This window comes from Hyaena hyaena, unplaced genomic scaffold, assembly GCF_003009895.1.
Source record: "Hyaena hyaena isolate Hyena2069 unplaced genomic scaffold, ASM300989v1 scaffold_56, whole genome shotgun sequence".
NCBI lineage: Eukaryota > Metazoa > Chordata > Mammalia > Carnivora > Hyaenidae > Hyaena > Hyaena hyaena.
The window spans coordinates 1,350,445-1,422,533 of record NW_024080688.1 but is presented as its reverse complement, the minus strand read 5'-3'; the positions used below and the strand labels follow the sequence as shown (position 1 = coordinate 1,422,533).

General features: G+C 39.1%; 2 protein-coding genes and 2 long non-coding RNA genes across 5 annotated transcripts in view; 1 reads left to right on the top strand and 3 right to left on the bottom strand.

Annotated features, from left to right (window-relative positions):
- Positions 1-28,989: 28,989 nt before the first annotated feature.
- Positions 28,990-38,422, bottom strand: LOC120231312. The gene is made up of 4 exons (XR_005528302.1): positions 38,232-38,422; positions 37,717-37,899; positions 36,180-36,288; positions 28,990-29,603 (listed from the first exon to the last, which is right to left on the bottom strand). It is a non-coding gene; the product is annotated as an uncharacterized LOC120231312 (long non-coding RNA).
- A 7,730-nt stretch (positions 38,423-46,152) lies between these two features.
- Positions 46,153-52,570, bottom strand: LOC120231275. Its single transcript, XR_005528298.1, has 2 exons — positions 52,455-52,570; positions 46,153-46,383 (listed from the first exon to the last, which is right to left on the bottom strand). It is a non-coding gene; the product is annotated as an uncharacterized LOC120231275 (long non-coding RNA).
- Positions 52,571-66,256: 13,686 nt separating this feature from the next.
- On the bottom strand, positions 66,257-68,007 carry LOC120231287 (atherin-like). The gene is made up of 4 exons (XM_039231300.1): positions 67,977-68,007; positions 67,870-67,874; positions 67,623-67,785; positions 66,257-67,430 (listed from the first exon to the last, which is right to left on the bottom strand). The coding sequence occupies exons 1-4, from the start codon at positions 68,005-68,007 to the stop codon at positions 66,412-66,414; spliced, it is 1,218 nt and encodes a 405-aa protein (XP_039087231.1). The 3' UTR covers positions 66,257-66,411.
- Positions 67,834-72,089, top strand: part of PPARG (peroxisome proliferator activated receptor gamma) — a 134,785-nt gene continuing 130,529 nt past the window's right edge. For both annotated transcript variants that reach the window (XM_039231311.1, XM_039231310.1), the window contains exon 1: positions 67,834-67,929. The gene's annotated coding sequence lies outside the window, so the exon portion shown is untranslated. The remainder of the gene's footprint in view (positions 67,930-72,089) is intronic.

Sequence of the window (72,089 nt, the reverse complement as noted above, 5' to 3'; positions counted from 1 at the left end):
TATCCAATTATAAATAATTGGTATTACTAACTATAAATCATTAGTCATAAGCCCACAGTGCTTTGACATAGTTGAAATGCATTAAGTATTTACTGAATGAACAATAAACATGTCATGGTTTTTATAAAGACAGTCATCCCCAAGCAGGTGCTTTAGAATCATCTGGATTCCAGGGACATAGAGATCTTAAATTTGATTGGTCTGTATAGATAGAATGTGGCAAAGGAATATGGTTTTTACAACATTCTCCCAGTGACTCTGCCAGGTAGCCAGGTTTTAGGTCAGTCTTAGGAGTCTGAATTTTACATGCTGAATTAAAAAAAAAAAAAGTTGGGGTGCCTCAGTGCTGAGTCAGTTAAGCATCCAACATTGGCTCAGGCCATGATCTTGTGATTCGTGAGTCCCCGGGTCGGGCTCTATGCTGACAGCTCAGAGCCTGGAGACTGCTTTGGATTCTGTGTCTGCCTCTCCCTCTGCCCCAGAGCTTGCACTCTCTCTGTCTCTCTCTCTCTTAAAATAAATAAACATTAAAAAAATAAAAAATAAAAAAGCCAAGTTTTCTACTTATGTCTCTGTAGATTTATAATAATAGAATAAAACAAAATATATAAAAATTAAAAAAAATTTTAAGGTGCACCTGCTAGTTCAGTTGGTTGAGCATCCAATTCTTGATTTCAGCTCAGGTCGTGATCCCAGGGTCATGGGTTTGCATCTTGTATTGGGCTCCATACTGAGCGTGGAGCCTGCTTAGGATTCTCTCTCTCTCTCTCTCTCTCTCTCTCTCTCTCCCTCTGGCCTTCTCCTCAGCTCACGCTCTTTCTCTCTCTAAAATAAAATAAAACATATAAAAATGTCTAAAAAATGAAAAAATATAACAATAGTCAGAATTTATATAGTATTTTACCATTTGCAAAAGACTTTTACATAATTCTCTCATTTGATACTCATAGTCCTATATGACACATGTTATAAATTAAGTCTGAAGTAAGCAGGAAAGAAAAGTATTAATTGTATCCTTTCCAAATACTGCAATAAGTAACTTAAATCATCTCATTTAATTAAGAGCCTTCCATAAGTTATTCTTGCCCAATAGATAAGAAAGTTGAGGATCAAAGACCTCTGTGAATTGCCAAAGGACACACAGCTAATAAGTACTAAACTGGAATTTGAGGCACTAAATTAGTTGGGAAGTTGAGCTCCAGGATCAGTAGACTGGGTTCAGTTCCTGGTTTTGTCTATTATGATCTTATAAACTTGAGCAAAGTTATTTAACCTTTCTACTTTTCAGTTTCAGTTTTCATATTCCCCAGTAAACAGGTAATAATAATTATAATAATAGTACTTACTTCACAGGTTGATTCACTGGGAAGATTCAATAAGGTAAATCCTGCAAAGAACTTAGCACACTGCCAGTCATGTGCTAAATAGATGTTAGCTACTACTACTACTATTATTATGTTTCTCTCCAAAGCCTACCAATTTATCTTCATGCCAATTTATCTTAATAAAAAAATGATAAAGAAAAAGTATATAATGCTTGTTGATTCTTTATTATTTATTAATGATACATTACCTCTAATATTTTTAATTTTATTAATGTTTATTTATTTTTGAGAAAGAGAAAGAATGGAATCCAGGGAGCGGCAGAGAGAGAGACACACAGAATCTAAACCAGGCTTCAGGGTCTGAGCTGTCAGCACAGAGCCCAATGCGGGGCTTGAACAGTGAGATCATGACCTGAGATGAAGTTGGACGCTTAACCGACTGAGCCACCCAGGTGCCCCAATGAGAATTTCTTAAATGTACTTTGCATATTGTTACAAATGTACAATTAATAGGATTTGAATGAACACATTTAATGCTTTGTTATACGTGGTTGTATGTAAGTTTTATGGTGAAAGCCCAGCCCCTACTCCTTGCCCTCACCAGCTGAATCCACATTATTCTTAGGTTTTAGAAGGCTAGACTAAGCCTTGCCCCTCTATGGTAGTATGAAACTGTAAAAAGAGTGATTACAATTTGTTATGTATAATAATTCTCTATATACTTGCCTGAAAAACGATATACAGAGACAAGGCCATGTCTAATTCAATTTTGTATTCCCTCCCTGGCTTTTAGTGCTAAGTTGTATAGTATTAAAGTAACCTGTCTGTTAACTGAATGTTACCATAATCTGCATTTTAAAAACTTTAAAAATAAACTTCCTTGAGGCATAGCTTATACACTATAACATGTACTCATTTTTAAAAGGTACACAGTTTGTTGAGCTTTAAAAAATTATTGTACCCATGTAATCACCCACCCATCTGGATACAGACTGTTTCTATTACCCCCCAAAAGTTCCCTTGTGCCCTTTGCAGTCAATTCCTGTACTTCTCTACCAGCCGACCAGCCCTGGGCCAAAAGCAACTACTGATCTGATTTCAAACACTAAGGATTGTTTTACCTGCGCTAGAATTTCACTTAAATGAAATCATAAAGAGGGCCCTCTTTTGTGTCTGACTTCTTTTGCTCAGCATATTATTTTTGAGAATAATTCGTGTTCCCTATAGCAGTAGTTCATTCCTTCCTCTTGCTGACTGGTCATTCACATATATCACAGTTGGTTTATCTATTCATCTCTTGATGGGCATTTGAGTTGTTTACAGTTTGGGACTATTATAAATGAAAGTGACATAAACATCCATTTAAAAGTCTTTGTGTGGACATGATTTTATGTTTCTTGAGGAGTATCTAAGAGTGCAATTTCTAGGTCAGATGGTGAGAATATATTAACTTTATGAGACCACCAAATAGTTTGCCAAAGTGGTTGGACTGTATTACGCTCCCACCAGCAATGTGTAGTGGGTTCCTACCCTTGCCAAAACTTGATAGTACATCTTTTTGATATTAGCCATTCCAAAGGGTGCCTAGTGATATCTCATTATGGTTTTAAGTTACATTTTCCTGATGACTAATGATATTAAGCATCTTTTCATGTGCTTATTTGTCATTTGTAAACCCTCTTTTGTGAAGTCACTATTCAGACCTTTTCCCACTAAAAAATTATTGGCCCATTTGTCTTCTTAATACATAAGAGTTCTTTATATTTCCTAGATATAAGCCAGATACATGTATTATGAATATTCTAGTTTGCGGCTTATCCTCATTTTCTTAATAGATTCCTTCTAAGAGGAGATTACAATCTTGATGTTATCAAATTTATCTTTATTTTTCTCTTATGGTTAGTTCTTCTTGCATCTTATACAAAAAATTTTTGCTTATCCTGAAGTTGTGAAGATTTTTTCCACTAATGTTTTTCTAGAGCTTGCAATTTTTGATTATTATATAGAGGTCTATAATCCATTTTGAGTTGAAAGTTGAGGCTAATTTTTTTCAATATAGATATCTAGCTATTCTGGCATTATTATTGGTTGAAAAGATTTTTCTATCCCCATTGCATTACTTTGGATTTTTTTGTGTTGAAAATCAATTATATATATAAATATTAATTTATATATTAAAAATAATATATATAAATTAATTATATATTAACATTTACATATAATCAGTTTTTTATATATATATATATAAAATCTCATGGTTTCATTGATATATAGGTCAATCTATATGCCCATAACACACTATCTTTATTATTATAGCTTTATACTAAGTCAGGTAATATATTTTTCAAATTTATTTTGGCTAATCCAGGTTATTATATGTTCCCATATAATTTTTATTGTTTTTAAGTTTATTTATTTATTTTGAGAGAGAGAGCATGTGTGCATGAGCATGGGAGGGACAGAGAGAGAGGGAAAGAGAAAATCCCAAGCATGCCCCATGCTGAAAGCATCTGATGCAGGGCTTGATCTCATAAACCGTGAGATCATGACCTAAACCAAAATCAAGAACCAGATGCTTAACTAACTGAACTACCCAGGTGCCCCTCCATATAATTTTTAGATTCAGCATGTACATTTCTTTTCTTTAGAAAGCCTATTGGGACTTTGATTTAGATTATGTTGAATCTATAGATCAATTTGAGAAGAACCAAGTCTTTTCATCCATAAACATGATTTATCTCTGTATTTATTTTAGCCATGTTTGTAGTTTTCAGAGTATAAGTCTTGCACATATTTTGTCAAATTTTCCCTAAGTAATTTAGTTTAAGGATGTTATTATAAACACATTTTTTATTTTACTTTCCACTTTCTTGCTAGTGTGTAGAAATACAAATGAATTTGTATATTGATCTATGACCCTACTAATTTCACTTAGCAGTTTACTGGGGTTTTACTTTCTCCATACTCTTGTCAGCCCTTATTATCTGTCTTTTGGGTTATAGGCCCTGGTGAGTGTGAAGTAGCATCCCACTGTGGTTTTATTTCCATTTCCATGATGGCTAATGATTCTAAGCCTCTTTTTTATGTCCTTATTGATCATTTGTATATCTTCTTTGGAAAAATGTCTATTAAGTTCTGCTTTGCCTATTTTTTAAATTTGCTATTTGTCTTTTTATTGCTGAGTTACAAGTATCCTTTATATATTTTAGATAATATCCTTTTACTTTTAACTAATGTGTGTCTTTATATGTAAACTCAATTTTTGCAAAGAGCATACAACTGGGACTTTTCAAAAAATTCAGGCTGAAAATCTTTGCCCTTTAATTGGAGTACTGTGATCATTTACATTTTTATTATAGATACAGTTGAATTCAGGTCTATTGTCTTGCTATTTGTTTTTTGTCATTTCTTTTATTCTCTCCTTTTTTTTTTTCTCTTCTCCTGCCTCCTTTGGATTAATTGAATATTTTTTTAGAGTACCATTTTATATCTTTGGCATGTTAGGTATACATTTTGTGTTGCCTTCTGCATTTGCTCTAGATTTACAATATGCATCTTTGTATCACTTTTTAACTTTCTATACAACTGAATAATACACTTTTTCAGATGCAATGTAAAAATCTTGAAAGAATATACTCCTAGTCATGAAAAATAGTGAGGAGAAAGCTTCAAGGTCAGTGCCTTCACTGAAATAAATCCTAACCTGGGAAAAATCAGAATCAACTATTTCAGAACTCTGGAACCTGGCCAGACATGTACAGCAACCCCTGGGACACTTGGTGAAAGGAGAGGCTACTGAACCTTGATAAGAGAGCAGCATGCATGAATCAACTACTGTGTCCCATTCCTCAGTCCCACTGTTGCTGTGGGGATAATGCCTGCTTTCCTAAGGTGGCTGGTTGGAGCCAGGGTGAACAATAAGGATCTTGTGGCCCCAAATTTGGGTTGTGCCTTTGGTCAGTATGGTGGCTCCCTGGGGGACCAGCACAGACACTTACCTCTGTTTCAGCCCTCTCAGGTTGTGATGGCTTCCCTGAAAACATCTATCAGAAGATTTAAAGAGATAGAACACATTCCAGAGGGGATCAGGCTCTTCTAGTCATAGGCTGACTTCAAAAATAACAACAGAAACTTCAGTGACCACACACAGAAAGGAATACAGGCTCTGCAAAAAAATAGCTTGGAAAAGTCACTATTAAAATAGACAACTGCAAGGGCATGTGGGTGGCTCAGTCCGATTGAGTGTCCAGCTCTTGCGTTCAGCTCAGATCATGCTCTCACAATTCGTGAGATCAAGCCCCGCATCAGGCTTTGCACCAACTGCATGGAGCGTGCTTGGGATTCTTTCTCTATGCTCCTTCCCCACTTGTATGTGTTTTCTCTCTCTCTCTCTCTCTCTCTCTCTCTCTCAAAATAAATAAATATTAGAAAAAATAAAATAGACAACTGCAGCCCTCAATAGCAATCTCTGAGAAAGGGGAGTCTGATTTCCAGAGTTACCACATTATAATATTCACAATATTCAGGTCTCAAACAAATTAAGTGCATACAAAGAAACAGGAAAATGTGGCTCATTCACAAGGAAAAAGTACTTGACAGTTTTGACATAAGAAAATCTATGTAATACACCATATTAATAGAATGAAAGGAAGAAAAACCACATGATCATCTCAACTGGCACAGAAAAAGCATTTCACAAAACCCAACACCCTTTTGTAATTAAAAACACTCAACAAACTAGTAAGATAAAGGATCTTCCTCAACTGCATGGAAGTCATATATGAAAATCCCTAGTGAACCTCATACTTAATAGTGAAATACTGAAAACTTTTCTCCTAAGATCAGAAACAAAACAAGGTTACCTGCTTCTGATACTTCCTCTTGTTTTTTTTCAAATGTTTATTTTTTGAGAGAGAGAGATACAGAGTGTGAGCAAGGGAGGGGCAGAGAGAGGGGGGGAGACACAGAATGCAAAGCAGGCTCCAGGCTCTGAGCTGTCAGCACAGATCCTGATGGGGGACTGGAACTCACAAACCATGAAATCATGACCTGAGCTGAAGCCAGACACTCAACTGACTGAGCCACCCAGGCTCCCTTGCTTCTGACACTGTATTCAACCTAGAGCTGGAAGTTCTAGACAGAATAATTCAGCAATAAAAAGAAGTTAAAAGCTTCCAAATTGGAAAGAAAGAAGAAAAATTAACCCTTTTGCAGATAACACGATCTTATATGTAGAAAACTCTAATGAGGCCCCAGGCCCCCATAAAACCCTGTTGCAGCTAATAAACAAATGCAGCCAAGTTGTGAAAAACAAAATAGACACACAAAAATCAGTTGCTTTTCTGTATGCTAGGAACGAACAATCCAAAAAGAAAATTAAGAAAGCAGTTTCATTTTCAATAACATCAAAAATAAGAAAATAATTACAAACTTAACAAAGCAAGTGCAAAACCTGTACACTGTAAACTTCAGAATATTGCTTAAAGAAATTAAAGACCTAAATGAACAGAAAAACATTCCATGTTTATAGATCAGAAAACTTATATTGTTAAGGTGACAATAGCGTGCAAAGTTTACAGATTCAGCACAAACCCTACTGAAATCCCAACTGTGTTTTCATATAGAATTTCAAGGTATCCCAAATAGCCAAAATCATCTTGAAAAAGAACTAAATTGGAGAATTCATACTTCTCAATGTCAAAACTTATTACAAAACCATAGCATTGTGCTACTGGGCATAAAGATAGACATGTAGACCAATGGAATAGAATTGAGAGCCCATAAATTGGCATCTACAGTCAATTGCTTTTTGACAAGAGTGCCAAGACTATTAATAGGGAAAAGACAGTCTTCAATAAATGGTGCTGGGAATATTGGATATCCATATGCAGAGATAAAGTTGGACCCTTAACTCACCTAATTTTAGAGCTAAAACTCTTAAACGTCTAAGAAAATATAGAGCAAATCTTCACAACTTTGGATTCAGCAATGGCCTCGTAACTATGACATAAAAAGCACAGACATCAAAAGGAAACATAGATAAATTTGAGTCCATTAAAATTAAAGCTTTTGTGCATCAAAGGAAACTTTCAAGAGAATGAAATACAACATGCAGTGTGGGAGAAAATATTTGCAAATCATGTATATGATAAAGGCTTAATGTTAAGAATATATAAAGAATGCTACAACTTAACAACAAAAAGACAAACAACATTAAGACAAACCATTTTAAAATGGGCAAAGGACTTGAGCAGACATTTTCCCAAAGAAGGTACACAAGTGACAAATAAGCACATGAAAAGATGTGAAACATCACTGGTCATTAGGAAAATGCAAATCAAAATGACAGTGATATGCTGTGACCCACCTAATATAATGGATATTATTTTTTTTAAAAAAAGATGAAATAACAAATGTTGGTGAGGATGTAGACATAATTGAACTCTCATATAATGCTGGTGAGAATGTAGAATAGTGTGGCCATTATGGAAACAGCTTGGTGGTTCCTCAAAAAGTAAACAAATTCTACTCCTAGATATACCCAAAATAATTGAAAACAGGGACTCAGATACTTGAACATTAGTGTTCATAACAGCATTATTCACAATCACCAAAATGTGGAACAACCCAACTTTCTATCTGGAGGTGAATGTATAAACAAAATGCAGTTATTATGTACAATGAAATATTATACAGCCTTCAGAAGGAATGGAGTTCTTACACATGCTACCACATGGATGAAACTTGAAAACATTGTGAAATAAGTCAGGTACCAAAGGACAAATATGGCATGATTTCACTTATATGAAATAACTGGAATAGGCAAATTCATAATTGTATATTAAACAGAGTTATAAAGGCAAGTTTTATGTAACATCTGTTTTACCACAATAAAAAAATGCAAAAAAAAAGACATTCCATTCCTCTCTCTTGCTTTTGTATACTTTCTGAATTCTATGTATGTTATAAACACTCAGTACATTGAATTCAATACACTCAGTACAATCGAAGAAAATCTTTCATATTTACCCACACATTTATTATGTCTGAGATTCATCATTCCTTCGTGTAAGTCCAAACTTCCCTCTGATACTATTGTCCTTCATCCTGAATAACTTTTTAAACATTTCTTGCAGTGCTTGTAAGCTGCTGATGAATTCTCCCAGGGGTTGTTTGTCTAATGATGGCATTATTTCACCATCATTTTTTAGGGATATTTTCACTGTATATTTTCTCCTTTCAGCATTTAACAATCATCTGCTTTCTAAGGAAAAGTAAGAAGTTATTCTTATCTTTGTTTCCTCTGTATTATCAAGTGTTTTTTTCTCTCTTGGTTGCTTTTAAAATTTTCTCTTTATAACTTGTTTCCAGCAATTTGATTATGATGTGTCTTGACATAGTTTCCTTTTTATTAATTTTGCTTGGGATTCAAGCAAATCAAGCCTCTTTGATTTGTGAGGATAGGTTGTTTGTTTTTTAATTTGGGGAGAAATTACTCTTTATTTCTTCATTTTTTTTTTCTGCCTCTCTTCCTTCTCAGCCTTTAACTATATTTGTGTTAGGCCATTTAATATTGCCACACAAGTCACAAGACTCTGTCCATTTTTTTCCCCTCAATTGTTTTCTTCTATATTTAGTCCACATAGTTTCTATAGCTATAGCTATGGCTTCAATTTCCCTGATCTTCTTTTATATTTCCTAAAGTGCTCTTAATCTCATCCAGTCACTTATTCACTTCAGATATCCTATTTTCCAGCTCTAGAATGTCCATCCAGTCCTTTCACATATCTTTAATTTCACTCTTAATTGTGTTCCTATATTTATTCAAACCCTTAAGTACATTTACAATAGCTTTTAAAGTTCTTTCTGATGATGCCATCATCTCTTGTCATTTTTATGATTGTCCTTATTGACTAATTTTTATTATAGCTATGGATCACATTTCCTGCTACTTCACAAGTGTAACAATTTTTTTCTTTGGATACTGGACATTGGGAATTTTTTGTGTTGATTGTTTGGATTTTGTTATCTTCCTTCAAAGAGTATTGTGGGATTTTGGCGGGCAGTTAAAATACTTGGAGATAAACTTGGTCCTTTCAAGGCTTGGTTTTTAAGTTTTGTTCTATTTGTGTGGAATAGCCTTAATCTATGGCTAGTTTAGCCCTTCTTCTAAGGCATGGTCTTCCTGAGGGCTTTACTGAATGTGCCAGGTGTTTAAAGAGGTCTATACTTCAATGTCTTCCAGCATTGTGTGAGCCCTATGAATTGTGCTCTATGAATTGAACTATAAGCTTATAGCTCTCTGATAGTTACCTTTTCCCCAGTAATTGTTGTAATTGTTACTACCCCTGCTTTGTGTAGTCCCATGCTCTAGTATTCAGGCACAGACTAAAGGGGAACTCATGCAAACTTCTGGAGCTTTTCTCTGTGTACCTCCCTCCTCACTATTACTCTGCTCCATAGACTCCAGCCTCCTCAGTCTTCCAAAACCCTAATCTCTGTCTCCTCACTTAGTACCACCTACATGTTCTGCCTGGGTTCCTCATGTCTACACTGTAGTCCAGAAAGTACTGTGGAAGAAAGCTGGGGTGATCATAGTATTTACTTCTTTTGTTTCTCTTCTCTTAAGGATCACAATCCTGGGGCACCTGGATGGCTCAGTCAGTTAGGCCTCCAACTCTTGGTTTCAGCTCAGGTCATGGTCTCACCATCATGAGATGGAACCTGAATCAGGCTCAGCGTGGAGCCTGCTTAAGATTCTCCCTCTCCTCTCCCTCTGCTCCCCTTCCCCCTCAAAAATCACAGTCCTGTGCTGTATTGTCTAATGTCTGAAAATAGTTGTTTCATGAATTTTGTTCAGTTTTTCTAGTCATTTACAGTGTGAGGACAATCTGGTTCCAGTTCTTCTGCCATGGCTGGAAGTAGGACTATAACCTGTTTTATCATCTCATGGAACAATACTAGTTTACAGCTGTGTTGCCATTTAAGGTGAAGGAAGAATGAGTGAATGAATAGAATGAAATAGAGTAAAACAAATTGCCGATGGTGTAATCAGACCTCCTATAGCTTGGAGAACTTAAAGTTCTCACTTTAAACAAGAATTCTTTAAGTAGCTTTGCCAGTTTAACTTAAGGTTCTTTCTTTCTCTTGGGCCAGGCATATTTTAGAAATTACCCCTTCACAATGGTCTTTAATTGATCATTAACACCAGTGGAATGCTCAAGTAACTTTAGCCATCTTCTGTGTTTTCCTTTAACATAAAGTTAGGAACACTGAGTCTATTCCAAATTTGCCTTATTTCATTGAGGGACAAATAGCAAGGCTCAGCTTGTTCCAGTGATTTAGAATTGTCTTCCAATTGTGTCTTCAAGGTCAGGTATACTAATTTTTGTTTATGATTTCATAGGAAAAATAGTGTCTTTCTGTGTAAGATCTGAACGTGTAAGTGTCTGCTTTTGAGACTATGGCCAGTATCCTCACTCAATTTATGTTGAATGTTTGGAATTTTTTTTAACTATGGGGACATTATTAATAGTTAGAACAGGTCTCACAGATTTTTATGTGTACTTTTAGATAGATGCCTCTGCTTCGAGGCTTACATCAGACTATATATTTTATCTGAGTAGAAAAATTAACAGAATAAATGTGAAGGTGAATCTCTTAAGTACAAAAATCTATCATTTGAATTAGCTTGTGTTATGTCTGGTGGAGACTACAGGAAATGTTAAGTAACTTCAAACAAAAAGGGAAGTAAAGGAGACATAATTATTTTTGCTTGTTAATATTTAGTCAAGTGCCCACAGCACTCCCTGTGTTTTGTTGAAGATACAGTGTAAGCAAAACTATTACCTGTAAAACAGGTGGATTTAGTCAGCAGAAGCTGAGAGAAATGTGTCATGTTTTTCTGTGAAAACACAGCAATCAAGGTGAATGTCAGAAATGCTATATAAGCCAGGAAGCTTGACTGAGAACAAAGAAAGATGAGGGGAAGAGAAAGGCAGAGAATGAATATGATTTGCATGCATTTAAGATGAGAAGATTTCCAGAATCTGAAGAGATACTAGCAATTCCATGCTCATGCAGTACTATTCACAATAGCCAAGATATGGGAACAGCCTATGTATCCTTTGATAGATGAATGGATAAAGAAAATGTGGCATATACATACAATGAAATGCTATTGAGCCTCAAAAATGAAGGCAATTCTACAATATATGACAATGCAGGTGGACCTTGAGGACATTATGCTCAGTAGAAAAAGCCAGACACAGAAAGACGAATACTGCATGATTCCACTTCTATAAAGTATCTAAAATAGTTAGCTTTGTAGAATGGAAAAGTAGAATGGTGGTTGCAAGGGGCTGGGGGGGGTGGAGGAGAAAACGGGAGTTAAGGGGCATAAAGTTTCAGTTCAACAGCATGAATGAACTTTAGAGATTGGCTGCACAACATTGTATCTACCGTCAACGACACTATTATACACTTAAAACTTTGTCAAGTGGATAGATCTCATGTTAAATGTTCTTATTACAGGGGCGCCTGGGTGGCTTAGTCGGTTAAGCGTCCGACTTTCCCTTAGGTCATGATCTCGCGGTTCGTGGGTTCGAGCCCCGCGTCGGGCTCTGTGCTGACTGCCAGCTCAGAGCCTGGAGCCTGTTTCAGTCTGTGACTCCCTCTCTCTCTGACCCTCCCCTGCTCACTCTGTCTCCTAGAAATAAAAAAAAAAAAAGTTCTTATTACAATTTGAAGAAAGATGATAGGATTCTTAATTTTATTTGTGATATAGAGATCTTATAAGAATGTTAAAAAAGACTTCAAGTTAAAAAAAAGCAAACAAAAGATATGTTTTTTTGAAGTCCAGTCCTGTAATGACTTTCAGGTTTTCGACACATGCCTCATTCTTTGACTTTATGAATGGAAAAAGGTGGCATGTATCCATTGGCTTAATCTAAGGTGTCAACAATCCGTCTCCAAAGCTATATTGAAATAAGAGGAGTGCCTACAATTACTAAAGATCTTCCGGTGATAAAAGAGAAATTGCATAAACTTCTGGCTAATGCATCAGAATGATTCAGCGTTTCACAAAAAAAAATTTACTTCCACTGACTTTCCAATGAGATAAATTTTCAGGAATACTTTCTCCTCATTCTTAGCTGAGTCAGTGGAAAGGCAACAACTGCTCACTCCCAAAGCATTCATGGCTTCTGAAGGCTGGTGGGAGCCTGGCTTTTGCTATGTCTTCTTTAGAACAAATTTCCCTTCTGAAAGCTATAGGAAATAGACTGGATGACCAAGCCAGGGCAGAATTCTACCTGCTGGCACAGTTTACCTAAGCAAGGTGAACAAGGGAGAGATGGCTGGTGAGACAAAGAGCATGCTCTGAACTCCTCAAAACTGAATTGTCTAATACACCCAAAGGAATCTGCACCTAGAGTCTTGCTTATCGAGTGTGCTCCCTAGGGGACCTGCTTAAGGAAGGAAAGAAATAGGATATAGGAGCCACTGCCACAGATCTGCGGTGTGAGCATCTACATAACAAAGGCCTTGTTGAAGCCATGCCTATTAACCTTTAACTTCCAAGGCTACACAGATGGTAAACACTTGGCTATAGGGATCCTTCAGAGAGTGGGCTGGAGTCTTAGCCAAGTTTTATGGGCGACTATGAATGAGCATCAAGCTTTTTAAAAGTTAACTATTCTAAAAGGAAATAATTCTGAAATCTATTTTTTTACATTTATTTATTTTCTTTGTTCTTTAAAAATATTTTTTTAATGTTTATTTATTTTTGAGAGAGAGAGAGACAGAGTATGAGTGGGGGAGGGGCAGAGAGAGGGAGACAGACTCCAAAGCAGGCTCCAGGCTCTGAGCTGTCAACACACGGGGCTCAAAGCCACCAACAGTGAGATAATGACCTGAGCTGAAGTCGGACACTCAACTGATTGAGCCACCCAGACGCCCCATCTATTTTTCTTTTATAAACAAAATGTATAGGATACAATTTTCTTTTTTTTTTTTTTAATGCTTATTTATTTTTGAAAGGGAGACAGAGAGTGAGCTGGGGAGGAGCAGAGAGGGAGACAAAATCTGAAGCAGGCTCCAGGCTCTGAGCTGTCAGCATGCAGCCTGACATGGGGCTCAAACCCAGGATCTCAAACTGTGAGATCCTGACCTGAGCCGAAAGCAAAAGCTTAACTGACTGAGCCACCCAAGCGCCCCTAGAATACAATTTTCTTGAACACATAATCATTGCAAAGAGCAGTCATAGTGATGACCTGTAATGTGGTGATGCCCTTAGGTACAGTGAGATGTTAGGACACATTTTCCCTATGATACTAAATGGTTCCAAACTTCTGTACCTTTTGAGTTGTTGGGTTTTTTTTTTTCTCTCATGTCATGTTCTTTGGCACTTTCCTCACAGATACAGTATTAGTGGTCACTACTTCCTGTTATTAAGAAATTTTTTAATACTTCTCTTAATTTGTTATTTTTGGATATGGACATAGATGATTTATTACCGGATTTCCTGTGCAGAGACTCTCCAATGAATCAAGTTCTCTAGCTTTGGTGCATAGAGTTGATGGCATCTGTTTTGTCTGTTCAAAGGCATTTTTTTTTTATCGAGATCTTTTTTGGAAAAGATAGGTGAGGTTGCTTAGGAGCTGAGCTCTTGTTTGTTGATGTTTTGTTACTACTTTATGTAGTTTTGGTTTTTGGTTTATGGCTTTTTTTACACACTGAAGAGTAGTTTCCATACTATCAAGCAGAGCAGTGGATGCTGTGACACAGGCCCCCAAATGTTGCTTCAGGACTGGGGTGTTCTCTCCCCCAGAAGCTGACAGCATTAGCTGCTTAAATCTCACAGCTGAGTTTCTCTCTGGGCACTGCCCTCAGCCATGGGGAGCTGCTTTGCCCCAGGTTATGCTCCCTCCGCAGGTGCAGCTCACACCCAATGACCAGTTTGTTTAATTCCCCTAGGTCCAGACTTCTTACCTTTACTGAAGACAGTTTTGAAAGGCCATTTTAGCTCCAGAACTTTCTGTGGGATTGGCTAAAGCCATTATTGTAACTGTACCACTGCTCAGCTTCTCCTGCCCAATCCGGCTTCCGGGAATCCCCTTCCAGGTGTTGCACCAGAGAGAATTCCCACTGAATCTCCTCAGGCAAATCTCTGTCCCAGGCACTAGCCCAGGGTCTGCATCTCAGGTGACCTACCATAAGAGAGTCAGTAATGAGTTCTTCGGCCAAGGGCAGCTGGGCTAGTGCCGTTCTTCAACAGCTCTGCAACATGAACATTTATGCATTAGGATAGTACCTCTATCATGTCCCCTCTTCTGCTCCAAAGTCTTGATGTCCATACTTTCTACAGAATTCCTTCTTTGAATGGAGATTTTTAAGTTTACTAGTTAGGAGGTCATAAAAATCAGGCTTCAAAAGACAGATGATAAGCTAACATTTATTTGGATAATGACTTTTATTGAAGAGATTTTATTTAGATCTTTGCTTACAGGCTCTGAAGTATCAAGGGCTTTTCCACACTACTTTATTTCTTCAATGTTAGAAGTATTCATTTTGATCAAGATGTATTTAACAATCCTACCCTATTGATTTCACCTGGCAGTTTCTAGTCTTAAACTGTTTTTATTTATTGTTTGAAGTTTTTATTTATTTATATTAAGAGAGAGTGTATGTTCACAGAGAGTAGGGGCAGAGAGAAAGAATCCCAAGCTGGCTCCATCCTGCCAGTGCAGAGCCAGACTTGGGGCTCGATCTCACAGAACCATGAGACCATGACCTGAGCTGAAATCAAGAGTCAGATGCTTAACTGACTGAGCCACCCAGGCGCCCCTAGTCTTAAACTATTTAAATAGCCCGGTTCACCAACTTGAATGCAGGGATTTTTTTTAATGGAAAAAATGCCAAGCATGCTAATATTGTAAAATTTTTTACTTTAATTAAATCATGTATAAACAACCAAAAAAGTATCACTGATCAAAACCAGCATACCCTAAACTAAGGTCACCTGTTTCACAGAGTAAAAAACTTAGAAGACACCTCAAAGAGGTCACCTAATCTAAGCACCTTATTCTACAGATGAAACCCAGAGAGGAGAAGTGAATTCCCCAGGATGTGGCAACCAAAGCTGGGTCTCTTGACTATTGGTTCAGAAATCTCACTACTTTACCACATAACCACTGGATTCCTTTTACTTTCTCTCCAAATCACTCCATGACCCCAGAGCATTTTCTTGACTCAATACTTTGGAGACCACAGTTATTTTAACTTCACTGTTCTTTGAACCTCAAGTGGGTTTCTGGCATTCCCGCTTCCTAATTCTGTTATGCAACCCATCAGCCAAATTTAACCAACACGAGTTCACTTGGATGAGAAAATATTTAGGCACTTTCATCAATATCAGGTTTTCCTTTTAAAAGAATAACCTGATAAGACCTTTGAATAAGCCCTGCTTGAACCCAGCCTGCTAAAATAATTGTCAGAAAATGTGCATGTTCCTTTTGTAAAGTGCCTCACGTAATATGCTTCTTCGTGTGACATTTAGCTTCACCTGTCATAGGATGAAACTCTTATTCCAACCAAAAGTATATGCAGATTGGTTCCCGTCCATGTACTTAGACTTCATATAAAATAAATTGGTTTAACTAAATAAGTAACAGATGAACAACCAGTTTTACGAATATTCATCATGGAAAGAATTTCAACTTGAATAAGAGAATTACTCTAGAAAGATAAGAATGACGGCAAGCGGAGGAAGCAGGGGCTCTGATTCTATTTTACAAATATTTTCCTTTCATATCTCTGCCCTTTGTCAATCTCTTCAGAGTCACCAAGGCAGACGGGCAATTAACAGTTTCTTGCAGTAAATTATTTTGCTTAGGAAGCCTGCATAGCAGGTATTGCCTGACTTAGCTGGAAATGATAAACTAGCAATGTTGTTATTCAAGTTGGAGACCAGAAGGAGCATAAAGCTACCTGCTGTGTTGTCATGACATCTGCTTAAGAAAGTGATAAAGAACTTCAGCTGGGGGGAGTCAGAGGCTTCAGCATGACACAAGTACTAGAATTCTCCAAAGCCTTCCATTTAGGTTGAAGTTAACCCGGAGAGGAAGCCAGATCCAGTCTTGACCTCACACATAACTCCGTTCTCTGGCAACATCTCCAAAGAGATCACAGACCCACAAAGGTTTCAGTTATAGAAATGTTTCTCAGTTCCCTGGCTTCTTATCAAGTTTTCTCACATGGCTGGTGTGGATGAATCTGGCCTTGCTTCTTATTTTTGTGAAGGGACCACACCAGAGTGAACCACGTCCCTACTCTGGGTTTGGTAGGAGCTGATACCAAAGGCACTGTGGGCATTTCAGCATCCTGCTGCTTCTCTGGACCCAGGCACTCTCACTTACAAATTCTTGACCCTCCTGCACCAACCTCACCACCTCCATTCCCAGCAACAACCTCCTGGCATTCTTTACCGGGGCATTGAGATTCAGGCTGAGACCTGCTTCCTTACAAAGGACTTGTTTCCTTCCTCTCTGGCATATCCCAGGTAGAAATCACGTTTCATAATGTTTTTCTCCTTTTGTTCTCAGGTGTTCTAAGTCGGCTCCCTGTAGCACATGTCAACATTAGAACACCTGGGGCAGAGCTGGCTCCCAGAACAGGAGAGACTTGCCAATAAGCTTGCTTAGGATTTCTCTGCAGTGGAGATTTGGGGAGTGGGGCCTGTTTGGAATATCAGAGATAACCTGAGGAGGGAAGGAGGGCCAAGGCTTCCTATTAGAACATGACAGAAAGCCACACAGATCATTTAAAAAGTTTTGACGGGATGTGAGAAGGAAGAGTTTAGAAGAGGTCATAGATCATTGCCACCTTCTTCTTGAGCACATTTGGGTTTTGTTTCCTCTGTCACGATTGGAAAAGGATGTGTTGCTAACCTATCAAGCTGCTCTTGTATAACACGGGGTCCAGAATCTGCTCTTGAGGGGGGTGGAAAAGCTACTGAATGAACGTACAACAAGAAGCCCCTCCATCACTCTTTCTGAGCCCGAAGTATGTTGGTTCGTTAAAGTCCAGACTTTCGCTGGCGCCACCTTGTCCTCTCACGGTCACCTCCACAGAATCCCCAGGTGACTCAGCTGAAATGGAAAAGAGTAAAGAGGTGTGTTTCTGGCTCCTCCACTCAAGACTCTGAGCAATGAACGACTGCAAACAAAGTCTTTCAACCTGAAACTCTCAAGGGCAGGGTGTGGGGAGGTGTGCGGCATGGTGCGTATTCAGCAGGTTGGACATGTGTACTTTCCTTCCATTTAATAACTAACTCTCGCCACTGAGCTGGATGCTCTTCATGGAAAATACCACAATACCACCAACCTTCAAACCCCTGTGTTTTCTGGCCAGGGATGAAATGTTCCCTCTTTCCCTGCAGTGATTGTTTTCTCCCTCTAGTTGCTCATGTTCTAAAACTGCTTATTAATTAAATTTGGCCTCTCTGGATGATTTTGTAGAAAGTTTTTCTTACATGTTGAAGTCAAGCATCTGCACACTGTTGACTATGTGAGGTTTCACACCCTGTTGGTAGACGAGGATGCAGATGGAAAAGCCCTTTGCCTGCAATCTGTCTTATATGACTGCAGAACCTTACTTTTCATGCAATTCTTCAAGCTCTGCATAAGTAGAAGGGGTTATTGCTGGCTAACCGAAGACAACATCACCCCTCTCATACCTCTGTGGAATGTTGCTAGGTAAGAAGAAATAAGGATTGTTCATCCAAAGCCTGGGGAGTCCAGTAGTCTGACCTCTCGTGAAGGACCATCACATATTTGTAAGAATATTGGATTATTTTCCTTGATGTGAGGCTTAAAAATCTAGAAAAACATTATGAAATGTGATTTCTATCTATTTTGCAGTGAGGAATGGTGTGCTATTAGATTTAAACAATTTAAACACACACACACACACACACACACACACAAAATTCTGTGGGGACATGTTTTAACCTGTATCTTGAAACCCCTGGTTAAATCCCAGGAGACAAAGGAAGACAGACCTTGTAGAGAGTGGTTCCAGCACATGGACTTGAATCAGACTGCCTGTCTGTTCAGATACTGGCTCCTTTACTTACTAAGTTAGGCAAGCTACTTAATGTGTTTGTGCTTCAGTTATCCAATCTGCAAAATGGGAAACTACAATAGTAGTTTCTTCTTCATAGGGTTGTTATGACGATTAAATTAAAATGTGTAAAGTGTTGGGATGCCTGGCTGGCTCAGTCAGTAGAACGTGTGATTCTTGATCTCAGGGTTATGAGTTCAAGCCTCACATTGGGTATAGAGAGTACTTAAAAATAAAATCTTGGGGTGCTGGGGTGGCTTAGTTGGTTGAGCATCCGACTCTTGATTTTGGCTCAGGCCATGATCTCACAGTCAGTCATGAGATGAAGCCCTGCATTGGGCTCCATGCTGAGTATACAGTGTGCTTAAGACTTTTCTCTCCCCCTCCTTTGTCTCTCTCCCCCTCGCCCTTTCAATCCCTCTCTCTCAAACAAACAAACAAACAGACAGACAAACACTTAAAGGGCACCTGGGTGGCTGAGCGGGTTAAATGTCGGACTTAGCTCAGGTCTTGATCTCAGGGTCATGAATTTGAACCCCATATTGGGCTCAGTGGTGGGCATGAAGCCTACTTTTTAAAAAATCTCTTAAAAAATAAAATAAAAAAAAATTTGTAAAGTGCTTAGAAGTGTGTCTGGCACATAGTAAGCTCTATATAGATGATTGTTAACCAAATAAAATGCAAGTGTATCACAGCTGTACTGGCTTGCTAGGGCCACCATCACACTACCACAGACTGGGTGGCTCCAACATCAGAAATGTATTGTCTCACCGATCTGGAGGCTCGAGGTCCAAAACGAAGGTTTCAGCAGGATTGGTTCCTTCTGAGGGTAGTCAGGGAAGACTCTGCCCCAGGCCGCTCTCTTTGGCTTGTAGATGGTGGCCTTCTCCCTGCGTCTTCTCACCACCTTCCTTCCATACATGCACCTGCTCCAATTTTCTCCTCTTATAAGGACACCAGTGATATTGCATTAAGGCCACCCTAATGACCTCATTGCGACTTAATCACAACAATAAAGGCTCTATCTCCAAATACAGTCACAATCTGAAGCATTAGAAGTTAGGACTTCAATATATGAACAGGGGAGAGGGCAGACACAGAAGATGACAACAATTGAGCCCCTAACAGCAATTTTAACATGAGCTCCTCTGTCTCCAGAGGGACTATGTACAGTTGAAACAGCCACATGCAAAAGCAGCTTCCAAACCATGTGGAAGGGGCCCTTTTATCTGCATCGTTCTCCTTTAAACCTGTTATATTCATTTATCAAACTCTATTAAAACTATACTTACAGGGTGCGCCTCTCCTGGGAACGTGATGAGTTCAATAACCCTAGACTATTTCTTCAGAGCAGAGCACGTAACTGGTCCAGAGTTCATTTTATTAGTTCAGTTGGATTCTTTCTAGTTCCATTACCCTTTCATTCAAATCTATCAATATCAGTTAGGCTGTGATGCAGCTACTCATAAGCCCTCATCATTCCAGACTAGGAGTCCTAGTCCTTTAACACAGCTTATATACACTCAACGCGCTTTTTGGGGGATTAAAAACTTGCTTCTAATTCTTCTTCATGACACGCCTTCATAGGTGAGAGCCAGAACTCTCTCTACCATCAAATATTTGTAAGGACTTTGGTTTGTGAAAGACTGGATACATGTTAGTGTTACCCAGACCCCCCCCCCCAAAAAAAATGATGTTCTGAATGGGGAAAGAAAACCAGAGAAATATCACAGGAAACATCAATTTTAGAAATAGTGAAGAGGATAAAATCCAAGTATAAGTTAGGATAAACTGAAAGAAAATGTTACAAATCCATAATCCCCCAAACCTGGGACACAGTTGATTAGGTTTTGAGCTTCTTTAGAGCAATGCGATTCTTTTATTCTGCTCTCTCTCGCTCTCTCATTTAATCCTCCATATAATTCTGGAGATATAATTGTACGTAATGAATATTTCTGTATTAAAAACAATTTAATTGAGGCTAAGGTTTAAAAGAGATAATTTTAGAGTTTATCTAAAGGACACTGATGGAACTCATTACATGTCAAAGGCGGCACAAGTTGCAAATATGAACAGACTCATAAAAGGAGCTTGGAAGTAGAGATTTTTTTTCTCTTGAAGAATCATTTACTAAAAGGGAAAAAAAATCCAAAACTGTCTCATACAAGTGAGGGACAATCTACTTGATTTGAGATAAGAGTTTAGCCCTCCTGCCTTAAACATAAAGAGAAAGAACAAGAAATCACAGACCTTAGAGAAGGACATTCATCTAGACCAAACCCCTCATTTTACAGATGTACAAACAGAGGCCCAGCCATACCAACTGTCCAAGATCATGCAGTTAACAGTTAACTGGATTACCAAGCTGTCTTCCTGATTTCTATACACTGTGCCTCCTCCCTTCTTCCTGAGGATTCCTGTAGTGAAGAAACTATTTAAAATATACTTCAGTTTCTTGACACGCACAGCTAAGAAGGGGGAAAGGAACTGCTAGACATGGAAAGCACGCACAGTAGCCGAGAGGCAGAGGCACCACCCGTGCCCACCTATGGATGGTAGAGGGTAAACCAAGTGTGGTCTGTAACACAAGAGAACTTCATCTGCCTGGAAAAGCAATGAGATTCCGACATGTGCTACAACACAGACATTATGTTGAGTGAAATCATTCAGAAAAGGACAAACGCAGCAAGAGTCCACTTATAAGAGGTACTTAGAGCTGTCGGAGTGGTCTGATTCATAGAAACACAAAGCAGAATGGTGGCTGCAGGGGGCTGAGAAAGGGGAGGAGAGGAAGGAATTGGTATTGAATGGGTGCGGTTTCAGTTGTGCAAGATGAAAACATTCTGGGGGTTGGTTGTTCATGAGAGTGAATATATTTAACACTCTACTCAACTGTGCACTTAGAGGGGCCCCTAGGGGGCTCAGTTGGATCAGCGTCAGACTTTGGCTCAAGTCATGATCTTGCAGTTTGTGAGTTTGAGTCCCGCATCGTTCGGCTCTGTGGTGCTGACAGCTCGGAGCCTGGAGCCTGCCTTGGGTTCTGTGCCTCCCTCTCTCTCTGCCCCTCCCCAACTCACACTCTGTCTCTCTTTCTCAAAAATAAATAAACAGTAAAAACATTTTTTAAATGAGAAAAGGGTACAGTTCATAATTGTGTGTGTGTTTACCACGATTAAAACCAACAAAAAGGAAAGAAGAGACGAGCACAAAATAATAAAAGAGAAAAAAGCCAAAGAAGGCACAAAGCCAAAGAAAGAACAAGAGAAAAGAGCAAAGATCAGCAGAGTTTCTCCCAACCATGGGGCTCCTCACCACCTGCCCCACCCCCAAATCCAGCCTTCTGTTCTGATCCATTTACTGTACTTGTCCATCTGCTTACCAAAACCACTCTGTTGTTCATGCCAGAACTCCCTGCTTTGCTGTCAAATGCCTTTTTTTAAATGTTTATTTGTTTTTGAGAGACAGAGCATGAGTGGGGGAGAGCCAAAGAGAGGGGGGACACAGACCCAAAGCAGGTTCCAGGTTCTGAGATATCAGCACTGAGCCTGACTTGGGGCTCGAACTCCTGAGCCGTGAGATCATGACCTGAGCTGAATTCGATGCTTAACTGACTGAGCCACCCAGGCACAGCCCTTTTGCTGTCAAATTTTGGGTCCCAGTGTCTATGCTCAGACCCATAACAACACACACACACACACACACACAGACACACACACACACACACACACCCCACACACTGTGGTAGGCCAAAATCCTTGTCATCCCTTCTGGTCTGTAGGTGGCCAAGGGTCAGAACTAAACCAAACCATGAAGATAAGATCTATTTCAGGAGTCTCTTTCCTTCTTCCCCTGGCTCTGGCCGCCCAGCACCCTCATGCAGCTCCTGGGCACAAAGCAGGCACTCACTGTGCTGAACCCAGAGAGATTTGGGTCAGTGCCCTTGCTTTGCACAACTTTCTCTATGTGGTTTCTGCACGTGGTTCTTGCACGTGGCTCTCCTTCCCTCCATCTCTATGCCATCTCCCCCCTCCCACAAGTGTCACTGTCACTCCTACACACGATCCAAATTTGCTCTCCAGCAACTGTCATACTAAAAATAGAATCAGACTACAGAAATCATACTGTGGCGGTACGGAGAGATAACAGTTTATTTGTATGTGTTGATCTCTCCGGGAGTATTTGTACTATAGTAGGTAACAGTTCAAATGGCCACCTCTTTAGTGGTCAGAGAGATGACCACTATCTGTCAGAGACAGGCCTCTGGGAACATGATTTTAGAGGTGCAAGGCTTTTGAGGAATAGTGTCCAAAGGACATCAAGCTCTGTGTCTTCCTTCTTTCCTGCTTCCCCACTTCTGAGATAGCTGCCTTGTCTCTTGGGAGTGTCACCTTAGAGGAAACACTTCCAATGTTTTGGTGCTTAACTGTATAGTCAGAGAAATAACATGACAAAGTCCTAATTTGTGTTGTTTATAATCCATATTAACTGACTTGCCTAGCAAAAATTGCTGTTTATTCAGGTGGTCAATTCTGAAAAACTCTCATTGGGAGACTTGAAACGAATGGCCAGAGGAAACATAATTCTCAAATTCCTGGTAAACAAAGTTTCAATCTCTCACAGCACCTTTTCCCAAACCTGCTGCTTTTGCATAGGATGCAAATTCTTGTTTGAGCCCCATCTTTTAAATTTTCCTCTATGTTTGTTTGAGAAGCTAGTGATGTATGGTCAAAAATTGCTAAGGAAGGTGGAAAAGAAATAGAGAGTACAAGTAATACGGAATTATCAGCTCATTATTTTACCGGGGACCAACTTGGACAACATGATCTTTTTAAAATTACATGTTTCTCCTGTGTGGAGATTCCTCAGAATATTAACAATAGAACTCCCCTATGACCCAGCAATAGCACTGCTAGGAATTTACCCAAGGGATGCAGGAGTGCTGATGCATAGGGCACATGTACCCCAATGTTCATAGCAGCACTCTCAACAATAGCCAAAACATGGAAACAGCCTAAGTGTCCATCAACTGATGAATGGATCAAGAAGATGTGGTTTATCTATACTATGGAATACTTCTTGGCAATGAGAAAGAATGAAATCTGGTTATTTGTAGCAACATGGATGGACCTTGAGGGTGTTATGCTAAGCGAAATAAGTCAGGCAGAGAAGGACAGATACCATATGTTTGCACATATAGGGGGATTAGGAGGAACTTAATGGAGGACCGTGGGGGAGAAGAAGGGGACAAATAGTGGGGGAGAGGGAGGGGGGCAAACCATGAGAGACTCTTGAATGCCAAGAACAAACTGAGGGCAGATGGCGGGGAGGGGAAGGGGGATGATGCACATGGAGGAGGGCACTTGTGGGGGTGAGCACTGGGTGTTATATGGAAACCAACTTGACAATAAACTATTAAAATTTTTTTTTTAAATAAAATAAAATTATGTGTTTCTCATATGACTGGGTACACGTGGATTGTAGAAGTGAACCCCTACACAAGCAATTCTTCACTGAAAAGCATTTCAAGGAATGACACATATATCCTAAATTATGAAAAGATATTCGAGCACTGGGGTAAATTCATAGCCGGCCTTCCAGTTGATGAGAAGATTCGCTAGTCAGTCTGAATGCAGTTATATAAAGATGTGCAGCTTCCTGTATGTCTTTTTTAATGAGAGCCCATCTTTTGTTCTCTAGTGAGACACCCAAATATCTGAGTGTCAGTCTGGAAACTAATACATAGATTTTCTGTTCTCACTCACCTGGAGTTGCAGGAATGAAAAATCAGATAATGTTCACTGCTTTTCATTGCACTTGGCTGAAGAGGTCCCTCCCTCCCTCCAGTTTTCCTTGTAGCGTTCTTTCCTCGAAGTGTCGCACCAAACAAGGGAAGAATCTCTCTTATAGTATATTTAAAGCCACCTCCAGGTCCCTAGCATGAGTTTAAAGCTGGAGAAAGCTCAAAATGAGCATTTGTTTTCCAAGGAAGCACAGTACCAATAAACCATCTCTCTAACACAGACTGCCTTCAAACAAGCAAAAAAAAAAAGAAAGATCTCATTGCCAATGAGCCAGTGAAGCCGCACAGCCGTGCTGACCATTAAGGTGCTTGATAGCTAGGAGGTCTTCGAAAGGCAAATCCAATTCTGTAAGAACAGGAGTTGAACTAACACTCCTGGGTAATCCAGTAAAGCTTCCAGTAATTCTGCTTCTGCTTTGCGACTCTCAGTTATTTTATTTTTGTCTTTTGCTTATCATTTAGAATGGTGACTCATATTTGCTACTGGGCAGTTATCTTTGACTACTCAACTTTCATTTTAGACTGAGGGCACACTGCACCCTTTTCAACAGTATGGAATTCCTTTTCTAGGGAACATGTTAAGGCAAATCCTGGAAACCATAAACCTTCATAAGTCTTATTTATAAACAGGTTACCTCCTTGCATCTCCTAAAAAGGGTTTTTTTCCCTTTTAAATGCACATTAACAGGAAAGAAATACTAGTCTTTCCAAGAGCTAAAATCTTATTGAGGCTGTATTTCACCTATTGTTCTTATCTACTTAAATTCCAATATTTTTAATGGACTAAATAAAACTTGGTTATTAGGTACCAGGAAAGAAAAATGCCTCTCCTAGGATCCCCTCAAACTTAATTAATTAACAGTTTGGTTAGGGATGGATCCTACAGAAATTTAATCAATGTTCTTCTGCCAAAACTAATGTTTTATTCTTTGTCTTTGTTTTTTTTTTTTTTATTTTCAGTGTTTATTTATTTTTGAGAGAGAGAGAGAGAGAGACACACAGAGTGTGAGTGGGGGAGGGGCAGAGAGAAGGAGACAGAATCTGAAGCAGGCTCCACACTCCGAGCCATTAGCACAGAGCCTGCCACGGGGCCAAACCCACACACTGCGACGTTGTGACCTGAGCCGAAGTCAGACGCTCAACTGACTGAGCCACCCAGGTGCCCCTATTCTTGATCTTTGAAAGGAAGAGTAAAACAGAAATAATAAAGATATTTCTATAAAGATTTGTAAATGTCTGGGATTAGAATGTCTGCGTTTGCACCACATTCTGTAATTGTTGTCATCATCATATTGAAAAATACTTATTAAGCCATTGAGCCTGTATGGTGCTGTGGTAAGCAATGTGCAAAGAGAACTACTTCAATATAATTCCCATTTTGCCGAGTGGAAAGGGGAAGCTAGGACTGAGGCACAGCATGAGGAATGTAGATTTGTTCCAGTGGGTGATGGATTAAGAAGATTAAAAAAATAGGCATGGGTTTTTTGTTTTGTTTTGTCTTCACAGTTAAACTTTGTTCAGAAGCAAAACAATCATACAACTGTAGAAGTAGAAGAAATCTTAAGGATCATCCAGACCTTTTATTTTTTACTTTATTTTTATGGAACCCTTTTCTTTTATAGAGTCGCAAACTGCATATGAGAGACCCAAAGTGATTCGCCCAAAGTTACAGAAATTAAAGACATACTGGGATTACCACCTAGGAATCCTAAATCCAAGTTTAATATTCTTTTCAAGGCACTATTTTGCCACAACGCTTTCAAAAACACATGAGTAAATTATTATAGATACTATCTCAGCAACGATTTGAGAATTATAAGATTAGAAATTAGAGGATTAATTTAAAAGGAGAACAAGAAAAAGATGACAGGGAAGAGAAGAGCATGTCTGAGAGAAAGAAAAGTTTAAGAAGCAAGTGGAAATAAGGGAGGAATGCGGGTTGACATGTAGTCCCTCTTAAAAATGAGAAGCCGTGTGACATGCGGAATGTAGCAGAGAACACAGCGCCCGGTGCTCTGCTTCTCATTAGCTCCAGAACCGTGGATCTGTTCCTTTATATCTCTGTACCTTCGCTCCTTCATGGATAAGACAGAAGAGTTGAACTGAATTCCCTCGAAGGTGTCCTTTCCTGCTGTCACATGGTACAATTCTGTTATTTGAAGGACACCAAACACAGGTGGTTCTGGAAAGAGAATCTGTATTGTGATGGAAGAGTGTATAAACTTCCCACAGGGCCACCAGTGAAAAAAGATAGTAGTCCTGAGCCGAGAAGAATGATCTCTTTCACTAAAAACCTCAGAAACTCAGAAAATCAGGAAGTATTTTCTTTTTTTCCCATCTCAGTTACTTCGTTACCACACAGAAGGATTCGGTTTGGATAGTTATTCACTTCTATGTTAGAGCCATGGGAGCCTGATTTTTTGTTATTGGCTCTAGGTCCATATCTATGCATGTAGACAGGTACACTAGTAACTTTAGAAGTTACTGGTAAGGGAAGCCTTTCTTTTCTTCTCTTTCTCCTTCCTTCCTTCCTTTCTTTCTTTCTTTCTTTCTTTCTTTCTTTCTTTCTTTCTTTCTTTCTTTCTTTCTTTCCTTTCTTTTCTCATTTGGTTAAACTCTCCCCCCTCTCTTAAGTTCCAAATCTGGGGTAGTGAGTTTAGGGTAATGTTCCTCTGGTAGAGTGAATGCTTCTCACTCCTGATTCTCTCCAGGGGCGTGCTATGGTTAGAAAGGATACTCATTCTTGCACTGTCCTCGGTTCAAGAAGAAAGATAACTAAGTCACTTGTGCTTGGTGCTTTCTGTTATGTTTAAAAATGCAGCTACCAGGTTGTATGCTCGAGACCAAGCAGAACACTAAAAAGATTTAACAAACTCCTGATCCTGGGTTGTACCCCAGGCTACAAATCTTTTTTGAATTTTTTGCTTGATATGCTAAACAAAATGGTCGAACTTATGTGTATTATTATTAAATAATAATGATTATTTAAAGCAAAGAGTCGCAATCAACTCATTTCAGCAAAAAATCCAGCTAGCTTAAAGCAGATTTGAACAAAGCCATGTACTTTGCACAGCCCATTTCCCAAGGCCTGAGATAAGAGCAATGAGCATCCAGCCATACCATCCCGAATATCTGGACAGAACCTGCAAGTTTCTGTGGAATGTCTTTGTGTTTTGGGTTATGTCATTTGTATGTTTTGTCTACACAGCACCGAATATCTAGGTGTTTGGGAACATCCAGATGATGGACTAAAAACTTCTTGTTTTGATGGGATTTGGGCATTATAACCAAGAAGCATTTCCAATCAATAACACTGACATCATCAACCTTTGAAAAAGTATATGCTTCCTTTTATTTTAGATCGGCGAGAGCATAGAAACTTCCTAACCATAACATTGTAAGTCAGTTTTGCATATTGACTTCCATTTGCAAAAATTATAGTATGAAATGCCATAAATTATAAAGCAGTGAATATGCCTCTAAAGTTTTAGAAACTTCTCCCTCGTTGTCTCCTCTGTTTTTCCTTTTTTACATTAAAAATTTGATCTTTGCCTTATTGCAACTATGAAGAAATCTAAATCTGAATAGCCCTTTTTATAATAGTCAGTCATTGTTTGTACTTGCAAAACTGGATTAAGAAATCACTGGTATTCTTAACACATGTTTTTTTTTGCCAAAGAAAATTCAACATATTTCTGCTTAGCCTTGAAATTTCCACCAACCAGACTGAGTGATTGTCTACCACCCACACTCTTCTCCTTGGCGTCCCTACTTCCCCAGGGAAATCTCAGCTTGAAACCCTTATAACGTGTACAAACTTCTCTTGTGCCTTGTGTTACACCTGTCCTGCAGGTGAAATGACTCCCCAGCTGCGCCATGTTTTGAGATCTAGCACTTTTTGTCCGTAAAAAGCAAATCAACGTCTTTTCTACATTTTCCCCTTTCCGTCCTGTTCTATATCTAAAATTATAGACTGGACCCTTCTATTTGATGGGAACACCTCTCTGCACTTCCTTTTCTTATTTTTAGGTATCAAACTCCTCCTGGATCATAATTACTTTCTTAAGCATGACCATATTACAGTGCATGTAATGAATACAGCTTCCTCCTTCCTTCCGCAAATACCTGAATTATTCAAAATCCACCCTTCCTTTTCCTCTCCCCTTCAAGCCAACACACACACACACACACACACACACACACACACACAGCTTTTAATTTTTTTAAATGTTTTTAATGTTTACTTATTTTTGAAGGAGAGACAGAGTGCAAGTGGGGATGGGGCAGAGAGAGAGGGAGACACAGAATCTGAAGCAGGCTCCAGGCTCTGAGCTGTCAGCACAGAGCCTGACACGGGGCTCGAACTCACCAGCTGTGAGATCATGACCTGAGCTGAAGTCAGCCGTTTAACCAACTGAGCTACCCAGGAGCCCCCCCCACACAGAGCTTTTAAAAATTAACATAAACTAAATTTTATCATGAATATAACAATCCAGCCTTTCTAATTGGCAGCTCCCCCTTGCTTTACTTCTATCCTAGTACTATGGAAAAGAGAAATATAGAATAAATGCATTGTTTATTGTCATAATAACAGATATATGGAATTTTAAAATGTTTTCCTTTATTCAAACGATACATGCAATAAGTAAACAAATAGTATTATAAAGCTTATTCCAAAGAATGCCCCCCAAAACTACAATCCACTTCCTCACATGACTGTTTCTGAGTTCTGCTTCTCAGATACTGAGAGTTCCCTCCATATTTCTAAGTGATTTGCTTTTTCTTTGTGACCTTGGGTGTTATCTAGCTTACAACTATGGAAGCTATGAATTTAGCGCTCTCTCCCCATCTGTTCCTGTCCTTTCTTTCCTCCTTTCCTTTCTCAACATGCTTCTATCACAAGTTTTAGACATATGAACATTCTGTGTTTACATTATTATTACCATGTATGTATTATTCATGAGTGAGCCAATAGTCTATAGAATATTACATTTCCTTTTCTGTATGTTTATTTTTCCCTGGAATTAGTCATTGTCCCTCACCATTTTTTCCCCTACTACTGCCAATTTTTACCAAACTCTTCAAAAAGAGTTGAAAACTCCTTTAAAACCACCTCAGGTGATCCACTGATTTCATCTGGGGGGAATCGGGTGACATCTTTCTGGAATTTCTCCATCCCCTGCATCAAGTAGGGATTAGTTGTTCTTTTGGGCTCCCGCAAAGTTGCCAGTGTTGCCTTTACTTCATCCTAGGAATTGTCTTCCCTTTCTCCAGTGTGATTTCCCCAGTTTCCTGGATTCTTGTCTTCTTTGTTACTGATTTGCTCAGCACCTTTGTTAGAGTGCATCGTCTAGTAGCTTCCCAAGGAAAGGTGAGAGAGAAGCAATTTTAACATCTTTTTATTTGTAAATAGCTTCAAGGTTACATGGGTGTAATCATATATTACACTTTCCCCCAGGTTCTCCTATTCTTAACATTTTGCCCCATTTGTGCACACACACACACACACACACACACACACGAGTGTTTGTGTAATATAGATAAAAAAATTTTTTTTCTGAACCATTTACAACTAAGTTCTAGTTGTACATAATGGCCCTTTATCCCTGACTATTTTAAAATATATTTTATAAGAATAAAGATATTTATATATATTTATAGATCTGTCATCAACTTTGATAAATTTAACATTGACACAATAATCTACCATTCATATTCCAATAGATCAATTTTGTCAGTTGATCCAGAAATGCTTTTTTAATTATTATTTTATTCCCTTCTACTACAGGATCCAGTCTAAGATCTGGTATTGCATTTAGATTTCATTAATATTCTTTAATCTGGGATAATTCTATAGCCTATCTTTGTCTTTTATGATGCTTTTTTCCAAAAAAAAAAAAAATTACCACCACTCCCTTCTTTTTAAACAGGATGCTCCTCATTTTGGTTTCCTGATGTTTCTTCATGGTTAGATTCAAGTTATGCATTCCTCATCAGAATTCCTGGTCCTACACGCTTTTTAGGGTGTCACATTTGGAGACATCCACGTACACCTGTCCCTTACTGGTGATGTTAATTTTGGTCACCTGTTCAAGGTGATATTTACTGTTAGATAGCTTGTTTTTCCCTCTGCAACAAGTAATCTGTGGGAATACACTTTAAGACCATGCCAATGATCTCTTCATTGTAATTTCCTCTTAGATTTTGCATCCATGGATGATTCTTGCCTAAACCAACCTTTACTTTGATGGTTGTAAATGATGATTTAACTCCTGTACTCCCTTCACATTTACAAGTAAATACTCATCATTCTACTAAAAGAGCCTTCCTTTCCCTTCCCTTATATCCATCCATCCGTCCTTCTGCCTTCTATCTACCCATCCATCCATCCATCCATCCATCCATCCATCCATCATCTATCTATCTATCCATCTATCATCTATATCTATCTTTCTATCTATCATCTCTCTATTCTTGGATTTCTTTTTTTCCCCAATGGTTTATAATTTGTTACTGTTTCTACTCTCTCTCTCTAGAATTCCTATTTTTTTCAAATTCTGGAATGATCCTCCAATTTTCTTCTCTTTTCTGTTTTTCACCTTTTGGTCCTTTAATTCTACTTTCTGGGACTGTTTCTCAACTCGGTCTCCTAATCCTTATATTGACTGGGTTTTTTTTTTTTTATGATTTTAGCTATCACAGTTTTGGTTTTCAAGAGCTCTTTCTTGTTTCTGATTTTACTTATGTCTTGGATGCAGTATATACTCTTCTTTCAGAATATGACTGAACCTGTTTTCTGCTCTCTGCCTTGTTCCTATTTCTTTGCTGTGAGGTTTTGTGATTTTTTTCTTCAGATTATTGAAACCAAATTATTATTCTTATTTTTATTATTACTTGTGTGCCTGTCATGTTGGAGGTGTTCCTCGAATGTCTAGTGATCTTTGACAGATTCTACTTAAGAGTGGGGCATGGGCAGGGCTCGCTGACCGGTGGGCGTTCAGTGATGTAATTTGGTGGGGCCCATTTGTTTCAGTGAGACGTCTCCACGTGTCCGTGTCTACATTTGTTTTCTCTTGAGGCAGTTTCCCAGGGGAGGATCATCCAGTCTTCTGGTTGGAGGAAAATGTGATGACTGTGGGGATGAGTGGGGAGTTAGAGGCCTGGTGGGGGGCAAGAGGAAGATACAAGCTTGGATGCTGGAGCACAAAGAGGGTGCTTCTGCCGTGTGCTCACCTTACCCTGCATTATGCCTACAGTCCCTGCTCCCAGAGCCTCTCTCTTTCAATTTCTTCAAGGAATACATCTCTGTTCTTGTATAGTCTGAGAGAGGAGTAGTCACCTAGCTGGTTGGAGTAATGGAGTAGATGGGGGCAGCTAACTGCTTGTGGTACAGACTCTCAACCCATCCTCAATCCTCTCCATCCCAAGGTTCACCTGATGTCTCCAATTCCTGAACTTTTTAGAGCCCTGTAGAATGAGTTAACTGTCTTCTCATTGCCTTCTGCCATCTGTAGATTTAGGTTTTAGCTTTCTCCATTCCATTAAGTCAGTTATGACGGGTCCTTCTACTTTCCATGTCTTAGAAATTTGTGGAATCTTCCATCCACTGTCATCTCCTCTTTCACTCTCTCTGTACTACTGAGTTTATGCCATTTAAAATTCCTATTCTGTCTTCGATAATGCTTCATAGAAGAACAGAGGTAAAGATATGAATTTGATGAATCTTATCAACTAGAATATTAACAAAAATTTGAAATAGGAAGCAAAGTCTTAAGATTAAAATTAGCATTCTGGCCACTTGCACTTAATCCTTTCCAATTCAAGTGGAAATGGCTGCCAGGTATGAATTCTACATACATAATTTTGTTTTGTGATCAAGGAGAAAGGCAGGATCCTCAAGGATTAATTTGGGGGGAGGAATCTATAGTCCACCATTTAAAATGACAATTCAGATATAACATAGGAAGTAGGGATGGATTTAATAGGAAATTTAATCATAAAACAGAACATAAAGAGGTGCAAACTTCCAGTTATAAAGTAAGTCACAGAGATGAAAAGAACGGCATAAGGAATATTGTCAATAATACTGTAATAATAACATTGAATGATGATGGATAGTGACTACACTTACCATAGAAAACACTGAATAATGTATAGAATTGTCGAATCAATATGTTGTATACCTGAAACTAATACAACATTCTTTTTTTTTTAATTTCTGAGAGAGAGAGAGAGCATGAGCAGGGAAGGGTCAGAGAGAGAGGGAGACACAGAATCTGAAACAGGCTCCAGGCTCTGAGCTGGCTGTCAGCACAGAGCCCAACGCGGGGCTTGAACCCACAAACCGTGAAATCATGACCTGAGCCGAAGTCGGACGTTTAACTGACTGAGCCACCCAGGCGCCCCCAACATTCTATTTTAATTATACTTCAGTTAAAAAAAAGAGAACAGAGCTTAATTTTCACGTGTTTGACAACTGATATCAGATAGTCATTTTGTGCCGGGCACCATACTAGGTGCTTATTTCCTAGATGTTCTTGTTGGATCATCATTAATATCCTCAATAGGAGAAAGTGTATTTTTGACAGGAATGCAGACAAACTCAAGTTACAAAGATGAAATACGGAAACTGTGGTTGACTCTATACAGTAATAAAACTAGAGAGTGATTGTAAAATATAATCTGTGTGGGGAGCAGTTTGACTTATCTCAGAGGGATTTGCCCAATAAAATATTACTTAGGTATCTAAGGAAACTGTGTTTTACGATTTCATGACTAACTTCAAATTAAGCAATTTGCCTGAATCAATCATTTATTTATAAATATTCATATTTTGGGACACCTCGGGGGCTCAGTCGGTTGGGCATTTGACTTCTGCTCAGGTCATGATCTTAAGTTCATGAGTTTGAGCCGCGTTGGGCTCCGTGCTGACAGCTCAGAGCCTGGAGCTGCTTCAGATTCTGTGTCTCCCTCTCTCTCTCTGCCCCTTCCCTGCTCGCACTCTGTCTCACTCTCAAAAATAAATAAACATTAAAAATGATAAATTCATAGTTTTGTGAAACCACAGCCAGTTTTTGGGTAAAGTTTATCTTATCAAACAGTGACATAAGGTAGGAAAAGGAAGATCCATTGGATGGTCTACTATAAAAAGTGGAAGAAAATCCATATGTTGTTCAGGATTTTCAACTTGATGGCCCATTAAAATCTTACTGAGTTTTAGTTGAATTATGTGACAAAGGAAGGAAGGAAGGAAGGAAGGAAGGAAGGAAGGAAGGAAGGAAGGAAGGAATAGTTTTCCATACAACTTATTCACGGTCTTTGTTGTTGGTAACAGGCAGAGGGAAGGGGGATTGTGGAACCCTCTATAATACATTGTCGAATGAAAATAAGGAGGTCGTAATATGTGTATAATATGTGTCTGTATGAGAGAGTCTAGAAGTGTTTACACAAATGGTTAAAAGAGGTTAATCAGGGGTACCTGGGTGGCTCAGTCAGTTAAGCGTCAGACTCTTGGTCATGGGTTCCAGCCCTGCATCAGGCTCTGTGCTGTCAGCATGGAGCCTGCTTGGGATTCTCTTTCTGTCCCTCACCCACAGGGTGTCTCTTTCAAAATACATGAACTTAGGGGCGCCTGGGTGGCTTAGTCGGTTAGGTGTCCGACTTTAGCTTAGGTCATGATCTCGTGGTTCGGGGGTTTGAGCCCCGCCTCGGGCTCTGTGCTGACTGCCAGCTCAGAGCCTGGAGCCTGTTTCAATCTGTGACTCCCTCTCTCTCTGACCCTCCCCTGCTCATGCTGTCTCTGTCTCTCTCTCCTAGAAATAAATAAAACATTAAAAAAAAAATACATGAACTTAAAAAGATTTTTTTAATTCATTAAAAAAGAGGTTATGTCAAATTTGCAGGCTACATTAGGCCAGGTGATGACATCCTTGTTCCCCATATGTGGGGAATGATGTGGAGGGGCTCCTGGGTGGCTCAGTCAGTTAAGCATCTGACTTTTGATTTCAGCTCAGGTCATGATCTCACAGTTCGTGAGTTTGAGCCTCATATTGGGCTCTGTATTATCAGCAAGGACCCTGCTTAAGATCTTCTCTCCCTCCCTCTCTCTCTCTGCATCTCCCTGCTCGTGAGCTACTGTGTTTTCTCTCTCTCTCTAAACAGATAAATAAATAAACTTTTAAAAAATGATGTGGGGCAGAATAAATGCTAATCTACTGCTCATGGAATTGAAAATTAGTAAGCTACTTTAGAGGGTAATCCAGCTTCACATCAGAAAAATGCAAAATAAAACAACAATGAGGTACCATTTGGTGCATATCAGATTGGAAACACATTTAAAATCTGAAAATACTAAGTGCTGGCAGACAAGTGGGAAAGTTATACTCTGTATTCTTGCTCCAGTTTAAATCCAAAGGATCACTTTGAAGAGCATTTTGCCATTTGCCAATAAAGTTGAAAATATGCTGTGACTCAGACATTACAGGTTTTCAGTTTATTTCAACTCTTTGTTGATTGAGTTATATCATCAAGTAGACTTTTCAGAAATGGTTTATCTCCAGAATCCTTGCTTATCTGACATTGCCTGTATGTACCTGTTGCCAAAATGACACTGGGTATAGAACTTTTGAGTCAAATCCCTTATCTCTCAAAACATTTAGATGTTGCTTCACTGTTTTCAGATGAATGTTTAAAAGAAGGAGTCTCAAGCCAACTTAATTCCTTTTCCGTGTGTAGGAGGCTTGACCTCTTTTCCTATTGGAATTTCAGAAATATTTCCATTACGGAATATATCTTTGACTTGGTTCTCCATGTCTTCACTCTGTCTTTTTATTTCTAACATGTTTCTTTGTTCTGGGACTGAACCGTTTTCTCCTCAGTTCCTTTTGTTGACCTTTCCAGGTCCTTCTAGAACTTCTGCTGTCTTTGTGTTATTTCATGTTGTCCTTAATGTCCTCAACAGTGTGAAGAATATAGTATCTAAACATTTCTTCTCCTTCCAGGATAACTTTTCTTCCAGTTTGGATTCTCCACTGCATTTCTTTCTTTCGGGGTGTGGGTAGAGGGCTCTGGAGGGAGACTAACACATTTTTGCACAGGTCCCATTTCACCTAGTTTTACCCCCTACTTTGGCTTGGCAATCCTATCCTGGCCTCTTTGCCCCCAAATAATGTAGGCAGATTCTCCTTAACTCCAGACCTTGTTCATCTGGGTAGTATTTGTGGTTTTTTTTTTAAAGTTTATTCATTTTTGAGACAGAGAGACAGAGCATGAGTGGGGAAGGGGCAGAGAGAGAGGGAGACACAGAATTCGAAGCAGGCTCAGCACAGCACAGACAGCACAGAGCCTGATGCGGGGCTCCAACTCACAGACTGCAAGGTCATGACCTGAACTGAAGTCAGAGGCTTAACTGACTGAGCCACCCAGGAGCCCCAATTGGGTAGTATTTGAATCCCTCTCTCAGGACATGATTTTAAGGGCTCTTGTTAATGGGTTGTGGTTTCGTTCTATTCTTGACCTGTCTGTGGAAGCAGGAAGGGGCTGGAGAGTTTGGGACATGGATTGATGAGACTGTGGAACTTCCTCACCTCTTTAAGGAGCCCTGCATAACAAGGCCTTTCTGTTGAGTTGGGGGGTGGGGGTCTGGCCTTGTAGACAAATAGTTGGGGTCACTGAGCGCTCTTGAGTTTAACTACGTTCCCCTGTTTCGGGGTCATCAAGCTGGTATAGTGAGTGTGCAAACATTGGCTGTTTCAATTTTCAGTTTGGTGAAACATTTGATGTGACCTAATGTTCTCCCTCCCATCTGCTATCCAGGGATTTTATTGGCTACTTAAACAAAAGGAAACAAATAAACAAAATTCCCTTTTACTTTATACCAAAGAGAAAAAGAGGTGAATTCTATGAGGTTTTCTAAATTGGCTCATACTATTTACCTGAAGTTGGAGGGTGGGGCTTCAAGTTAGAAGTCCTCTACCTTTTGTCATTTACATCTCCACTCTTCAAACCACCAAACCTCAGCGAAGTTTTCCAGAATCCCACAACCTGCACCAAAACCAAGAATTGGACACTTAAACAACTGAGCCACACAAGTGCCCCTGCATTGACGTTTTCTAATGGTAAATCGTGCCCTCAAATTCTTATGTGAAAGTTTTCACCTACTTTTCTTTAAAAAATCTTTAGTGGTCATCATTGCTATTTCTATATACTTATTCCTGCAAGCAGCCCACAATCCAGGAGAAGATGGAACATAGGATCTTTTAAACAAAATACATTTGGTTATTTTCAGCCCTTAAGGAAAGGAGCAACTATAGTAACAACACAATTAGAGCAGACAATTCTATTTAGGTTTGTGAGTCACATTATCCTAAAGGTTATCTGTCTGTTTTTAGCTTACCTTTAATATCAATAAGAAGAGCATGAAGAAAAATGAAAAAATGTAATCCCTTCCAAGATATTATTAAATTAGGTTTACATAGAGTTATTTTTGTCAGTTTTTCCTTTCCTTTTCTTTTTACTTTTTACAATATCTTCTACTTAAATATACCCAACTTACGTCCATACGCAAAAGGCCACTTGGGGAGGATTTATATTAATAGTCTAACACTAAAATTTCAGTAGGAAAATCAGAAAATGGCATCGACAAGCCATTTAATGAAAGAAATACAATTAAAAGGCACATTAAAAATGACGTTCACCTCATTAGTAACCAAATGCATTTCAATGAAAAGAAAATACCACTCTTTGCTTATCACATTCACAAAGATAAAAAATAATTTTATTCTAAGTGTTGAGAAGAATGTAATGAGATTCTGATATAAATAAAAAGCGAATACAATCTTGAAGGAATGCAATTTAAAAATTAATAGGAAGAAAAATTTGAAGTTTTTTCCCTGACCTAGACATTCTTCTGCCAGGAAACTATCCCAAAGAAATGACCAGAGAAAAGTATCAGTACTTATGTACAAGAATATTTATTGCACTATTGCTTAGAAGAAGAAAAAAGTTGAAAGCAACCTAATGTCATATACTAGGGTAATGCCTAAATAAATTGCATGACTTAAGATGAAATATTAAGCAATCATTAAAATTGTGTTTTGGAAGAATTTTAGCAGTATGGGGAAAGTCCAAACTGTAACATTAAGGGAAGAAAGCAGACTGTTCTACTTATGTTAAATAACAATATATCATACACATAAAATAAATCTGGAAAGAAATACACAAAATACCATCAGTCATTCCATCTGAGTAGTGAGATAATAGGTAATCTTTATCTTAGTCTTTAAATTTCATTATATTTTCCAAATGTAATTCTTTACTGAGCATGCATTATTTTATGATAAAATGGTTTTAAAAAATATATTTATATTTATATATACCACACATGATATCTTTATATGCACATTATGTCCTCAGCATATTATATACCCTTAAAATGACATATAAGGTCTTCGTGGTAAGTTCCCTACTTACCTCATTTTATTTTTTACTCTTCTCAGATCTTTCCACTTCATTTTAGTCATGCTGAACTACCTGCAATCTCTCCAAACGTGTTTATCTACAGATGCCGTGTTTTCTTTCTTTCTTTTTTTTTTTTTTTTTTCTTTCCTTCCTGGAATGCCGTGGGCTTGATTTCAGGAGCAGAGACATTCATTCCTTTGGAGGAGAGACTTGTAAGAACAAGACAGGGCCTAAGGTCTAGGGGGTTGTGGGGTATCTGGCAAAACACCAAGACAGGAATCCAGGCAGAGAAATAGGGTAGAACCCCAGTTAGCAGAATTGAGACACCAGGCATCACACTAACGAAGTAGACCATAAATGCACTGGAACTTTCCTTGAGCCCTGGCTAGAGCCCCTTGACTCCAGTCCATAATGCCCAGCTAAAACACTGTGGTCCCTATTCCCTAAGAAAGGCCATATTTCCACTGAAAAACAAAATCTAACTCAATAAATCAACGCATTCTAAGGCTGAATAAAAACCAGCTTACAATTCTGACATCATTGTTTATCTTCACGAGGATCAAATGATGAAGAACTTATTACATCCTTAATCCTTACTGAATAATCATAGAGGTCAACCTTTGGCAAGCTTCACCTAAATACGAGCCTCTCAACCTCTTTCGCATCGTGGAGCCCATAGAAAAGGGCATTTACACGGCACGCAGGGCTACATCCAAGAGGGCGCTTGTGGACAAAGAAGATCAGTGTTGGGTCTCTGTGGGCCCCGGGCCCTGCCCAACCTCCCCTACGGCTGATCGCTATCTGCGCACACCTGAGACACATTCCCTGCACACCGGCTCTGATCTACATCATTCCAAGCAGAGACACATCGAGTCTGTTTGGAAATGTCCCCAGGAAAGGAGTTTCTACCCTTCTTACTGAGGTGAACTCTTCCCGCAGATGTTGCTATGTGAATACCAGCCAGACATCTCTTATTTTAAACACATGCTAATCTAGCTCATGTTTTAGGACTTTATTTTGGGTGCACAGTCATGATTGCATACTTTAAGAAAGCAATTTCCTGTCCTTTCTTTTGTATAGCACCTTCCTCTACTGCATACCTGACATACAGTGGCCAGACTATGACTTGCATTTTCATAGATTGCTTCATAAGTATCTTTTCAATCAGGAGTCAGCAAAATTCTACAGGTAGATACAGAAGTAAATCAGTTAGAATCAGCCAACAGTTATTTTCCTCCAGTTGTGTGGGACCATATCATAGATTCTTGGCGAAGGAACAAAGAACAAAAGAAAGAGAAGACATGACAAGTTTGTGTGGACCTCTATCTTCTGGTGTTTTATTATTCATTAAAAGCAGACTTCTCACCCCCCTTCTTATTCTCTGCTAAAGGACAAGCCCTAAGTGTCCTGCCTCATTTTGGTGATTATATTTCAAAGGAATAATGGACGTGGCATTTATCTGGAAGCACTGATGGGCCACTTATTTTTAAGTAAATAATATAATGATATCTCTTACAAACTACTTGGGTTTCATCTCTTGCCACCAAGAAGAGAAATATGATCAAGTATCTTTTGACTTTTTAAATTGCCATTTACCTGAACTGGTTCCTACCAAGTGGTTAATTGAGAGGAGTGGCAGTCTAGACCACAGATTTGCTGTTTTTTTCTGTTCCTTTTCTCTTCCCACCCCCCCCACCCCAACCTTCTCCAGTGTAGATGTGTCTGTGCTTAAAGCTGTATTATAATGTATTTTTTTCCTACGGCCAAATACTTTCTTAAAATGATACATATATCCCTTACACTAAAAAGTATGGCTTGCTTAGTTCCTGTTTTCTTGATAAATAATACTTAGTCCTAATAGTGACAGTGGCAGCCTTACAAGAATTTCAAAAAGAGGATTTAAGTAAATTCCCTACTCTACGCATCTTGAAGAATATCTAGATGTAGGATGAGCGAAGCTTTCTCACCATAACTTTTTAACAGAAACTAGTGATTATATGGAACTGGTATTTTTTTTCAGTGCATATAAACTATGTTACTTGCCATAGGTTTATAGAATAGGATGTGTGGGCAGGCTTGTATGAAGCTGTTTTCTTTCATCTTAGTCAACATGCTTATAATTTGGTGACCTGCCAATGGATTAGGGGTGGGGCCTTGCATTATGGCTTTATAGGGCAATTGGCTAGATTTTTCTAGCCCATGTGGATGACTGAAAGCGGACACAGCCCACAGCCTACTCAGCCATGTTTTTCTTATTTTAAAAATAGCTAAATTATACCCAGCAACTTTCCTCCTAGGTATTTAGCCAAAAAAAAAAAAAAAAGAAAGGAAGACACATATCTACATAAAACTTGTGCACAAATTTAATACCAACATTATTCATAGCAGCCAAAAAAGGAAAGTGATCCAAATGTTCATCAGCTGATGAATGTGCAAACAAAATGTGGTCCGTCCATACAATAGAATATTATTCAGCAATAAAGAGCAATGAGGTACATACTACAACATGGATATGCCTCAAAAACATGCTAAGTGATGGGGCCTGGGTGTCTCAGTCAGTTAAGAGTCTGACTTCGGATCAGGTCATGATCTCGCGGTTCATGATTTCAAGCCCCCCATCAGGCTCTGTGCTGACAGCTCAGAGCCTGGAGCCTGCCTCAGATTCGGTGTCTCCCTCTCACTCTGCCCCTCCCCACCCCACTCACGCTATGTCTCTCTTTCTTGAAAATAAACATTAAAAAATTAAAAAAAAAAACCCTCATGCTGTGAAAGAGGTCAGTCACATGACACCACAGTTCCATTTACACAAAATGTTCAGAATAGACAAATCTATACAGACAGTAGATTTGGCTGCCATGGCTGGGGGAGAAGGAGGTAAGGAGAAGAGGGGAATGACTATTAATAGGTATGGGGTTTCTTTTGGAGAGATAAAAATGCTTTAAAATTGGTTGTGGTAATGTTTGTACAACTCTGAGTACGTTGAGAACCACTGAACTGTACACTTTAAGAAGATTATTGGCAGGTATGAATTATATCTCAATAAAGCAGTTATGACAGTAATAGCTCAATTATAACTCTCTACTCAGTAAATGTGGGTTGGGAATAGTGACTTACTTCCAAAGAATACATTACAGAAGGTGTGGGGGGTGGGGAGGAAGAGTCATTTCACAGGGAGAAACCTGACAAGTAAGTAAGCCATGCAGTCAGGTTGATATGATATGTTGAGAACGCCACTTTGCCTTGGTCTTCCTCCCCCAAACCCATAAATCTGAATAAAGTATAGGCTTTAATAATAATATAGTCTTTAATAATAATAGATCCATATTGGTCCACTAGTTGTGACAACGTTACCATACTAATGTAATATGTAAATAACATAGGAAACTGGAGGCATAATAATAGTGCCTACCTCACTGGTTTCGGGGATTTAAATGATTTAAGCCATTTTATATATAATGTTTGAACAGTACCTGACAAATGGTAAGTACTCGATAAGTACTCAATAAGTGCTAGCTATTGTTACTACTATATTACCCTGCTTTCTTTCTGGTATTTTATTTCAAAATGAGGCAGTGATTAAGAAAAAGTCTACCTAGGGGCGCCTGGGTGGCTCAGTCAGTTAAGCATCCAACTTTGGCTCAGGTCATGATCTTGGGGTTGTGGGTTCGAGCCCCACGTTGGGCTCTGTGCTGACAGCTAGGTCAGAGCCTGGAGCCTGTCTTCGGATTGTGTCTCCCTTTCTCTCTGCCCCTCCCCCGCTTGTGCTCTCTCTCTCTCTCTCTCTCTCTCTCTCTCTCTCTCTCTCCCCCCTCTCTCTCTCTTTCTCTCTCTCTCAAAAATAAATAAACATTTAAAAAAATAAAGAAAAAAGAAAAATGTCTACCTAGTGTAACTACAAGCCTGACTGTTTTTCTAAGAGGTTCAGAAATGCTGCCCTTTTCCAAAGTTTATGAAGTAAATGAGTGCTTGTTTCAGAAGGAGGTGATAAAGAATTGAATATGCAGGTGCTTTCTTCTTTTTAAACCTCTACTTTTTATATGAAAGGGAAGGAAGTAAAAGAAGATATGTACCCAAGGGGGAAAATACAAAGTCAATACATTATTTTGAATTCAGAATTAGTGGGGGGACAAATAAATGAGAAGTGTAGCATTTCCTCCCATGGAATCTCACGCACAGAACAAGTAAATGGCAAACTTAATTTTAATTATAATTTTTTCACTGTTACTCACCTTTATCTTGTGACCATCTTTAGGGGCAGTAAAACTCAGTGGGAAATTGCACAAAGAACTCTAAATACAACTCGTACCCTAACGAAAACCACCTGGCTACAAATATTACATACATATAAAAGATCAGTCATAAAATACTGAATGCCCAGATGAACAACAGATAAACCATAAATGCTTTTTTAGCATACATATATCTCAAATATTGCATAAGAATAGTTCTACTAGACAATTATTCCTCGTTTATCTGAAATTTATATTTAACTAAGTGTCTTGTATTTTTTTTTTTATTCTTTTTACAAATAGTTTATTGTCAAAGTAGTTTCCATATAACACCCAGTGCTCATCCCCACAAGTGTCCTCCTCCATGCCCATCCCCCCTCCCCCCCACATCCATCAGTCCTCAGTTTTTGTCAGCATTCAAGAGTCTCTCATGGTTTGCCTCCCTCCTCTCCCCCACCATTTCCCCCCTTCTTCTCCCCCTTGTTCCTCACTTAAGTTCCTCTTAATCCTCCTATACGTGCAAACATATGATATTTGTCCTTCTCTGCCTGACTTAAACCACATCTTCTTGATCCATTCGTCCACTGATGGACACTTAGGCTCTTTCCATGTTTTAGCTATTGTTGAGAGTGCTCCTATGAACATTGGGGTACATGTGCTCCTATGCATCAGCATTTCTGTATCCCTTGGGTAAATTCCTAGCAGTGCTATTGCTGGATCCTAGGGGAGTTCTATTGTTATTTTCTTAAGGAACCTCCACATTGTTTTCCAGAGGGGCTGTACCAGTTTACATTCCCACCATCAGTGTAGGAGGGTGCCCGTTTCCCCACATCCTTGTCAGCATCTAGAGTTCTCTGATTGGCTCGTTTTAGCCACTCTGACTGGCGTGAGGTGGTATCTCAGTGTGGTTTTGATTTGTATTTCCCTGATGAGGAGGGATGCTGAGCATCGTTTCATGTGTCTGTTGGCCATCTGGATGTCCTCTTCGGAGAAGTGTCTGTTCATATCTTCTGCCCATTTCTTCACTGGGTTGTTTGTTTTTCGGGTGTGGAGTTTGGTGAGTTCCTTATAGATTCTGGATATTAACCCTTTATCTGATATGTCATTTGCAACTATCTTTTCCCATTCCGTTGGTTGCCTATTAGTTTTGTGGGTTGTTTCCTTTGCTGTGCAGAAGCTTTTAATCTTGATGAGGTCCCAATCGTTTATTTTTGCTCTTGATTCCTTTGCTTTGGGGGATGTGTCAAGTAAGAGGCTGCTGCGGTGGAGGTCAAAGAGGTTGTTTCCTGCTTTCTCCTCTAGGGTGTTGATGGTTTCCTGTCTCACATTCAGGTCCTTTATCCATTTTGAGTTTATTTTTGTGTATGGTGTGAGAAATTGATCTAGTTTCATTCTTCTGCATGTTGCTGTCCAGTTCTCCCAACACCATCTGTTAAAAAGGCTGTCTGTTTTCCATTGGATATTCTTTCCTGCTTTGTCAAATATCAGTTGGCTGTATACTTTTGGGTCCACTTCTGAGTTCTCAATTCTGTTCCATTGGTCTGTGTGTCTGTTTTTGTGCCAATACCATACTGTCTTGATGATGACAGCTTTGTAATAGAGGCTAAAGTCTGGGATGGTGATACCTCCTGTTTTGGTTTTATTTTTCAGTATTACTTTGGCTATTCGGGGTCTTTTGTGGTTCCATACAAATTTTAGGATAGTTTGTTGTTCTAGTTTTGAGAAGTATGCTGGTGCAATTTTGATTGGAATTGCATTGAATGTATAGATAGCTTTGGGTAGTAATGACATCTTAACTATATTTATTTTCCCTATCCATGAGCATGGAATGTTTTTCCATTTCTTTGTGTCTTCTTCAATTTCCTTCATATGTTTTCTATAGTTTTCATCATACAGATCTCTTGTATCCTTGGTTAGGTTTATTCCTAGGTATTTTATGGTTTTTTGTGCAATTGTGAATGGAATCAGTTTCTTGATTTCTCTTTCTGTTGCTTCATTGTTGGTGTATAAAAATGCAAGTGTCTTGTATTTTTATTTGCTAATTCTAGCAACTCTTCCCAAGGGTAAGTATGCTTTTCAATGTTTATGATGTTTTCTTTCTAAAATTATCATAAGAAACTTTAAAAAATTAACAGCAGCCCCTCTGCATATCTCGTACATTTTCTAAGCAGCAATTCTGTAAGCTGTAGTTAAGGATGCTTTCTTTCTAAGTCACTGACTCATAGGCAAAGAAAATTAGAAGTTACAGCAATTCTGTCTTTAAAGAAATACAAAGTTATCATATCGCCAGCTCTCTCATCTAAATTCAAGAAAGAAAATGGAAAAAACATGAATAAATAAAAGAGAAACAGAGAGAAGAGCGAAACAGAGAGAAGAGCAAACATAGAGACAGAGGGGAGCCTGCAGAGGAACCTAGAAAAAGACCAAGACAAAATGCAAAGGTGGGAAAAGGGGAGGGAGAAGGCATCCTAGCTCTGAGGCGTGTCAGGGGAGCTATAGGCTCATGGAGGCTATGGGCTTCAGTGGGTAGTGGTCACCACAGCCTGACTGATGTCCCCCCAGGGTCCAGATGCATGTTCTCTGACGAGGGGATGTGAATGTATCCTACCTATACGGCTGCAAGGAATCCTCTGATTTCAGCTAAGATGAGACCTTTGGATGTGAAGATAGGAAGGAAGGAAAGCAGTGGGGAAGGAAAGGGGAGAGAAGCAGAGGGAAGGAGGTAGAGGTGCCCCAGCTTTCTTTTTACCTTATGCAATGTTTTATCTATCTCAACAAAAGAGAGACTTTTTTCTTTCTAAAAAATGGGTAATCTCAAGTTTGCCTTGGAAATTAAATGTCTTTGTCTCTGCCTCTCTCTCTTTCTCTCTCTCTCTCTCTCACACACACACACACACACATACACACACGAACACTACATGATTACACTACATGTTTGACCGTGACTCAGTTCATTTACATTTTCAGCATCCTTGAACCTGGCCAAATGGCAAAGGTGAGGAAGAACTGAGTCACCAAAGATAAAGTGTAATTCAAGTAATCCATCTTAAAGATTTAGTTGTACATTAAATTGTTACCAGACCTAAAGAGTAGGACTTTGAGGAAAGATTTTGAGCTGTTATATTTTGGATCATAAAAAAAAAAGAAAAAAGAAAAATGATATAATAGCATTTTACTACTGAGGATGAGGAAATTAACTTCTATTGTGTGTTCCTTTTTTAAAGCACACAGCTATGCACATTTTAGAGAAAACTTTCCTTATGTATCATCAGAATAAAATATAAATGTGGTCCTGGTCAAAATGTGGACATATCAAAACTCTTTTCTTACATGTGTCCCAGTTGTCTGGAGAGAAAATGCCTAAAATCAAGAGGCAAAGATGGCAAGAGTAGTGTTTGGGGTTGTTTAATTTAGAAGGAAGGCTGGATAATAGCCAATAAATTTCTTGGCTTTAAATAAGACCCTGGTGACATGTTTCATTTTGATTTCTGAGATTAATTAATTATGGGAAAAATCTTAAGATTTATTTAAAGGGTCACATGGGAAAAGTCATCCACCAGTTAAAGGGGTTTGGTCTGAGATTGAAGAGTTCCAAGATAGGATGACTGGCATGTGGAAAATTACCAAGAAACAAGTAATGGCCACTGTTCTTGTTTTCCAAATTAGAAAGGAGAAATACTTTTTGATACCACTATAGAGATCGTTAGAACCTTTACAATCTTTCTTGGTAAACAACTTGGGGTACAGCAAGCCCAGGAAACATTTCTGAATTTTCAGTGTTGTATCTCCAGCATCGAATACAATGCTTGGTGTGTGCGTGTGTGTGTGTGTGTGTGTGTGTGTGTGTGTGTGTATTATATATACATATATAATAATATATATAAAAAAAACAATAGATTATATTACCAAACCCCTTAAGTGGTTTTGCAATTCAAGAGCAGCTTCAATCTCTGATAAATGGATAAACTGGAAGATTAACAAAAAGGTCCAATGAAGAAATAAATACAGATCACTTTACTGGTTTGGAACTGTTTTGTCAATTTAGCTTTCTTAAGCATTTGCTAAGATTACTGCAAAAAAAACCAAAACTGAAAACAAAAACAAAAACAAAAAAACTCCAAAAATGAGTGCAACCAAAACATGGGGCTTTAAAGAAATCGACAATACCTTAGTTCAAGTTAAAAATGCAAAGATGAAGATTTAATTTTGGTCTGTCTTCTATCTATGTCTAAGAACATTTTCGCATGCTTTATTTGTTTTTCAATTTTTGTTGTAAACTACAGAATATGCAAGAGAGATTTTTCTCCCATGAAATGCACCCAAAGCCCAAACACACGCACACACAGTTTTTTAAGGGAAAATATAAGACACGAGCAAAAGATCTGGTCCAGAGAGCTAAGTTTTAGCTCATCTTCTCCTGAGTCACATCTCCTGGTTAGTCTGAGGTTTTCTGCAAAGTTAATAAAAATAATGGCAATGTCTCATGTATGATCACAAACTCATTCTTCTTTCTCAACTTCCCTCTTCATCTCGTGCCTCTCCTCTGTCAGAATTTTTTACAACTTCTGATTATTTCCTAAAAGTTGTACTAATGGTTTGTTCCAAAAAGTTATGTTAATAGTTTGTTCCATTTATTAATTACTACTTTCGCTGCAAACAATTTTTAGCCATGATTTAATTCTTTTTTTTTCTACCAGATGTCCCTTGCCTAATCTGCCTGTAACTACAGATTTTGCAGCTTTCCACATACATTGCTTCATATTTTCCAAGGAAAAAGATTACTTTTTTTTAGAAATGCCATTATGTGAATATTACTCTTCTTGCACAAAATTCTGAGGAAGCTTAATTCATCGCTATCAAGGCCATCAGTTTAGGTGAACAAAGCCTCAAATACGTGTGTCTTCTGATTGGCACAAGTAATAAGTTTTGAGGGAAATAATTAATCAAATAATTCTCAAAAATTACAGAGTAAATAGCTGTAGTTTAATTAAAAATCATCAAGTATTCAGTTAAAGCAAAGCACTAAGTTATCTTCTATAATAACCACTCTTCCACTTAAAACTGTTCCGTGTAATAAAACTCAGAAAAATCCCTTTGTGCTACTAATTACTATCCCACGATTTTTGTCATATTCATGCCAAGAGTAAAACTTTCACTTTTGTGCATAGTACTAAGTGGAAAGTGGGCTTGAATTCTTTTTCCTAATTTAGGAAGACTATTTATTCAGTAGCTGTATTTTTTTGGCGCTGCATCGGGATACAGGTGCAGTTCCTTTCTAGATTTCACATTGTCTGGAATGTTCCATGTTTTGATCCAAAATATACTTTATGTTCCACAAATGAGAGGAAGAGCTTAGAGGCCGGGATTCTTTTACAAAAGTAATTTTTTTATTCCTTCAAAAAAGTCAGTGTTTTACATATTTTATTCACACTTTCATGATCAATGGGAAACCCTTCCCCATATTTTACTATTTTTCTCACCATAAAAAAAAAAACACACGAGTTTCTGAAAAATTCAGAAAATATCAAGAAGAAGAAGAAAAATCCCTAGTATTCTATAAGGCTTTTTAACAATTTGGAGTGTTTTCTTCAGGTTATTAGTAGATTTTACATTTTTCCGGAGGTTTTGCATCTGCTTTTTAAATAATATATTGTACGCCCGCCATTTTTTATCGTGAGTTGGAAAGCCAATTTGGTTGACTGCTATTTCTCCTCAAAAACAGTCCAAGATTTGATGATATGAAATTGGGTGTGGGAGGGGGAATTCAGAAATAAAAATATCTGCTGGGGCATAACAGAGAGAAGAGTATCAAAGGGAGTCAGCATGAAGACAATTTGTGCAAATTGGCGATGCTCAAAATGTACCACACAAAGCTTAAATTGCTTTGAATTTTTATAGCTTATTGAAGTTAGTAAAATCAGTTTCACCTAATTAACCTTTCTAAATCTTTTCCAGTATTTTTTAGTCTGAAAGGTTAATTATGGGGTTACAAGTGTTCAAAAGTATTAGAGTGTAAGAAATGTTTACTGGGGGGCGCCTCGGTGGCTCAGCCGGTTGAGCATCTGAATTCGGCTGGGGTCACGACCTCAGGGTTCCGAGTTCAAGCCCATGTGGGGCTCTGTGCTGACAGCTCGGAGCCTGGAGCCTGCTTCAGATTCTGTGTCTCTTTCTCTCTCTGCCCCCTCCCCCGCTCGCACTCTGTCGCTCTCTGTCTGACTCTCTCTCAAAAAATAAATAAACATTAAAAAAATGTTTACTGGTATCAGTATTTTAGGTTTAACTAATGAGTAATAACTCTTAAGTAGTCTCCAAACACCTTTTGGCTTGAATAAAATCATGGCAAATAAACTCTTTCCCTCAAAATACAGTAACAAAGTAATAGTAATCAAGGCCTGAGATATTATAAAAGTATTACCCTTTATCATATGATGCAGTTAGGGTCTCTAAGCCATTGTGTGCCAATATTTAATTAATCATTTCTGAAGACAAACATTTACTTTCTTTTCAAAATTAAACAAAGAAACATGAAGCCTTATTTAAGATTTAGATTGGGTGACATTACAGAATCTCAGGTTTGCTCCTTTTTTCTAAGCAGTACTCATTTTGGATGGGTGCTGAGCTAACATTTTTTGACTCCCGCTGCCAAGCAAAATCATAGGTTTTGTTTGGTTTTGTTTTTGACAATCAATACCCTGACTGATGATGGCCCGGGTGAGTAAACTTAGAAATTGTCTTCGCAATTTTCAATTACATTTATCAAAATGACAGCACATGTCACCCTTTGCTCTTTCTGTCCACTGGACATTAGCTAATTCTTTAAACTGGGAATTTTTTGCAAGGATCTAGAAAAAGAGCGAAGGGGATATGTGCTGCCAGATATAATGGAATACACTGTAATCATATTTTTGTAAGTAACTTGTAGATATGTGCTGCAATTTCCTAATAACTATTACTTGATTTCTCCAGCAGTTCACTCAGAAATTACATTCTCTCCCACAATACAAAAAAGTAATGTCACAAAGGTGAATTCTAAGATACATATTGACAATAAAGGGCCGTAAGCACACAGTGGGCAAAAGTTCTAGCAAACTTGAAAAATATTTAACTGAACAATAATGGAGCAATGCCAAATGCTAAAAGTCACCAAAGATAATTTTAATTGTTGTAGATATAATGGTGCTCAATGACAGCTGTTTTGGAACAAAAAGGTTATTTCCTGCAAATTTCAGTAAGTTTTCTCCTAAAATAAACTCTCATTGATTGTTAAAATTACCAATTGTCCTTAATGGCAAATGGACACCAGCGCTGGCTAATGACTTTGAATACGGAGTCATTCCTACATGTTGATTTGTAAACACTATCTGGAGGAGAAATTAAAAAGAAATAACGTAGTCCAGTGTTATTTCTCCCTATGGAGATATTACAAGGCTCTTATGTAAGAGAAGTAGTTGAAAAAAATATCTCAAGCAAAAAGTACTTACGAACTGAATGTTGCAACTTTCCCAGTAAACACAGCTTCCTCTCTCCTTTCCCCTCTCTTTTTTTGGAAATGACAAGAATAAGCTTTTTTTAAAGCTAAAATTTGTTAAATTACACATTTAAAAACTTAGTTATTTAACAAAAGAGACACAACTTCTTAGCAAATGCAAATATATTTTTTGTGTTGGCCTAATAACACTAGAATAAACTATGTTAGATGCTGTGTTTATTTATATATTAAGAGTCTATTTTTAACTGTATTTTGACCCGAGGTTATAATTTTATACATTACGCATAAAGCTCCAATGTTATTTCTTGACTTTATAAGTTTTTAAAATTTGACAGCTACTTGAGTTAAAGTAACGTGGGGACATACAAAGATAAGGAGGGAATGTTTCTTTTTCTTGAATCTAGAGACATGGTCATTTAATTCATTTACTATTAATTCATTATATTGTTTCAACTGTTTTCTAATTAAGAAAAATAATGTGTGTTCATAATTTTTAAAGTTAAAAAGTTCTGAAAAAGGTAAAGAATAAGAATCACCTTGAATACATCCCACCACCCAGAAATAGCCACTGTTAAGACACAAACTTACTTTTTCCTTGGTGTTTGTCTATTCATGCATGCATATAAATATATTTTAAAGCAAGATGTGGATAGCAACTTGTTTTTTAAAAAGATTTTAGTTATCAGTTTAACAATGATAAGAAAAGAACTAAAATTTATAGGAAGAACTCTCACTGTCCTTTAATATTTGAGACTTTTTATTTTATCTTACTCTTATTTCCGCCTGTGGGATCCACGGCACCCAATTACATATGCTCTCGAGGTGGCATTCCAGTATTTTTCACTTAAGTCTTCCTTTTAAAGAACACTTGGGCTTTGGCAAAATATTTATGTAAGGCATTTCGTATATCAAAACAATGCATTAAATCTATGTTTTTAAAAGATTAAAAAGGTGAGAGAAAATTTCTATGAGGCTTAGTCTTCTCAAACAAGAAATTAAACATGGAAGTAATTTAACATAATTGCTAGTGTTTGCCAATCAAAAGTTTTAGGACTTAATTGTTTTCTTTCACTCTCTTTTGTAGGATACATTTAAAAATTTACCCTGTAGTAATAGTACACTGACTTTAAAAAGGATAGAACTGTGTGTTCTGACATGAAAAGACCTTAGTAAGTGAAAGATTCGCGGAACAATACATTTTAAATAATTTATGTTGAACAGCTGTGAAAGCTCATGTGCTAAACTACATACATCCTTCCATCCATAAGAAAATGCATAGAGAAGAAATTAGCAAGAAACGCCTCAGTCCGGGAAGGGAAGTGGAAGTGAGGAGGTAGTAAGGGGGAACTTTTATAATGTATTCTAGATATTTCTGTATTCCTTTCAACAAAAATAAATTCTTGCATTATGGGTATAATTATTTTTAAAGGAAAGAAGTTAAGGTGATCCAACCCCATATTACCTTTTGTATTGGCCCCTTACTACTCTGAATTCTAGTCATTTCTGTAACCATCTAATCTCTTCTAAGAAAATTAAAATCTCCTAAAGAAGCCATATGCATTGTACTTTGCATTTCCCCCCATAGCCCTGGCATTAGTGCCTTGGCACACTGGGTCCTAGTATGTCTGTCTTCAATGTATGAAATCATGAACTAGAGTACGATTTAGATGTCGCACCATCAAAGCTGCAAAACGATTATCTTTTGGAGAGGAATGTACAAAGAGCTCTGGTTAAGGATTTCATTATAAATCCTTCATAACCAAGAAACATTGGATTGCATTGTCCTTTCTACTGTAATTACTAGAAGCTCAATTTAAGTAAAGTTTATCCACATTTGCATGCATTAAAAAATAAGATCTGAAAGACCTGAAAGCAATCATTTCTAGGACCACAGAAGGCCCAGCTAAGAGGTTGGCAATGGGCACTTTTTTTTTTCCTGCTGCAAAAGAACCCTGGGCACTCCATCGGTGCACAGTAACTGATGGAAAGAAAGAGGGCATTCGATTTTATAACATGAACAGACGAAAGAAAAGTAAAAAGGGAGCCTATCCCTGGCTGTTAATATTTGCCTTGAACTAGATAGATATGATCTAGTTTTATGGCAAGTACAGTGGTGAATTGTATTAAGTAAGGAATTCGGTCTACTTTATCATGAATTATACTAACTATATTAATGGATGCCAAAATGAGAAAAGATGGGATGGACATTTATTATAGGTGTTTTCTTTCATAAAATGTACTTATCCAGTACCAAATAGCTTCAGTTACTCAAACTGACGTCTTCTTTCCAGATGTATTTGGATCTAGCCACAAGAACCAGAAATATGGCTAAAAATGCATCAACCTCTTAATTCTTGATCCTTCTCTTTCTTTCTCTTCACTGACTCTTTCTTAGCTTAAAATCATGTGCAGACCTCTCTCTTCTTAAACACAAAAATAAAAACCAAAGGCCATAAACCCTCCTTATTTAGACTCAGTGTCCCCTTTGTAAAATCTATGTTCCTTATTTCACTGGTCAATGTTTCTAAAAAGACATCTACAGATATTATCTCCTTTCTCGCCACAGCTGGTAACCAGAAATGACTAAGAGACTGGACGCAGGAGTAGGTAGGGCCGAGTTATCTTTGATCTGTTGCGTAGAAGTTGTATGACTCTGGTCAAGGCCTCTCTTGGTCTCAGTTTCCTCAGGTATCATATGAAGATAACAGTAATAATAATATTGACTTCCCTCAGAAGGCTGAGGTAAAGACTAAATAGCATGACATTTACAATCCTTAAGACATGGTAGGTGGCTCAATAAATATTTCTGACTGATTTGGCTTCTGCCTCTCTCTTGTCTTTCACCTGTTACCAGGCTTCCCATAACTGACTTCTCTGTGCCACCTGAGAGGATTGTTTTCTTCTCCTTTGACTTTCATTGTACCAAGCTGTTCTCATTTCCCTTTTTTCTATTTTGCTGGCTGTTCCTTACGGGATTCCACCCACCCCTTCCAAGCTCATCTTCCCCAGAGATTTCTCCTCGGCCTCCTCACCTTCTTGTTCTCCCTGGCGATCTCATTCACATCAGTGAGTTCGGTTGCTGAGAGAGCAATGACAACTCCATGTTATATTTCCATCCCAGACCCTTTTCCAAAGTTACAGGTGTAGGTCTCCAGTTGTGTATGGACAACTTTACTCGGACGTCCCTCACAAACACTCGAAACTCAACATGTCTCAGCCTGACCACTGATTGCTTAAGGCGGAAACCTGAGTGCGAGCTTAGACTTATGGTCCCTAGTGCACATGTTTTGTAGAGTGCTTTGTTTTTACATTTTTTCCAAAGGCCTTGGATCCTACCTCCTATTTTTGTATGGCTAGATTGTACTCATCCTTTAAGATTAAGCTCAGGCATTCCATGGGAAGCCTTCCCATTAACCACCCACCCCCCAAACTGAATTAGATTTCTCCCCTTTCTGGTACTCCATGACACCATGTAACACCCCTTCCATAGCACTTACCATACTGTATTTACTGTATTCTAGCGTTTTGTTTTTTTTTTTTTTTTAATTTCTAAACTTGTCTGCCTCTTCTACAGGACTGTGAGCTCCCTAAAAGCAGGGTTTTTGCCTTTCAGCCTAACACAGCGTATGGCAAAAAGGATGTGCTTCATAGGTCAGCTTTGAAAGTCAGCTACATTAGTCCACTGTTCTCGAAGGAGCCCTACTGCTAGCCTGGAATTTAGGAACGTGATGGAGAGGCCCTCACTGGCATTACAAACAATTCACAAATAGTGAATCTAGTCCTACATAAGTAAGAGTTAACTGTACACTAGAGTTCAAGGGAGCCTTGCCAAGCCAATAAATTACTTGGTGTTTACTGAATACCAACTGTTTTCTCCACATACTGAATATGTTTACTATTTCCATGGCTCACATTTCTTACTAAGAGTAATTGGAATTACAGCTTTTTTTTTTCCATGAGAAGGAAGAGATTCCTTTGGTAAGATATCATCCTAAATGATGGCCCTTAAATACTTGAAAAAGCATTTCTTCCCTCTCTTTATTAGGACTTAGACTCTCTAATTCACGTGATAGAGAACAACATTAAAAATCTGGCCTTATAGTTTGAGTTCTAATACAACTTTCAGCTGCGTGTAAGAAGTGCTTCTGCAAGACTGGGAACCAGGATGAGAATTTTGCATATTTGAAATTTTCCATTTTTTATAAGAAAAATAGGTTTATGTAAAATTTGAGTAGTACAAATAAATCTTAAAATATCACCTGGGATATGTCTTAAATCTATATTCACAAGTTCAACCATGTGGTTCTAATTACTCTAGGAATCCCGGATTCCACCTTTCTAGGATTAGAAACAAACAAATAGACAAAACCAAACACAAAACACTAAGTGTTTGATTTGCAGCCAGATTTGAAACAAGTGGTTATTGATTCGTATGTGGAAACACTTTTGAGTAATCCTGAAAGTTAGCAGTAAATACTTCCTTCATAAACAAATAAACAAACTGAAAACATAACCACACACACACACACACACACATACACACACACACACACACACAAATCACTGGAGAAAATCTGCAGCTTAAAACACTGCAAATACTTAACATTAAAACAATTGTTAATTTGCCAGAATTCTGGGATTTCTCTTAGAAGTAGTCATTAATTATATCACATTTTTTACATCAGATAGTTTCCCTTCTTTCTCTGAAGATGGAAGGACCTACTAAATCTATGCCTATTAATCGCTCTTGATCAATTGTGTTTGCTCTTGATTCATTTCCAAATATTTGTTGAGTACCTACTATGCACCAGGCATATAAGCCCTTTGTATATAAAGTACCATGATTTAGGGATTCTTCCTGTTTGGAATACAGTGTGATTTTCAACATAATAGTAATTCAAGAAATGTGTGTTGACTCACTGATTAAATTTAGTGTAAAGAATACTATTACTTGAGCTCTTTTGAAATGTATAAGAATGCTGTCAGAAAAGTTGCATTGTTAGAACAAGTAAGTTTCAGGAAATCCCCTTGGTAGTGGTGGTACTTTAGTGAGATATAAAAACTATTGGAGGATCATAATGTAAAGTTGAACAATACACTGAATCTTTTTTAAACAACAACAACAAAAAAAGCAAATTTAAAGGAACTAACTGTATCACACACATTCAAACTAGAAATGTGCTTTTTGAGATAATCAGATAATTTTCAACCCAACTTGTAAAGAGAGGGCCAAAGGGAGTTCCATTCTGGAAAATAACCCATTATAGGATTATAGTAAAATGAAGCGCTTGACTTTTAATTCAAGATAGTAGACTAAGTACACATATTTACCAATCTTCACTACCCCAAAAGCCCATTAAAATGATTAAAGCCACTCCTAGTTCCTAACGCACTTCTGTGTGGATTAGAAAAAGTCAGCCCTTCTTTCCAGTAGAAAGAGCATATGGCTAGGGTTTTACACCCTCTTTGTCCACTTGGCTGGCCTCTTTGAGCTGTAGCCCTGGAATAACAGAATGACATGACAAGGTAGGTGGGTGAAGAAAGGAAAAGTAAAAACACACAGGAGTTCTTATTCAGCAAAGGAGGATATAAATATTTTTTTCTCAATGTTTTAAAAATGGACATATTCACATTTCATAAAATTCAGGCTTTTATACAAACAAGTTAGTGGATTTTAGTATATTTGATAAAGTCATGCAACTGTCTCCATTGTCTCATTCTAGAACATTTTGTCACCCACAAAAGGAAACGGTACCCATTAAAGATTATTCTTTATTTTTTCCTCTCCCATCTACTCTACCTTGTGTCAGTATGGATTTGCCTATTCTGAACATTTCATATAAATGGAATTATACAGTATAACTTTTTTGAGGCTCATATATGGTGTAACATGTATCAGTGCTTCATTCATTTTTACTGCTGAATAATGTTTCACCATATATACTACACATTCTGTTTATTCATCAGTTGGTGGACATTTGGATGGTTTCCACTTTTTTGGCCTCCTATGAATAACACTATTATGAACATTAGTATTCAAGTGGCTTGACTTTTTTTACAAGAAGCTTATATGACTCCCTTAATGTTTAAATAATTAGAAAGAGGAGCACCTGGGTGGCTCAGTCAGTTAAGCGTTTAACTTCAGCTCAGGTCATGATCTCACGGTTTGTGAAATTGAGCCCTATGTCTGGCTCTCTGCTGTCAGTGCAGAGACCGCTTGGGATCTTCTGTCCCCCTCTCTCTTTGCCCCTCCTCTACTCGCTATTTCTCTCTCTCAAAAATAAATAAACATTTTAAAAAATAAGTAGAAAGAAAAGGAAAAACAATCATTATTTACAAAAAGACCAAGGCTGCGATGTATTTTTCTTTACTATTTTGTTTTTATTTTTTCCATTTAGATGTAAATATCTTTTCATCCTGTGGTGGGGTTGAATTTGCCCATATATTGTAATTGTTACTGATCTTATGGTTTGTAAATGTTTGTTTTATCTGTTTCATATGACATTACATGCTTTAAGCGTGCGATAGATTAAAAATATGTTTTTTGAACATCTGGCTACAGTGGAGGATTAGAGTGAATTACTGAAGTTTTACTGAGAGAATAATGGGATAGTTACAGGAGGTTTAAAAAAGAAAAATACTTTGAGGAGGAAAAAATATCCATATATCCATGTTATAGGGGTAGGAAGAGACGCTACAAAGATATAAATGTCAATAAAGTATTACTTAAAGCACACTCATCCCCTTCACTCCCTCCCCAATCTCTTCCCAAGAGTGTACAAAAGTTTCTAAGCATATACAGTTAACCTTTCTAAACATATACAGTTAACCCCTTAAACTATGCACACAGATTTTTCTTTGATCAATACAGTATAGTTACCATAAATATATTTTCTCTTCCTTATGATGTTCTGTTTTTTTAAGTTTATTTATTTACTTTGAAAGAGAGAGAGAGCACATATGCAAGTAAGTGGGGGAGGGGCACAGAGAGAGAGAGGGAGACAGATTCCGAAGCAGGCTCCAGGCTCTGCACTGTCAGTGAGAGCCCTACGTGGGGCTTGATTCCATGAACCATGAGATCATGACCCGAGTCAAAGTCGGATGTTTAACCGACTGAGACACCCAGGCACCCTTCCTTATGATTTTCTTAACAACATTTTCTTTTCTCTAGGTTATTTTATTGTAAGAATACAGTGTATGATACATCAAACATACAAAATATGTGTTCATTGACTGTTTATGTTACTGGTAAGGCTTCGGGTCAACAGTAAGCTATTAGTAAGGGGGTCACTGTTATAAGCAGATTTTCAAGTGCACGGGGGGCCTCTAACCAGCACATTGTTAAAAGTCAACTGTAAATGCAATTCATAACCAGGTTACTCAAATATTTAAAATGCATTTGTTTGCAATGCAAAACAGAAAGTCTACCCTGTGCCAGACTGTCGCCCCCAGAAAGGTGTCACCCCCAAATGTCATGTCTTAGATGTATGAAAAATGTTCCTTTAGGTGCCAGGAGGTTAAGAAATAGGCATGTAGGTGCCGGAGAACCTCTTATGTAAAAGGGGACAAGGGCAATTACATTACTGAAAAATCACAGTGGGAAGAGAATATCTAAAATAATAAGGAAGCACAGAGATCTGGAGTCCCAGGCTCAAACTTCCAGGTCAGTCCGGAAGCTCTGTTCAGAACAGAAATTGTGTATCAATAGTAGCTGTTCAGTGTATCAAAAGCAAGGGTGCTACATGAGTTCAAAAGTTCAAAACAAAATTATGTTCACAAAACCAGTAAGGCAGGTAGCTGCCTATGACAAACTCAAATCAGTAGCCAGAGCCCGGGGATTTACATATTAACCTATTTTGTAGGCATAAATTACAAAAAGACAACCTCTAAAGGTGATTGAATCTATGACATGATTACTGTTAACAATAATAAAGATTTATGGAGTGCCTACCACTTGTCACGTTAAGCGTAATATAAGCTAGGGCTACAACAGTGAATAAATAATTCCTACCTTAGGGACAAATCTCCATATCTTCCTCTTAAGTTTGCTGTGAATCTAAAGCTGCTCTAAAATAATAAAGTCTTTGGGGTGCCCGGGTGGCTCAGTCAGTTGGGCATCCGACTTCAGCTCAGGTCATGATCTCATGGTTTGTGGGTTTGAGCCCTGTGTCGGGCTCTGTGCTGACAGCCAGCTCAGAGCCTGGAGCTGCTTCAGATTCTGTGTCTCCCTCTCTCTCTGACCCTCCCTGCTTACTCTGTCTCTCTCTCTCGGAAATAAGTAAAACATTAAAAAAAGTTTTTTTAAATAATAATAAAATAAAATAATAAAGTCTTTAAAAAAATCCCTGCCTTCATGGAGTTTACATTCTAGCGCAGGGAGACAACCAATAAACACAAGTTTAAAAACATAATTTTGGGTGATATGAAGAAAAATACAACTGTTTAAGAGAATAAAGAATTGCAGTGATGAAAAGAACCTTGAGGAGGTGACATTTGCATTATTTACTGACTAGTAGGCATGGTTTTGCAAATTAAACAGCCAGCAATCAATCATTCGACAGACATGTGTAGCCCACTTGCTTGATTTCAGGCATTCAGTCCAGTAGGTCCTCGGCATAAAAAAATAAAAAGTCAATAAACCATGGCTTTTGTGTCAAGGCACGTACATCTTAGTACAAGAAGACAGACACTTCACCAACAAGCTATACGGAAATATGTATAGGACCAGAAGACTGAACTATGTGCACAGGATCAAACAGACGCACAGAGGAGCATAATTACTCCCAGTGATGTCTTCCACAAAGGAAGATTAAGGTCTTTGCCGTTTCTAATCTGAGCACACAACACTCATCTGTACAGCTCACACAAGGGGTAGAAGAACGCAAAGAGGGCTGCCAGTGGCTCAACGTGACCACCCCCCAGGCCTCTGCTGACCTAGGCCCCACCCAGCGGCCCCAAAGCTTAGGGAAGCAATATCTGCTGAAATCTGTTCTTGGCACAGGTATACAAGGGTTGCTTTGCTTTTGTGTTTTCATTCGATGGTGCTGTTGTTGTTGTTGTTGTTGTTAGCAACTGAAACTACCATAACTGCCTTTCCCCAGGTCCATGTTCCTTGCCCGTTTCTCAGCCTGAACATATTTATGCCCTTGGGAACTCTAGAACTCTGAAGCATGCAGGCAATGGTGCTCTCAGCAAGAAACATGTTTATAATTCACTGATAATAGAGCTGAAAGAATTTCAGTAGAGAAACTTTTCTGATAATCCCAAATCTCCCAGAGTAAATAACTTGAACCAGTTTTTATTTATTTATTTATTTGAGAGAGAGCAACAGCATGAGTGGGAGAGGGGCGAGACAGGAAGAGAGAATCCCAAGCGGCCTCCATGCTGCCAGTGCAGAGCCCGATGTGGGGCTCATACTCACGGAACCAGGAGATCATGACCTGACCAAAACCAAGAATTGGACACTTAATCAACGGAGACACCCAGGTACCCCTATTTATTTATTTATTTATTTTGAGAGAGAGAGAGAGAGAGAGAGAGAGAGAGAGAGAGAGCATGCACACAGGAAGAAGCAGGGGTGGGGCAGAGAGAGAGGAAGAGAACCCAAAGCTCCACGCCTACCTCAGAGCCTGACTTGGGATTCATCTCAAGATCATGACCTGAGCCAAAATCAAGTCGGAGGCTTAACTGACTGAGTCACTCAGGTACCCCTGAATCAACTTTTTTTTTTTTTATATTTTTATTTATTTCTAGGAGAGAGAGAGACAGCATGAGCAGGGGAGGGTCAGAGAGAGAGGGAGACACAGACTCAGAAACAGGCTCCAGGCTCTGAGCTGGCAGTCAGCACAGAGCCCGACGCGGGGCTCGAACCCACGAACCGCGAGATCATGACCTAAGCGAAAGTCGGACGCTTAACCGACTAAGCCACCCAGGCGCCCCATCTTTTAAGTAGAAGACTTAAGAACAATATTTTAAAACAGTTTGAAAGTTTTATGGTGAAATGTGTTTTGTGGATTTGCTACAGGATTATGTAAAGGAGAGGGAGGTGAGTGAGGGTACAGGTGAAACAAGATTTACCATAAACTGACACCGGATTATGAGTACAAGGGAGTCCATTTCCCATTCTGTCCACTTTTGTATATGTCTAACGCTTTCCATAATAACATAACAAGTGTTTGCTTTTTTTAGCCTTATATGACAAAGCCTACAAACTATAAAATCACACAGGTGTCACGGGAAAACCATTCTCATACAGAAATCTGGGGTTTATAGCTCTTTCAAAATCTACTCAGGGGGCACTTGGGTGGCTTAGTCGGTTAAGTCAGTTAAGTGTCCAACTTCGGCTCACAGTTCGTGAGTTCGAGCCCCGCAGTGGGTTCTGTCCTGACGCCTCAGAGCCTGGAGGCTGCTTCAGATTCTGTGTCTCCCTCTCTCTCTGCCCCTCCCCTAATCACACACTCTCTGTCAAGAAGAAACATTAAAAAAAAAATCTATTCATTATACTAGTGATTTGTTACATGCAAGAAAGGAAGGTAGCAGAGTGTCGATGCGGACTGATGACTATGATATATATATGAAAAAGTACTTCAAAAAGTATTTCCCAAAAATGTGTTAAAAATGCAATTTAGCATCCAAACTGTGCTTTAGTATATTAATGAGTGACTATCAGAAAGAACCTTCTCAGGGGTGCCTGGGAGGCTCAGTTAAGCGTCCAGCTTCAGATCAGGTCATGATCTCACGGTTTGTGAGTTCAAGCCCAACACTGGGCTCTCTCCTGTCAGCACAGAGCCTGCTTTTGATCCTCTCTCTCTTTCTCTCTCTCTGCCCCTCTCCCGCTCACACTCTCCCTCTCTCTCAAAAATCAAAATTAAAAAAATGAAAAAGAAATAATAAAATTAATTAATTAAAAAAAGAAAAACATTCTCAGTGCTTTCACCCAGTTGATAAACGACACTTACTGAGTTCCTACTAGGAGCCTGAATAGGCATTTTCTCAAGTCATCTTACTGGTGAGATTATGGGAGTATATATTTTCATTTTATGGATGAGGAGACCAAGCTTCAGGGAGAGTGAGTCCCTGCTCAAGGTCACAATGGGCAGAGATAAGGGTCTGGGCTCTTTCCATTCTACCACCGCTTACTTAAGACTCTTGAAAGGAAAAGACTAGTGAAAAGTAGGACAACTCTCTCATTCTGCAAGCTCTGCCGTTCCAGGGTGATTAGGAGTTCTCTTCTTCCTAACGTCTACTCACTCTGCTTCCTACCTCTTGATGTTTAGAGGCCAATCTGATATGCAAAGTAGGTCAATTTTTAGGGGAAAAGTAGAGAAAATCTGGTGAAGCAGGGTAAAAAGCTATCTTTTCTCTGAAAATCAAAGTATTTTTGAACCTTTAAAAAATGTTTTCAAATCATTAAAAACTTTAAAATTTAAGTAGCCTATGGGGCTCCTGGGTGGCTCAGTCGGTTGAACGTCTGACTTGACTCAGGTCATGATCTCACAGTTTGTGGGCTTGAGCCCCGCATCAGGCTCTGTGCTGACAGCTCAGAGACTGGAGCCTGCCTCGGATTCTGTGTCTCCCTCTCTCTCTGCCCCTCCCCTGCTCATGCTCTGTCTCTGTCTATTTCTCAATAATAAATAAATGTTTAAAAAATTTTTAAATAAATAAAATTTAAGTAGTCTAACCAAAACTATTGAAATTACCGAAAGAAATTTCCTTGGAATTAAATGTCATCATTAACTTCATAGATGTTTATAAAAAATAAAATAAGATATTTTCAAAAACAAATGAGTAAAAAAAAAAATAGGGAGTTATTTCATTCAATAGGAAAGAAAACAGTACTCTTGAAGAAATGGCTTTAAAAATAGTTCTTTCAATTCTTTTTAAAATGTTTTTATTTATTTAAAAAAATTTTTTAATGATTTATTTATTTCTGAGAGAGAGAGAGAGCGTAAGCAGGGGAGGGTCAGAGAGAGAGGGAGACACAGAGTCCGAAGCAGGCTCCAGGCTCTGAGCTGTCAGCACAGAGCCTGATGCAGGACTCAAACCCACAAACTGTGAGATCATGACCTGAGCCGAAGTCGGACGCTTCACTGACTGAGCCACCCAGGTGCCCCCCCCCTTTTTTTTCTAATGTTTTTAAAGTTTATTTATTTTTGTGAAAGAGATACAGAGACAGAGTGTGAGCGGGGAAGAGGAGGAGAGAGAGGGAGACACAGAATCTGAAGAAGGCTCCAGGCTCTGAACTGTCAGCACAGAGCCTGATGTGGAGCTTGAACTCACGGACTGTAAGATTGTGACCTGAACCGAGGTCAGATGCTTAACCGACCGAGCCACCCAGGCACCCCCTTCCAAATTACCTTTTTTAAAAAAAAGCTCTAGGTTTGGGGTACGAAGTAAAAGTAAAATACTGATTTGGTTATATTTTCTTATGTTTTTAAATTTGAATCAAAACATAGCTGTATATATTGTAACCTAGTTATTTGTTTATAATCAAGGTTAACACTTGCATTAAAATGTTCCAGATTTTTTCTTATTTATAGGCAACCACTCAGAAAAAGAAAGCTGACTTACACAGAGAGGCATAATGAAAAGATCAATCAGTTGGATGTCAGAAGAAATAGGCTACAGGGGCACCTGGGTGGCTCAGTCAGTTAAGCATCGGATTTCAGCTCAGGTCATGATCTCACGGTTCGTGGGTTCGAGCCACGTGTCCGGCTCTGTGCTGACTGCCAGCTCAGAGCCTGGAGCCTGTTTCAGATTCTATGTCTCCCTCTCTCTCTGACCTTCCCCTGCTCACTCACTCTCTCTCTCTCTCTCTCTCTCAGAAATATATAAAACATTAAAAATTTTTTTTTAAAAAGAAGAAACAGGTTACAAGTCTGGCTTTGGTACTTAAGATCTTTTAACAAACGGGCAAGTCATTTAGTGAGGGGCAAGATAACAGGTGACAGAATTAGGGAGGGGAAGAGAAAAGGAACTTCATCAAATTCAAAGTAAAATTGGGAGGTTGCAGGTAAAATGTTATAAGAAGATCTAAAAATCATGCATGGGAATGTAATAGAGTCATTCAAAATTGGGTGTATTTGTGGAAGTGGTGTGCGTGTGTGTGTGTGTGTGTGCGCGCGTTTGTGTGTGTGTGTTTAACCTGCCTGGCATGTTGAACTGGTTATAATTTTTTAAATTTTAAATTAAGATCTTCTAAATCTCCTGGAAATGTATGGTGTTTAGATACTGACAAACGGTGGGTCCGATAAAGTGAAGGAGCAAGTGTCAGAGCCGTGATTGTACACAGGTGCCATAAAGAAGTGACTCGATTGGATGACTGGAAACACAGCCCACTAATTTTCCCAAACCCAAACTGCAAAGTGGTCAAATACCACTGTTACTGCCAACACTCTGTTTTCCCAAACCCTCGAAAAGTAAAAATGTTGTCATTATTTGATATTTCTCCCTTAGGAAGTAATATAACAGTATTTAAAAATACCTGAATTCTCTTACTAGAACTAGTCTTAATTGGCAGAAAATGGAAATCAATTCAGCTGTGGCCAACTCCCACTACTAAATCTATACTTTCTTCCCAATATAATAAACATAGTGTGCAATTATGAACCTGGGAACAAAGTTCCCCTAGTTGAAAAAAAAGCAAATGTGTTTGCAAGTCTCTAATGAGGTAAACAGCTAGCACTAATTGCAAAAAAAAGTAAGTGCCACAGGACCAAACATCGGCAGTTGGGAGGCGCCTCTGTGGTTGGGGAAAATGGAACCAAGGTACAACTTTTATCTCTAGAAACGAGTATGAATAGGACTGCATAAGTGTGCGGTTGTAGGATGGAGACCACGTGCCATTGATCATTGCATTCCCAGCACTTAGCAGGGGGCCTGGCATACAATGAGCACTCAGTAAAGGTTTGTGGAATGAGAGAATTCTGCAATTGTAGCTTACACAGTGTTTTTCTAACTTTAAAAAATATGGCCAACAGTAAGAAACACATTTTACGCCAGTTCCTGGTACACGCAAACACACATATACATAACACAAAAGTTATGAAGCGACATTCTTTTTTTTACTTTAGGAAGTACATTCTGATAGTTTCTGTTTTGTTCTGTTCTGTTTTATTGGACTTTAAAAAAATATATTGGTTATGACCCACTGAATTGATTTAATAACCACCAGTGGATTAAGACAAGTAGTTTAAAAAACAGGTTTATACTAATATTTATATTGCTTAACTTCTTACATTTTTAGGCTTTACGTTATAGGTCACTTTCAAAAATCAAAAAAAATTTTTTATCTACAAAAATGTTTAGAAAGTATTCAGATCAACTCTAAAATGTTGCAACAGTTCTCCTTCTTCTTCTTCTTCTTGAAGATTTATTTTTGAGAGAGACAGAGCATGAGCAGGGAAGGGTCAGATAGAGAGGAAGACACAGAATCTGAAGCAGGCCCCAGGCTCTGAGCTGTCAGCACAGAGCATGACGTGGGGCTCGAACTCACATACCATGAGATCATGACCTGAGCCAAAGTTGAACACTTAACCAACTGAGCCACCCAGGCGCCCTGTACCAGTTCTGAGTTTACTGTGTTGGGATTCTCTTTGGTCAGTGTTGTTAATTATGGGAATTTGGCCAACCAAAAGCAGACTGGCTCTACCTTACACCATACACAATTATTTTTAAATTTTATTTTAGAAAGAGAGAGGAGGAAGAGAGAGAGAGAGAATCTTAAGCAGGCTCAATGCTCAGCACAGAGCCAGACACGGGGCTCAATCCCACGTCCCTTGGATGATTACCTGAGCCAAAATCAAGAGTCAGATACTCAACCAACAGAGCCACCCGGGTGCCCCACATGATATGCAAAATTTAACTCAAAATAAATCACAGACTTAAATGTAAGAGCTAAGCCTATAAAACTCTTAAGAGAAAATTTAGGAGTAAATTTTTATAGCTCTGGATTAGGACTGATGTCCCTCCCAAATTAGGACCCCCCCCCCAAAAAATAGATAAATTGTATTTCATCAAAGTTAAAATCCCTTTTGCTTCAAATGATGCCGGGAAGAAAGTAAAAAGACAACTTACTGGATAGAAGAAAATATTTGTTAATTACATACCTAATAAAGAACAGTCAATAAATCTTATACATTAACAATAAAATATAAATAACCCAATTTAAAAATGAGCAAAGGATTTTAATAGACTTTTCTTCAAGGAGGGTACAACGTGGCCAATAAGCACATGAGAAGATGCTTGTATGATGAGCTGTTAAGGAGACGTAACTCAAAACCACAGTGAGAGATCACACACATCAGGATGGCTAAAATAAGAAATACAATAACAAGTGTTGAGAAGGATGTGGAGAAATTGGAACCTCTATACATGGCTGACAGGAATGTAAAATGGTCCCGCCACTTTGGAAACAGGATGGCAGTACCTTAAAAAGTGAAACATAGAGTTACCATATGATCCAGCAATTCTGCTCCTCAGTATAATACCCAAGAGAAATGAAAAAATACATCCACACAAAATCTTGATGTGAATGTTCATAGCAGCATTATTCCTAATGGTCAGAAAGTGGAAACAACCCAAATATTCATGAACCGATGGATGAATAAAATAATGTGATATATCCACACAATGGAATATTATTTGATCATGAAAAGAATGAAATATCAATACATGTTACAACACAGATGAGCCTCAAAACATTATGCTAAGTGAGAGAAGCCTGTCACAAAAGACCTTACTGTATGATTTCATTTATATGATATATCCAAAATAGGTAAATCTGCAGAGACACAACTGGCTTAGTGGTTTCCTAGGGTTAAAGGGACCGAATGCAAATGGGGAGGAGGTTTCTTTTGGGGGCGAAGAAAATGTCTTAAAATTGGATTATGGTGACGGTGGTATAACTGTCAATAAAGTGAAAACTGTTGTATTTATATATTTGAAATGCATGGTGTTCATGTAAATTCTGATTATGGTGACGGTGGTATAACTGTCAATAAAGTGAAAACTGTTGTATTTATATATTTGAAATGCATGGTGTTCATGTAAATTCTATCTCAATAAAGCTGTTACAAAAAAAAAAGGCAGATTGGAACTCTGGAATGATCTAGAAGTAGGACACATGCGACACTTCTGTGTCTGAGTTTAGAATGCTGAGCGAGACAACCTGACTTAGCTAGATGACGGGCAAAGAAATGAGGTTTTCAAGGGTCAATAAATGTTCTTTGACGTCCCTAGAGAGCTGTAGCACTTCCTGTTTGAGGGGACAAGGAGCCATTGGGCATGAATCCATTGCCTTAAGCTCTGAACCTTCTCAGAAGTGACCCTCGCTCTCACGAAATTTTACTGCAGACTACAAGAGAGAGCCTTCTGCACCGAAGGGAGAAGAACTAGGCATCCCGCACAAGTTAAGACGTTAAAGTACGAGAGAGCATTCTGGACAAGCAAATGATAAGCTTCTTGACATCAAAAACTTTATTCGTCTTTGCCCCCTCAAGGAGGACAGGGCCTAGAACCAGATGCTCAGCAAATGAGATGGGAGCAAGGGACAGAAGGGAAGGCCTCAAGTTCGCAAGACCGGAGGCTTTCTCGCTGGGCATCTGTTAACCCGCTCTGGACGGGTGGCCGTGGAGAGGCCTGCACAAAAAGAGGCGGCCCGCAGTCTACCCGGGACATTTGCAGGGCAGCGCGCCCCCAAACTGCTTCTCCAACTTGAGATTCCCACGTCCCACGTCCCGCCCCACCCCCACCCCACCCCCACCCCACCCCACCCCACGTGTCCCAGTCCCTCAGTGGAGAAAACACCACTGAAGAATTCAGGAAATTCTGTTAATGAGTTTAAGAAATGCTTTTAATGATTAAAACCCAAACTCTGTCGCTTTAAGGGACTAATGGACACCTGCGTTAAGTACAAATGCAAAAAGGGGGGCACTGAAAGTGTGAGGCACCACCGGGCCATCAGCTAAACGGGCCATTAGAAATACGATTTCATTTCTTTTTTAAGAGTGTCATTAAAAATAACAACTTGGAAGAAAGGAATCTCCCAGACCAGAGTGCGGCGGGGGAGACACACCGGCCTGGGGATGGAAGGCGGGCGCCGGAATCTCGCACCTCGTGCTCTTCCCAGACGTCGCCCCGTGGGCACCTCTCCGAGCTCTGTTCGCTCTGTGAAATGGGACCATTTCTGAGCCGCCTCCCAGCGGTGGTTGCGAGGAACGGACGAGTCGAGTGGGCGCGCGCGAAGGCAGCCCGCGCGGCCAGGGGCCCTACTGTGCGCCGGGCGGCAGGCGCCCCGCGCCGCGCGCTCCCCGCCCCCGCGCCCGCCCCCGCGCCGCGCCGCGCCGCGCCCGCCCCCGGCCCGGCTCGGCCTCGGGCAGGCGGGGCCGACCGCACTCGGAGCCCGAGTCCGCGCCCGCGTCGGAGCCGCCGCCGCCGCCGCCGCCGCCGCCGCCTGGGGCGCTCGGGTCGGCCGCCGGGACGCCGGAGCGGGGCGCCGCCGCAGGTCAGTGTCCGGGTGCGGGGCGGCGCTGGGGGTCCGCGGGGCGGAGGGGAGGCTCCGGAGGGCGGGGAAGCGCCGAAGGGTCGGGGCCCCAGGAGGGCCGGGGCTGCGGGGTCGCGGGGCCCGGGCTGCGGCGTCGAGAGCTGAGGGCACGGGCGCGGGCAGGTCCCGGGTGAGGGGCGCGCGCGCTGAGAAGTCCCGGCGCAGAGAGAGCCCGCCGGGCGCGGGAGGGCACGGGCTGCGCGCGAGACGTCCCACACGGAGCGGCGGCCGCGCACCGGGAGACGCCAGCCGGGCGTCCCGCGCTCCCCGGACAGCCCCCCTCGAGGAAGCGCCTGGGTCGCGCGGTCCGACAGAACCGGGGACCTCCGAGTCCCCGGTGGAGGTGCGCGGGCGTCCAGGAGGCGCTCGAGGCGAAGTTTGGGACCGAAACGCGGGCTCCGATGCGTGTCCGTCCCGCGGCCGCGGAGTCTCTGCTCGCTCTCTCCGGAGCCCAGGCGGCGGGCCACTGTGTGAGGGTCGCGGTGACAGTTCAGCGAGGGGCGCCCTCGGGGGTCCCCCGGGTCCCGGCGCTCTGGAGCGCTGTGCTGGCCGCGAGCCGAGTGGAGGGGCTGGGATGTCAGCCAGACTCCCGGGGGGTCGCGGGGGATGGAGAAGGGCGCCCCCCGCCCCGCCCCCCCGTTAGGAAGAGTGGAATTACCGGGCCGGGGGCCCCCACGCTCGCGGAGCCTCAGCACCCGCTGTGTGTACTCTGAGGTTGGGAGAGGCAGGTAGCTTGACAAAAAGCCCCGGTCCCTCAGTGCAGGGGGTGGAAAGTGGGTGTGTAGTTGTGGTACTGTGTGCCTTGGTATTTGGGGAGGAGCCTAAGGTAAGGAGGCAGAGACTGGGAGTAACCTATTTGCTGCTTTTATATAAGATCGGTTGTTAGGTAAAGAAGGGGCCTTTACCTCTGCTGGGGATCAGAAGGCTGCATTTCTAAAATCTTCTTGTTAGCTTCCGTTGCTTAGGTGAGTCGCCTCACTCTAATTGCATTTTGCGAAATGTGTTGCTGTACCCAGAATTTGCAAGATGATGGGGATGACCATTCTGTAGTGGTTATTCGGCTGTGCTCTTGTTCTAACGTAAGAATCTAATTCACTTGAGTCTAAGGATACTTCACTGTTTTCTTGGGAAGGTAGTATCCGTTTTAGGAGGAATAAAGTCAAATAAGAGTAATCTGTCATGAAGAAGCTTAAGGTTTTCTCCTTTTCCTTTCAAGATCAGGGGATGAAATGTAAAATTAATTTTGTAAATCATCGTCTGAAAACAAAACCAGGCAAGATGCTGAATGAGTTGTAGGAGCCCAACTGCTGGAGAGGCTCCTTATTTTGAAGTACATTATTTTAATGTCAACTGTTTTTGTCCTTCACGAAACAACTTGTAAGCAGAGTTGTTGAGAGAACACTAATAACTTACTCTTTAAAAGGACCCGGGTATCATCTTCTTCCAGAAATCTCAGGCGTTGGGTGGCAGTCTTCTGTCTATAGCTGAACGATCAATCACTGAGAACAGGACCAAACGGGCGGTGTTAGATGATTGAGGAAACCCTTCTGATATAGAGACTGACATAGACATTCCCTGGGGCTTCTCTTTTAAAGAAATACTTCACACTCTTATGATTGTTTCGTGGAAGACACTTACACGTGTTACCGGTTAGTGTTAGTAGGAGTGACGTTTCAAGAGAACCTGTTCAAGTTTTAACATAATTTTTATGTTGTCTATTTTCAAGTCAGGTGCTCAGATTCATTCTGTAGCTAATATGGCGCCATAGTCTTCTCTGGTATAGGAGAATTTAAAACTAACTTTATGTTAGCCACAAAAATGAAGCTTGTTACAAAACCATCTATTTTTGCTTTACTGTGTACTCCACGTGATTTTTCTCCTGTATTTCAGTTATATGATATGTTATGTGATATGTTCACTTGCTGATAATTATATCTTAATGCATCTTAGAATCACCTGGTGACCATCTCAACCTCTTACAACTCATTGGAGGGGAGAAATGTGGGGTTTTTTTTCATTTTAAAATCAAAATCTTTTTCATATTTAAAAGTTTGTTTCTAGTCTTTTCAGTAACTACTATAAAAGCATGGCATTGATGAAGGCTGAAGGCTTGGAGAATTCTGGGCTGAGATTTTTGGACATTGCTTTTCGTTCTTTTAAATTTAAAAGGATATAATTTTTAAAAAGCAAAACATAAATGTCTGCCAGCATCATAGTCTTTATTGAGCTTAAAGTACTTTTGGAAGTATTTTTGTGATTGGTGTTTTTAATAATTGAATACACTGTTTTCTTTCAAGGGACAAATTTCCTTAATGTTCATTTCTTTGTATATTTCAGAATTATATTTAAAAAACAGTGTATCATAATTTTTAAAAATCACTATTAATTTCAAAATCTCTAGGACATTTAAAATTTATATAGGAGACGAAGTCTGACCTTAGGAATATGAATTAGAAATGCGTTACTGATCACGGCTAATTGCTTTTGGTTAGTAAGTTACAGGACTGTAAACAAATACTTATTTTTCTCTGCTCTGTAATTCTCTGAAAGTAAGATGTTTGCCATGAACTGTAATTATTAGGATAATTCTACATGTGAATGCTATGTGAAAGGCACTGCTGTGAAAACATACACAAGTATTAATACATTTCATTTAGTTTTCAAATTCTGAAATGGTTGTGAATGACAAGAGACTTTCACAAAGTAGGAGAAAAGTGTAAAGTACTACTTTACAAATTTTTTTATAAATCCTGGCCTATACTTTTACTTCTTTCATAGGATCTATGTATGTATGTATGTATGTATCTCTTTATCTGCTAATGGATAACACAGAAAATGTCATCATTCTAATTTGTAGGTGTCCGGCTAAATCCATTGTCACTTGAACTTGAAAATATATGTCTTAAGGTGTAGCAGATATACTGGAAGAAGTTTTTGATCTCCTAACATTTCCACTAAATAAATACCAGTTGTAGAGGATTTCTTTAAAAATCACTGATCAAGAAAACTTGATTTAAGTCACCAATCCGTAAATGTAAAATATGCTCCCGCCTCCTTAAAAACAGTTAAACTGAATTTCTAAGCTGCTTTTCTTATTTTTCCTAGCAAATCGCGATATTAGGGTAGGTGGTTGAGGCCTAAAAGTAACAAAAAATGCTTACGGAGATCTTTTGAAACTGATCTAATTTGACTCCACCAAAGTATAGTAAGATTCTGAATAACCACTTTGTAAGCATAGACAGCCCCCGCATATTATACATGTCGTAACATTCTAGGTAAACATTTTAAATTGAAGAATATTTGAAATCTTCTTGGAGTTTCTTATTTACTATTTGTATTTTACCACAATACAGAAGCAGATTTATATGACGTTATATTTTAGAGATAATTTAATAAAAATGTCACATTTTATTTTTACCAAAAATACTTAACTTGGCTCTTGGAAGGAAACCAATTCAAATACAATAGACCATATTTTGGGGATATCTTTGTAGATACTAAGACAAAAGCTATCACCAGTAAGAGTATATACTTATTTATTTTTTAAAATGTTTATATACCAAGAAATATTTTTCTTCAACAATCAATACATATTAACACTTTAATACTGAATATTGAATTCAGAATATGAGTGTTTACATTTTTCACAGTTTCAGTTATTACGAGGCAAATCACTTGTTCTTTCTCCTATCTGATTACTAAGCAGGCCCGACTCTGCTTTATTTCTGAGATCAGATGAACTCCAGCACAGTCAGGGCGGTAATGGCCAGTGACCACTTATCCTTTCTACTTCTCCATTTCCTCCTCTATGAATTGGGAAAAATATTGCAGTTATCGTTCTATGCTTTTTTTTTTTTTGGTTTGATTTTAAGACTTTATCAGCAAGCCTGTGTGTCTTATATGACCTTGTCCTGAATTTAACTGAGCAGATATTTTAAAGAGAAACTCCATGGTTATCCACGTCGTCGCTAACTCTTCTACAAATTCTAATAATTCGCCGTAGTATTAATTTTGAGATCATTGTTGAGAATGAGCTGAAGATAATACTTGCTATGTGGTGGTCAATTTATAAAATGTTTCTGCAAGTATTTCATCACTGTTTGATTTAAAATTTTACTTCCTATTCCCTGATGATTTTCAATAAAGAAACAGACTAATAATTTTTTTATTTTATTGAGATTATCTTTGTGAGTCCTGCGTAGACACAACGTGGATCCTCTTGTGTCAACATTGCGTGTCTAAGGCCGTCTAGATGCAGATTGTGCTTTTATTTGTTAAGTCCTATTCTTTACATATCTTTATGGTGTCCTCTGCGAGCACTTAATGTATGTTATCCAGGAGCTGGTTTGTTTTATAATGAGGCCTGTGAACCTTCACATCAAAAGACAGGTTATTATCTCAGACTAAAAGACCAAATAGTGACTTGTACTTGTAAGAATTGACTCTTTTTCTGTCAAGCTGTAAACAAAAATCGGCTTTTAGAGGCTTCAGAGTGAGTATGCCTTCTATTAGCCCACCAGTTTACTAGTAGGGAGTAATTGGAAAACCATGCATCATCCAAATAACAAATTAAAATTTTCTTTAAGGTTTATTTTTGAGAGAGGGAAAGAGCGAGAGAGAGCGTGTGCAAGTGGTAGAGGGGCAGAGAGGGAGAGAGAGAGGGAGACACAGAATCCAAAGCAGGCTCGAGGCTCTGAGCTTTCAGCATAGAGCCCGACGCGGGGCTTGAACTCATGAACCCCAAAATCATAACCCGCGCTGAAATCAAGACGCCCAACCAGTTGAGTTACCCAGGTGCCCCAAAATAATAAATTTTAAATTCTGCTTATGAATTTTTAAGTAATACATTTTACTGTGAAGCATCTTCTCCGCAAGAGCGTAAGAGACTTGATTCCAGGTCTGAAGGCCATTCTGTTCCTGGAATATGGAGCTACCGAGCCCACAGAGGAACATAGCTAAAGGGGTAGGGAGACAGGGCAGAGAAAGCTCAGGCTTGTGCCTGGAGTGAGTATTCCTTTTCCTGTGCTTCTCCTTTGGGTTGGGGAGTGGGGAGTGATAGTCACTTCCACTCTCTTCAGTTTGGCTTTCTCAGAGTCATTGCTGTACCTTTAGCTATTTCAGTGAC

Bases quoted from the DNA above. Each gene is read 5' to 3' on its own strand.
- LOC120231287 (XM_039231300.1), bottom strand. From the start codon at position 68,007: ATGGTCATCCCCATCATCTTGCAAATTCTGG. The intron at 67,431-67,622 runs GTAATTCCACTC...ACCCTCACACAG, and splicing joins GCGTGGGGGCCCCCGGCCCG to TGGCCCGCCGCCTGGGCTCC.